Genomic DNA, 69508 nt, shown 5'->3' with positions numbered 1-69508 from the left:
TGTTACTGTTGGGGACTGCAGCGTAGGTCTGGATGTTAAGTGTTCCACGAAGGGTAGCCACTGCCATCTGAGGTGCCACAGCTCTGTCACGCTTTCCATTGTCTCAGTGCAGAGAAGTTACCAGAACAGCAAGATGGGCAAACCCCACACTGACCGTGCAGGCTGCAGGCTCTGTGGCTCTGTTCTGCTGGGATTTATCTCCGGCCCCAGAAACGCAGGCATTGTCCCAACTCCCACGCCCAAGATGCTGCCTTTGCTGCTGCTGCTGTTGGGTAGCTAGCTGGCACTGGTGGCTGCTACACATCATTCAGGGACTGCACTGTCACCCTGAGCTATGTTTCCAGGACACCTTTGATGCTATCTCTAAGAGCTACATACGGCCACCTACCTGACCTGGGATCCCTGGGAAGAGAACATGTTTACTAAGTCTCTCTATCAGAAATCCACCAACCGTCTTGTGAAATTCACAGAGAATCTCTATGCAGAGGTCCCAGGTTCTAGCTGTTTTTACCACATGGATTTTTATCAAAGAAATGGAAACTGAATTAAATCCTGCTTCTTTTTTTTTTAAAAGACATTTGCTGAGTGTGGTGGTTCACACTTTTTATTCCAGCACTTGGGAAGCAGAGACAGGTGGATTTGTATGATTTCAAGTCTAGCCTGATCTACATTGTGTGGTCCGGGCCATCCAGGACTACATAGTAAAACCCAGACTAAGAACAAAACAAAGCAAGCAAGCAAACAAACCAAATGCTTTGTCTGTGCCAGAAAGGTTTCTGTTTTTCTATTTTCTTTCTAACATTTATTTATTATTGACATGGTGTGTGTGTGTGTGTGTGTGTGTGTGTGTGTGTGTATACATGTTCCCTAGTACATGTGTGGCCAGAGGACAGCTTTGTGGAGTTGATTCTTTCCTTCTACCTTCATGTAGGTTCAGGGATGGAATCCTTGCCTCCACGGCCAGATGGGCCATCTCACACACCCTCATGTCTACTTTTTCTTAGCAACAAATTTGAATGCATTAAGTTTTTAGATTTGTTAAAATCTTAGAAACCACCTCGTTAAAAAACCACCCATCTCTCTCAGGTATCTTTGTTTTCATTCAGTATCTCTGTCTTCTACTTTTCGGGAGATTCCTGCCCAACTCTGCAGAGACACGTTAGGTCCTCAAGGACTGTCTGCAGATTTATCTCATCCCCTTAAACGGAAGACACAGAACTTCCAAACCTGCCAGTACCTGGGTTCCAGGAATTCAGAGCCTTGCTGAATCATTCCCAGATGAGGGCAATCATCCACAAGGGTGAGGCTTGTACCCTAGAACATGAGTCACCAGCTCATGAGAATCAGCCTGTCCCCTCAGGCAACAGGGGCATCTTTGGACCTTCTTGAAGAATTGGAATTGAGATTATGATCAACCAGATCACACCTTGACTAAGTCTGCTTGGGTTGAATTCTGGTCACTAGGGTTGGTGGCAAGTAACTTTACCTGCTGAGATATTTTAACCACCCACCCCCACCCGGCCTTTCATTCTTTCTAGACAGGGTCTGTGTCCTGGCTAGTTTTATGTCAACATCATACAAGCTAGAGTCATCTGGAATGAGGGAAGCTCAATTGAGAAAAACACCTCCATAAGATACATCTGTAGGCCATTTTCTTGATTATGGATGGATGCAGGAAGGCCCAGCCCATTGTGGGTGGTGCCATCCCTGGGCTGGTGGTACTGGGTCCTATAATAAAACTGGAGAAGTAAGCCATGAGGAGCAAGCCAGTAAGCAGCATCCTCCATGGCCTCTGTATCAGCCACCTGCTTCCAGACTCTCCCCCTGCTTCATTTACTGACCTGGCTTCCTTTGAAGATAAACAGTGATGTGGAAGTGTAAGCCAAATAAAGCCTTTCCTCCCCAACTTGCTTTGGTCATGGTGTTTCATCAAGCAATAGTGACCATAATTAAGACAGTCTCATGTATCCTGGGATAGCCTCAAGCTCTTGATATAGCCAAAGATACTTGTTGAACTTCTGATCTTGCTTCTACCTCTGGAGTGCTGGGGTTCTAGTGTGGTGGGGACCCCCCCACCAATGCTGGCGGTCAATCTCAGAGCTCTGTGCATGCTAAGTAAGAACTCCACCTGAGCTACATCCTCACTCCCTGTTGTTTTGTTCTGAAACAAGGTGACATTATGTAGCACAGGCTGGCCTGGAACTTGAGATCTTGTCTCCACCTTTCTAGTGCTGGGATTATGTATTGTGCACCCATGTCTGTAAGGAATGACTCTTTCCTGCCTGTGACTTTGCTTGTAGAGGAGTCATCGGCAATGTCCTGTGTATCAGAGGTTCCTGTTGCAGATACCGGGTTTGGGTGACCACTGATATGTTACAGAAGGCTAAGTCACTTAGGACGAGTGGACTTAAACATACAAGACAAGGCACGTGGTTTTCTGAGGTCCAGGTTTCTAACCTCCCTGACTTGGGTTGGTCTTATGATGCCCTCTGAGGATGGAGAGCAATGGAATCCCAGCAATTCTGTCTCTGTATCCTTCCAGGAAAAGTTGGAGGCTGGTCCTGGTCTCAAGTGCACAGTAACAATTGTTTAGGGAGTTTACCCTCACAGGTGTCAGTGCCCAGTTTGCAGACTTGTCTCGTGGAGGCTGAGTCACGGGTCGATGATGATGGGGGACACTTAGTGGGGCCAGCCAAGCCTATTGATCTAGGGCTGAGACATCCTCCCCATTAATCAACAGTTAATTAAGTCTTTGATGCGGGGGTGGTGATTAATGAAGAGAAAGCTTGTCCTGTAATTGGGGCATGGAATTGGAGGGAAAGGCAAGACGCACAGAGGGAGTTTGTGAGGATGGGGGAGGCTACTCCTGGTCCACACTGAGGGACCCCCTTGGGTTTAGCTTGCTTTCATAAACTGAATCTAGGCCTTCCCTTATATCTTCAAGTTTCTCCACCCTTTCTCCTCTTCTTCTTTTCTTGAACCTTGTATTTCCTAAGGCTGGAGGGGGAGGGGCGTCCATGCATGGCAGATCCTCTGTGTTCCTCTCACAAGCTCCTTTGTCTCTGTCTGGGGTCAGTGCACCTGTCACCACCTCAACACCATAGCTGGCCCTTCAGGGACCTATGAACAAATGTCCACTCCTATCTCCTTGTCTCTTATAGCCTGTGGTGTCCTTGTCTATCTGGACTCCGGCTTCTGTGATCTTAGCTGCCCTTGCCAGCACTCAGGTTGTCCTTTCCCAAGCACCTGCCTTGTTGTCCCTTGGCCTTTGGCTTTCCCTAAAAGACTACAATTCTGTACCCCTGTTATCTCCTCTCCGAACAGAACACTGGCCGGCCTCTCTGTATCTGTTTTGGGATCTTTTAAGACTGGGAGTCCTCAAGGATGTGGCTCTCCTGAGAGGAAGGTCCTTGGAGGACAAGGATGTGTGCCTTGATCCCCCAGATACAGGCTCCCTAGGAAGAAGTGTGTCCCTCATTTTTCCGAGGCTGGGGTACTTGTCCTCTTGTGCTGATCTCTTCCACTTACATGCTCAGCAGGATGTCCTGGGACATCTTCTGTTACATGGGGCCCCTGTGGGACCTGCCTGGCTGATAAGGATCCATTTCCGGAGAGTACAGGTGACTGAACCCATAAAAAAAGGTGACTGAAGAGGCCCTGGATACTCCATCTTAGGTGAGTTCTAAAAATAGCATCCACAGCCATCTGTCCGGGAAAGTGGAAGGGCTGGCCCAGAACTAGGGGCCTGGGCAAGATGGTTTTTCCTGTTCCCATGGGCTAGAAGTCCTAGAGGTCCTGGCAGGGCCGGGAGAGGGACCTAGAAAGGGTTTTACAGAGTACTTCCCTATGGCCTTCTCTTCTTGCTTAAGCGGGTGGGACTGATGGGGCTCTTCCCCCATGGGGCTCGTGGTCTGGGGTCCTTCCTCTTCTCAGCCAATCAGAATAGGCTATGGCTCCAGGCAACATCCATTCCTACTCTCATGTGTAACTCCTGAGTGTTGGGGTGCCACACTTGTCCACTGTCGGCACCGAGAATGCTATTCCCAAGGCTAGTCTGCCCTCATCCCATGTGAGCCATAGATGACCCCTCAGAACTTCAGTTTTCTCACTAGTAAGATGGGATACTCTGAATATTGTGCAGGAAATGATGTGTTACACAGCACAAAATAAATGCTTAATAATTGTAAGTGATTGCCGCTCTTCTGCAGGCCTTCCCTCATGGACCCCAGAGTCCAGAGATGGCTGTAGGGGACTTAAAACAGTGCTGAGAACCAGGTCACCTTGGCATCACTCAGCTGCAAAAGACACCTATATCTTGAAGGTCTCTTGGTTGGAGAAGGGGTTCTGACTTGGGAGAACGCTGTCAGGGCTGCATAGCTGTCTGGTCCTGGGTCTGTCTGTTCTAGGCTGAAAAATACCAACAGCTGTTGAAGCTGCTTCTGTGAAGGGAACTAGCTTCTTACCTTCCCCTGTCTCTCTTTCAATGGGGAAAGGACACAACGCAGTGTCTGTCCAGTGAGGCCTCATCCTCACAACATCATAACCAGCTTGGGAGGCGAGGACACATGCTCCTATCCCTGCCTTCAGCAGAAAAAAAAAAAAAAGACTTCCCCTACAGGTCCAGTCAGTCCTGGGACCTTCTCCAAACAGAAGCGCGCAGGGCTGTTTCCTGAAAGGAGCTATCACAGGTCACACAGGCTGAAGGAACTGTTTCCCCTTCTCCAGCCCCTTCTATGAACAGACTAGGGAAGATGGGATCTCACTCCTGGTTTTGCCCGTTAGTCTAGATCCAAACTCTAGATTCCGTTCCTTGTGGCAACTGCGGTGTGAACACCGGATTCAAGCAAAGCATCCTTCCAGAAGGACCCCAAAGTCCGAAGATGGGACTGCCCCCTCAGCTCCTGCTGAGCTGGAGAGACAGCAGGCAGGCTGGGTGTAAAGTCAGCGATTGGCAAGGGTGGAGGGAGGGAGGGAGGAGACAAGCCCTCCCCTGCTGGCTCCCCTCCTCTGGACTCCCCCCTCCCTTTCCAAGTGGGATATAAGCCCCGGCGGGGAAGCACTGAGCAGAGGCCACCGGGATCCGTAGCTGTCCAGCCCTCGAGCCTCTCCTGCCCTCGAGCCTCTCCTGCCTTCCATCTCCTCCTACTCGCTCGCTCACCTCATCTCGCTTCAGGAGCTGTAGCTGCTGTGAGTGACCGGGGTTCAGGAATGGTTTGGTATTGTGATGTTTTGTGGAGGAAAAACGAGGTCGGGTCGCTGGAAACTGGGACTGAGTGGTTGCGAACTGGGTAGGTAGTAGGGTCTATCTGAGGTGAGATGGAGAAGCCGGTAGGGAACTCGGGTGTCATCGGAGCTTTCTTCCCCTGATCTACCTCTTTGGGTATCAGAGGGAGTGGGGAGACAGGCAGAACTTATGGCTGTCTGACAGATTGGGGAACTGAGGCTAAAGATGGTGCAAGGCGGGAGAAGACTAGGTGAGTCCTGTGGTTGGGAAAATCAGATCACTGGGACGTGGGTCCGACGGCAGCCGCAGCCTGGAAGATCGAGGCTCAGGATGGCTCTCCCACCAATGCTTTCCTCTTAGATGGTGGTGGTGCGCAGGCCTTGGCCGGTCATGGTCACAATGCTGCTAGTTCTGCTCGCCTGCCTGGGAGCGCTGGTGGACGCCTACCCTGCCAAACCAGAGGCTCCGGGCGAAGACGCCTCCCCGGAGGAGCTGAGCCGCTACTATGCCTCCCTGCGCCACTACCTCAACCTAGTCACCCGGCAGCGGTGAGCGCTGGGGAGGGCGGCGGGTGGACCCCAGCCTGGGGGGGGTTTGCTCCCTCTCCCCAGCTCCACCTGAAGGTCTGACCACGCCCCTTTCTGGCCCCCGCTCCCAGGTATGGGAAAAGAGACGTCCCCGCAGCTCTGTTCTCCAAACTGCTCTTCACAGACGACACCGAGAACCTCCCCTTCAGGTCTCCGTAGAAAACACCCCTCCCCACGCATGCCCTGGAGTGTGGCCTGGCCCCATCACTTACAACCCCGCTCCCCCGCATTCAATTCATTTTCTTTCCCTCCTGCAGGACAGAAGGTGTGGACCAGTGGTGAAGACCCCCTCCCCCAAGGCCTTCTGCGAGATGTGCTAACGACCCCGGAGTTCACTTGCATGTTTGATTTAAGGAGAGGGGACTTCGTATCTCGGACACCTAGGCTGGAGGGCTGTGTGTGTTCATTTTCCTGTCCCCAAATAAAAGTTCACACAAAATACCCGTGTGTTTTTATATCTGTCCCTTTCACTTTTGTGGAGATGGTGTCAGTGGTGTGTAAGGTGGTTGCTGGAGCCCCAGGAAAGACAGGTGGCAAAAAAAAAAAAAAAAAAAAAAAAAAAGAAAGAAATGGAGAGAGGGCATGGTGGGGGGGTTCAGCATAGACACCTCATCTCAGCTGGGGGCTCCCACCAGGATCTGGGAAGACACTCTGGGGGAAGGGAGTGGGTGCTGTGGATTCTGAGATGGGGAGGGAGCAGAAAGGATCCAGATGGAGAGGAGTTTAAGGCCCAGGAGATCATTGGGGGTTGGGGGAGGCACCACTCCCTGGGGAGGTGCCTGAGCAGCAATGGAGAACAGGAGAATGGGATCTAGGGAGAGACCCTGGAGGAAGCGACCTTGGAGAGGCCATATGGGTGTGGAGGTCTCATTCTCTCAGCAGCAGCAGGCATTCCCTATATTGCTGAATGCAGGCCGGACAGCTGTGCCTACCTGTGCCTTTCTGGTGAGAAGGCCACAGGGATACCCTCCAGTTCCTCTCTCTCCCCATTAAACACTGAAGTCCAAAGTGTTGTGGGTCTTTAAATTGTAGACTAATCTGAGTCCCTGGATATCTACTATTGCAGGATACCCATTTATTGGCCCACTGATTGGAATTTTCTGCCCTCTCTGTCCACCCAGCGCTCTCTCTGGCTACTTCCCTGTTCACTATGAAATGTGTCCATTACTCTGTGTCTTGTTTTCCTAGGTCTTGGAGGGTGTGGTGCTGGAGGAGGGGCTTATATTCCCCATCCTTGGTAGAGCAGGACCTGCCCAGGGGGGAGGCTGGGGGATGAGGGAGGAGGTACCATGTTGAAGCCAAGGCTACAGACCCACAGATATGGTGTCATCTAGAAAGGCTGGGTGGTATCCCAGTGAGATGGGAAGGGCATGCAGGACTCCTTACAACCTGCTGGCCCTGGAAGGACAATGGCCTCTGGTATAACACTTTCTGTATGAGGCCCCCACATGTACCTTCTGGATCTGCCCTTCACCTTCACAGGGAAAGGATGAAGAAGTAACCCCAGAGCCCAGCATAGGTCACAAACTGCATGGGTTCTGGGCTCCACAGGGCTTGCTTGTATTGGCCACCTTCTAGAAGCCACTCCCGGCTCCCCTTTGGTGGAACCATTATCTTTCCCTCGAGCATCCCCATTACCTGAGAATCCCCCCCCCATTCTAGTCCTATGTTCTTCTACTGTGCCAAGCTTGCACTGACTGCTTATATGGCTGAGTAGTAAGAACTGTGTGTCTGGTTGCTGGTGTCTGTGGTCCCCTATCTGCTGCTCTGTCTGGGGAAGCTGAGGCCAGTCTGAAGCTAATGCAGGAGAGACCTGGAGAGACATATGCACAGCCACAGACAGTTTGTGTAAAGTGTCCTGTCTAGTGAACTCTTAGTGAGGTGACCTCACTTCTGGTTTACTCTGGGGCATTCTGAGTAGGTGTGTAATCTGGGGTTGATCAACTTAATCAATGCAGAAGCCAGGAAGGAATTTAAATATGATAATAGTTAGCAAAGATAATAACAATGGACTGGAGAAATGGCTCAGTGGTTAAAAGCACTGACTCTTCTTCCAGGAGTTCTGAGTTCAATTTCCAGCAATCACATGGTGGCTCATAACCATCTGTAATGAGAGATGATGCCCTCTTCTGGTGTGTCTGAAGACAGCAACAATGTACTCATAAAATAAATAAATCTTTTTTAAAACGATACTGATTTTTATTGTAAGATGTGAGTGCCACAGCTTGTGGGGTGAAGAGGACAACTCTGGGGCAGTCACCTCCTTCTTCATCTTTTAGGTGGGTCGTCCAGCCTGCATTGTCAGGAAGCAAGCCTCAGATATCAGTCTTGTTTTAAGACAGAGCTCTCTGTAGCTCTGACTGTGTTGGAACTCACTGTAGACCAGGCTGGCCTCGAACCAGCAGAGATCCACCTGCCTCTGCCCTCTAAGTGCTGGAATTAGAGATGTGCCCCACCCTGCCTGGCTCAAACAGCTCTTCTGTGTGTGTTAGATCATTAGTTATACACACACACATCATAGTACTACAATATTGATTTGGTTTTGTGTGTGTGTGTGTGTGTGTGTGTGTGTACATGGGTATGAACATGCCCATGTATAACATGGTACTCATGTGGAGGTCAAAGGACAGCTTTTAGAAGTTGGTTCTTTCTTTCGGCTGTGGGTTTTGGGATTAAACTCAGGTTCTGCTGAGCTTCTTGCCTGGCCAAAGGGATACCTATGAGGAATCTTTTGAGAAAGGATTTGAATTATAGTCCTAGCTGAAGGATGGCTGGCTATACCGTATCCGGCTTCTTCCTTATTTTAGTGACCTCACCTTAAAAAAACAGGAAATAAAAGGCTGCCTGAGCCTCCTCCTTTGCCCTTGAGCTCTTTGATAACCCCCTCTTCTCATCTCCTCCTGATGTCCCTAAGGCATATGTGCAAGTTGGGTACAATGACACATTTGGGAGGCCGAGGCAGAAGGATCACAATTTTCAAGGCTATTATGGGTCACATAGTGACATGCACCTAAAAAATGACAAAGCAGAGGGCTGGAGAGATAGCTCAGTTGTTAAATTACTTACCACTAGTGTAAAGACCGGAGGCAAGTCCACAGCACTAATGCAGGAATGGAGTCATAGTGGTACATGACACCTATATGTATACACACCGACACATACATGTACCCATATCCACACCTCCACACCCCTCACATACTCACCACCCCAACACCACACACACACAACTAAACAAAACCAAACCAACCCATATGATGCGAATGACTCCTTGGCCAGTGCTCTGAGGTAAGAGAGCCAGGGGAAAGGTGTGATGGAGGACAGGGTGCTGGTCAAACACCTGTCCTGTAGTTTTGTGGAGCTTCTACACCTCGTACCTTCACCCACTTTCTTCACCCTCATGTTTGTGGGCTGTTCTCCTAACCTCATTGTCACGTCGGTCGGAAGCCATCTTCCTTGTCTAGAGAGCACACGTGGCTAGTAGGGGGCCACTAGCGTCTTGGTCAGTCTGTCTGCAGGTGAGCATGTGTGCCTTTCTCAAAGCTCCATGCAAGCACTGCAGGAGCCCACAAAGGCCAGCAGGAGCTATCTCTGTGTTCCAGAGGTGACCATAATAAAAGAAGGTACCATTTTCTCCTGGATTGTCACTACTACTCCTGCAAGGACCCTGGAATCTGTCATAGCTATAATCTATTTGGTTGACATTTGAGGAACAGCTGTGATGTCTTGGGACCAAGCAAAGTGGGTTGACTTGCGTGATAAATTGTAAATAGTTCTCCCACCAGGCTCAGTCCCCGGAAACAGCCTGTTTGGTGAGGGTCTTTCACCTGTAGTAAGAGGCCAGGTTCAGAGCCTCTGAAAACCCTGATCCTTAAATCCGGCGCTGAGGCCAGGCGCCCCCTGGTGGCAGCCGTGGCCCTCCCGGCCAGAGTGGATGCTCGAATCGGAACTAGCCACTTGTTTTGCATAGTGGGAAACCCAAGCCCAGAGAAGGGGCCAGGTTCCAGGCTTGTTAAGAAATGAACTCTACTTACTTTGAGCGATTGGTGCTCTTCTCGTAAATGAGGACCGAGAGGAGCAGGCTACTTGATTCTCCCTGTCTGGGGATGGGTGCAATGAGCCCACTTCACAGAGTAAGACATTGAACCCCAGAAGCGCTAAGTAAATTATGCTCCCAGGACAGACAGATAATGGTGGGGACTGCAACTGGGGCTAGGCCGATCTGACCTCTAACATGACAGATGCCCGCTGTCACCTTCTCTCCGCTCACCACTTCCTCCACGGCGATGCTTCTTGTTCCGTCCTGAGAGCAGAGCCTTGGGAGAGAGAGGCCCTTGCTCCCGTCACAGGCATCAAATAAACAGAGCCAGTGACTGCTCTTGGTTTGAGCAGGGTCCGTCTGGGAAAAGGCAGTGGATTCTCCTGATGCACACTGACACCAGAAGACGCTCTACGGGAGGAGCATAAAGCTAGCTGTGAGTTTGGAGACGTTTCCCTCCTCTGTGAGACTTTCCCCATTTTTAATCTGTCAAATAGGGTCTCATGTTCAGCAGGATGACAGCGTGGAGGTTATTTTTTGGGGGGGTAACTTGATGCTTATAAGTGATGCTGGTTTTTAGTACTCCCCTGGGACAGAGCTCTGTGGTGGGAAAGGAAACAGCTTTCAGAAGTTGTTCTTTCCCCATGAACCCTGTGATCTCTGAACTCTGGCCCACAGGACCTCAGTTGGCATTCTATGCATGCATCAAATGAATTTCTCCACTCCCTTCCAAGTGGCTTGAGGACCCAAGACACCTCTGTCCCTTCCTTGATCTATCTGTACACTGGACTGAAGGCCTGATTTCCATCTTTCATGCCAGGGGCAAAGCCTAGTACTTTATCTTCAACCCAGACCCTGAGGGACTGAGGTGGTCCCTGGAGAGGGCATATGGAGGCCAGTGACTAGAACCTTTGAGTTTCCATTTCAGGACCCTGTCATTTATGAGTCAAGCCTGTTCTGGTGTCTGAAGCTGAATCTGGACCCCACAGGAGACCTTTGTGTGGTCCAGCTTTTTATTCTCTGCTCCTCTGACACCCAGAACACTGGCCTAGTGCCTTCCTGTTTGTGGCCTCAGTGCCTGTGTTTCAGATAGCAGGGAGAGAGCAAGGGGGGGCGGGGAGGGTGAAGGCTGGCAGTGAGAAAGGCTGACAGGAGGCGGGGACTCTGGGGGTGCTGAGGACTATAAAGGGGCACAGACATGAGCAGGGTGATCAGTCCAGCAGAAGGTAGGTGTCTGGGTCCAATACCCACTTGCTCAGGACACAAGGTAAGCAAGCTCATCCTGTTCTCTGCATCTGGGGACTCCTTGAGTTGAGGCTGGTGATGGAGGGTCAGAATTGGTGCTTTGAAGGGCTGGAGCCCTCAAGAGTTCTAAAGTCCTTCTTGGGTCTCTTCTGCATCTAGACAAACCCAAAAGCAGGACTCACAGTGTCATAGACTTCTGTCCCCTTGCTTTGCCAGTTAATTCTGTGTCCTCTGTCCTGTGGTTCCCACCAGTGCTGGTCATTCCTACATTCTCAATGTCCTAAGTCCTGTGTGTCCAGCCCCCATGCCCAGTTCCTCTGCTATGTTTTTCTGTTGACAAGGCACGGGCCCTCTGGCTGCTGGCTTGAACCCTGAGGGGTGTGTATATGGAGGTGTCCTTGTTTTCTAGGGAATGAAGGTGGCAGATGCTGGTGGTTTGTCCTTGTCCCCAGGGTTGGCTTGAAGAAATGTGGGGGTGGGGCAGTGGCTGGGCAGTAGGTCTTGGACACAGGAGGATCTGCTGATGGGCCGTGTTCTGCTTCCACGATTCCTTGCTCATTAGATGGCTGTCACATACTGCTGCCTCTCCCTGTTTCTCATATCCACTTGGATGGCTCTGCTGCTGCAGCCCCTGCAGGGTGCCTGGGGAGCCCCACTGGAGCCAATGTACCCAGGGGACTATGCTACACCCGAGCAGATGGCTCAGTATGAAACTCAGCTCCGCAGATACATCAACACACTGACCAGGCCTAGGTAGGGCGTTGTGTGTGTGTGTGTGTGTGTGTGTGTGTGTGTGTGTGTGTGTGTGTAGTTGTGTAGTGGAGGGAGAGGGGCAGGGGAGGTAGAGGGGCAGGGGGAGAGAGAGAGAGAGATATCCCTAACCTTAGCCCCTGTCCCAGTCCCTTCCATGCCTGCTCTGAGAAAACAAAGACAAATAAACAAAACTATTTCTACCAAGTGGCTTGGGTCCATGTGCTGTGGGCAGGAAATAAGCGGGGGATATAAAGCAGGTGAGCTCACACCGGAGAACTATAGTTATCCCAGCTGTCTTCCTTCCCAGGTATGGGAAGAGAGATGAGGAGAACACATCTAAACTTCCTGGAATCCAGCTCCCCCCATGCACCAGCCCTCCAGTTGGTTTGATTCCCTGCTCTGCTTCCTGGAACTGAAGGCAGGTCTGGAAAGGGGGGAATCCGAAGGAGGGGGAAGGGAAACAAGATCTCAGGGTACAAGGACTGTCCTTCATCATGGTTCTCTTCTTTCCTTACAGGGAGCTCAGCCCAATAGACTCCCTCCGGTTTCCTGCCCGTGGCTGTAGGACAGGTCCAGCTCTTTCCTCTGCATTCTTGCAACCACCTTGCAAACTAAATAAAGCAAATTAAAATGATAGCCTCTGTGTATGTGTGTGTGTACACCCATAGAGGAAGGGCAGGTAAAGTTCATAGACAGGAAGGTGGGGGTTGGGGGAAGAACAGTTATGATAATCCTGGGTGTATGTAGGGTTCAATTCATCCCTTTCATAAAGAAGCAAGTTGTGGTCTAGAGAGAAGTGAGATTCCCCTCCACAGGTCTGTGATGTCAATCTTAAGCTTAATCTTCTCATCCTAGCACCCCTAAGCCATTCAGCTCCTCAACCCGAGGCTAGCCCTGTTCCCAAATATACCCTCAAGACTGCTTCCTGTGGGAGAGGAGTCATTTACTAAAGTGGTCTTAGAATGGGGCAGGGGCAAGAACTCAGAGGATTAGTGCTGGCCTGAGCTCGGCCAATCGTCTGCTATGTAGGATGATCTCAGAACTCTAGAACTCCGGACAGAATGGGTTGTTCTGAGCCCATTCTCTGGACTAAGAATGAAATTTAGCGGTAGATGTGGGGTGAGTAGGTTGCAGAGAGAGACGCAGGGAAAATCTAGGCTGAGTTCAATTTGTCCTACAAGAGGAATGACAGAGCCCTTCCTGCCAGTGCCCACAGAAGTCACAGAAGCAATAGAAATTCTTGTTAAAAATTTATCCATTCCTTTATTGTTAGTGTGTGTTTTCATGTACATGTGTCCTTTCTTCCATCTTATGAGATTGGGGATCAAACTCAGGCTTAATGGCAAGTGCCCTTACCCACTGAGCCATCTTGTCAGTCTTGTTATTGCTCCTGCTGTGTGGGTAGGAAGAAACAGAGGCACAGTTCATCGTCTAAAGGGTCTGAGGGTAGCCAGATCCAGGCTAGGCCTTTGGGAGTCAAGGTCCAGCCTGGAGAGGAACACCCACTAGCCCTAGTGTACCCCTTTCAAGTCCCCGGGTTTTTCCCCTCTCTCTTCTTCTCACTTGCCCAAGGTGGAGGCCTCTGCTGGCTGCACCTTGCCTACCTGGAGCCAGGGGAGGAGGTTAATGGCAGGTGTCCACTGGGTTCCTGTGTTGGGTGGTCGCTGATGTTCTTCCATAGGGGGTTCGTGACATTCAAGTGAGGACGTATTGTGGTGTTCAGTGGGGTAGATTTGGTGGTGTTGGAGGGTTTCTTGTGGTTTTTTAATTTCTTCAAACTAGGGAACATTGTAGAGATCTTGGGGCCAAGAAAAAGTGGGGGTGCCAGATACTATGCCCCCCTCATTCCTCCATCAGCCCCACCTGTTGGGGAAGAACTTCTCCATGTACTTGTTGATCTGGTCAATGCTTGGAAACCAACTAGCCATTCTGGGCTCGGGAATCGGCTGCATGTGGACCTCATCCTCCAGGGCGCCATTGGGTGGCACCAGGAGTGCCGCTAGGCAACCCAGAACCAGTGCGCATGCGCAGGGAAGAGCCACGGTCTGGTGGGGGAGGGACAGAGGGCGCGGTCAGGTGACTCTGAGAAGGGAGGTGGGGGGTGAAACCTAGCTGTGCTCTCACTGAGACACTTAACTACTGGGAAAGCCTCGAGTGTCGCAGAGCTAAGACCAGGAGATGTTGCTGCCTCAGTACACATCGGTGCTCACCTCAGGGAACATTTTGGTTCCCGGGGAGATTAGGGCATGCCTAAACGAGCGAGCGCTGCTATATCCCCAAAGCACGGAGGTTAAAATGGACAGGAGCCACGCGCTGAGCAACTGGTGCATTATTTAGAGTCGCCTGTCAGGTTCTTCAGACTTTTTTTTTCCTGCAAATTTCTTGTGCACCCCACTCCAGCCTTTTCCACCTCCTTATTTGGTCCTCAAAAGCTCTAGACACGCTGCTGTCTACCTGGAAGCCTGGTTCTCCAGATGTCAGCAGGGCCAGCTCAGCTTCTAGCCTCTGCTCAGCCAACACTCTAAATGTGTTTAAAGCTACCACCCTACCTTCTCTTTCTCTGCCCCCTACCATGCCCACTTCTTCCTGGATTCCGTCCTAAATGTTTGCAGTTCCCAATGGAAGATACCGTTTGGTGTGGTACTGCCTACCACTCGGATCCATACCTGGCTCTTAGTAACACTTTAAATGAAAAACATAGTTGCCTACCAGAGAGCCAGCCCAGCGATTTCTCCATCTCCATCCAAGCACAGACCCCTCCCCCATCCTAGACTATGATACCCCAGATAGGACACTGCCTTTGAACCCGTGAACCCCTGAAATCTCTCTCAGCCTCTTCTCCTCATCTGCACCACCTCAAGCGGGGCATGTGGAGAGGCCCTTGGTGTCAGCCTCCATCCCCAAGTTCCTGAAGAGCACAGGTGACAAGGTTTCATCCCACACTTAGCCACTAGACATTACCATTGTACTCAGCAGGTGAGAGCGGCAAAGCAAATGGTCCCTGCCTGGGACTTCAGAGGCCACTTATATTTCTAGGGATCAATGACCTTGTCCCCCTAAGGCCCCACCCCAGCGTGGCTTTCTCCTGTTCCTGTGTCATGGCCCAGGAACTGGGAACAGAGAGAGTGTGGGGGAGGAAGCACATGGCCAACGGCCTGTCATGACTTGGGCACAGTGTCTGCCAGTGGCCCAGAGAGGTGGGAGGCCAAGGGGGGAAGCTCCTGGAGTCAGGTAATGTTTTTGTTCCAAGATCACACACAGATCCTGGAGAAGAGTTGTCTCTGGGATTGTGAGGGGGCTATTTCTGGGGTCAGCAGAGGCCAGGGCTGGAGAGACACTGTATTCATCCCGCTGAGCTAAGGGACTCTTCCTGCAGGGTAGCTGTGGAGGTCTAGTATGTCTGCTCTGGTATCTTGGACTAAGGGAGTTATGGGATTGCCATCTCTTGCCCTGCCTGTCCCAGCTATGTGGAGGCCCTGGGAGTGACCCAATAAGCCCTTCGAAAGAGGAATCTTTGCTTATTAAGTAATACACTCGCACACCAGGGATCAGGCAGTGAACCTTGGTGCTCTCCTGTGACCACCTGACTCCCAGGAAGGGACCGTATGAATTCTGTCATGGCTGGATGAACTTGGTCTCGGGACTTTACTGCCCAGTGAACCCCAGTTATCTCAGATGTAAAAAATGGAGCTCATTACCCTTCCAATCTGGCAGTGATGCCAAGATTGGTCTGATCATGTAGTTCTGCATGGTAGCCCTGGGCATAGACTGAGCAATGGGTACCATGAGCCCTTCTGCGTGTGTGCACCTCTCTTCTTGTCAACACTGGTCCTCACCCTCTCTTCAGTAAATCCTGTTCTCAGGGGAGGAGTGAAAACTCAGGGTCAGCGTCATAAAGGTCTGTGCCATAGCTCAGACGCTCAGTGAGACCAGAACCACATTCCTGGATAGCAAAAATCTAGAAAAACAAATGAGATTTCCAGGATAAAATCTCACAGTATAGGCTAGAAGTACTGTTTAGGGGGGGCAGCATACCCTACATGCGACCAAGTTATGTTTTGTTTTTCAAGTCACTGTTTCTCTGTGTAGCCCTGGCTGTCCCAGAACTTACACTGTAGACCAGGCTAGACTTGAACTCACAGAGATCTGCTTGCCTCTGTCTCCTGAGTGCTGGGATTAAAGGTGTGTGTGCCAACCATCATCCTACAGGAGTGTGTGTGTGTGTGTGTGTGTGTGTGTGTGTGTGTGTGTTGAAACAGGTCACAAGGCTGGCCTCAAATCCACTGTGTAGCCAAGGATAAATTTGAACAGATCTTCCTGTCTCTGCTTTCTAAATGCTAGGATTCAGAGACATGTCACCACACGCCATTTGAAATGAGCTACTATATATCCCAACCAGATGCAAGTCTAGTACTAAACCCTGAACTCCACCCTCTTGACCACAGAGCTTCTATGATGTGTTCCCTGTGGAAATCTAGACCTGTTCAAATCTAGGACTCTTTGCTGTCCTTTCCTCTTCGACTCATTTGGGGAACTATCCCCATTGACGGTGCGGGGATGACAGTGCAGGAACTCGGTTGCTCTCATTTCTGGCTAGAGGAACGCTTCAGGCATGGAGCAGAGCAAGCCAGAGAAGCAAGGTGTGCTTCAGGTGGCAGAGCTGGAGTGACAGGGTTCTTTAAGTCCAGGTGGTGCCTTGTGAGCCCCAGATGCCTAACTTGTAGGGGCAGAAACTGGAATTAACTCTGCTGGGTTTTGGTCTTGCTTTGGTCCAGTCTTTCTGTGTTATACTCCATTTCTTCCTTTTGGATTAAGAGTTCTTACTTCATGTCGCTGTATAATAAGAGTATATAACTTAGCTGGGTGTTGCACACCTTTAGTCTCAGCACTTGGGAGGCAAAGGCAGGGCAGATCTATGTGAGTCTGAGGCTAGCCAGGTCTACAGAGTGAGTTCTAGGACAGCCAGGATAGCTACAGAAAAGCCCTGTCTCGAAAACAAACAAACAGACAGACAGACAAAAGTATAAAACTTCTTTTATTTTCTTCTACAGATGCTCTCAATTAGGAATTCAGCTTGGTCCTCAGAAGAAACTTGGGACTTTTGAACAGTATTAGAAGGGTTAAGCGCCATAGGACTCTTTGAAGTTGCTCTGAGTGAGTTTTGCATTAGGATGTAGACATAAATAAGCCTTTGAGACCAGGAAAGGAAGGTTGTGATTTAAAAGTGATGCCCTTGGGTGTCAAGTGGGTGGACTTGTCACGTTTAATCTTCATGGCCAACTGGGCTGGTTCTAGAACCAAGGGACTTATGCCCAGTATTGTTGTCAATTACAATAGCTGTGTGAATATGTAGTTATGTACCAATAACTGATCATTATTGCTGTGCTTGGTGCCTGCCCTGGCACCCAAGTCTGTTGTGAAATCTCTAGTGCTAACTAGGTGGCACTTCAACACCTTATTAACTCTTTATGGGGAAGGATGCTAGTCTGGAGAAATTATGAGATCTACCCAAGGGTATAGGGGCACAAAGCTGAAGTCAGGGCAGCCTCTTATCAGAAGCAATCCAGTCTTTTCGAAATGCCCTGTCCCCACTAGTTACATGCCTGTCTGTCCTTCCATCACCTTCCGATCCATCATTCAGCAGTTGCCCTTGTTCAGCAGGCCTGTGGCTTCCATGGCTTTTAACCCCTGATCTTTCTTCTGCTTCTCCCCTCCTGCCTGTTTCTCAGGAACCTTTTCTATTTAGCTCTGGGAGGTGAGACAGGGGCTTTGGTGCCAGGACAGACCTGGGTTCCCAGCTTGGCATGGCCTCTTGCAGTCCACAGACAAGTTACTTCGCTTTTCTGAGTATGATGTCCTCAGTTATGGGAGAGTGCTGTAGCTGTGTGAAGGCTTATCAGGAAGAGAAGCAGAGAGAATGCCCCTGAGGGGTTTTGGCCCTAAACTTAGTTGTCTCCCTTATAAATTGTTCCAGAGACAATCAAGAAACTTTTCTTTTTTGCCTAAGGTGGTTTGCACTGGCTAAACTGTCTGGACAGTGAGCCCCAGGAATCCTTCTCTCTCCACCCCTGGGCCTCAGAGCTGAGATTACAGGCATGTGCCACCATACCTGTTTTTTTACATGTGTGATTGGGATGGAATTTAGTTCCTCTTGTGTGCACAAAAAGGACCTTTAATCCATATTCTTTGGGAGGCACTCATCTAAACCCCTGTTGCTGGGGGCTTTGTAAAATAGTGATGTGGACCTGTCCTCAGAGATTCTGCACCTATGTTTACTGAGTACTGGCTTTGATGGAGCCAGTATCCTCAAAGAACTCCACAGTCTACTGGGAATAGGCATTTAAGGCACAGGGTAATTAATGTTTCAGAAATATTTGCTAGGAGGCTACCTCTTGTCTGTGGAAAAGGGTTTCTTAAAATTTGACTTAAAAAATGAGTAGAAGTCCTGGCTTCCCAGCCTCTCCTGTTACAGGTGAGGACCAGTTTTCCTGTGATGGAGGATGTCGGTGGTCTTGCAAACCTGGAGGTCCTGGCTTTTGGACATCCCTTCCAGCTACTGCTAAACGTTGCTGACCAGCCAGGTGTAGTGTTGCATGTCTGCAATACAGCACTGGAGGGGCTTGAGGCAGGAGGATTGTGAGTACAGGGCCAGCCTGGGAAAGTGAGTGAGACAGCATCTCTGAGAAGAAGGAAGGAAAGAACTGGGAAACTGTTTCCCATCCCATGTCTGATGCCAATTAATAAAGGATTAGGATGAGTTAGTAAAAGGACCTCCACAGATCCCAGGAAAGTATAGGACTAGATTAAGCTGTGATGAGACCGCTAAAGAGTACAGATTGTTTCCAGTTTATTTCTTTAAGCTGGGGCGCTGAAGGGAGGAGAGGAGGGAAGTGGGTGGCACAGATAGAGTCAAGCAAGGTTCCTCTCAAAGGTGTGTGGGTGGTGTGACAAGGACACGCTCTTCAGACCACATACTTCAGAAGCCCTTGGGTGGACCCCGAGGAACTGGGCTCAGGCAGGGCACATCTGCTGGCCCGAGAAAGAGACAAACCACCACCCACCTGTGCCCCTGGCACCTAGCAAGAGCCTTCCAAACTTCCAGAAGGGACCTGTGTTTAAGGATCATTTTCTCTGTGTCTATTCACAGATGGGGAAACTGAGGCTCAGCAAGGTCACACAATGGGCTTAGCATGGACACGGTTTTTTTTTATTTCAACAGAACAATCATTTATAACTTCCCACTCTGATAAGGAAGAATGGAACTAAAAATCAGAGAGAACAGTGGTGTGGCCCAGGGACGGGGTGGGAAAGGGAGTAAGGACGGTGCTTCACAGGGAAGTCTGAGTCTTCTGGGTGAGCAGTCTGAGTACAGGGCAGAGCTGTATGTGGTGTCCTTGGGTGGTGGATCAGCCTTTACACTCCGTCTTGTGGTTGAAAAGAAAGTAATAAGCCAAACATCTCGTTATGGTTCTGAACATGAGACAAAGCAGCCTGTGGGGATGTTTGTTGTACTGAGGTTGACTGGGGATGGGGACATACTATTTCTCATGTAGGGGTGCATGCAGGATTATGCAAAGTAGATGTTTGCACTGTGGAGAAATACATTGGAATTTTTGTAGCTTCAAAGTAAATGCTTTAAGTTCTGGGTATATGAGAATTACCTCTAAACACACGGAAGTCAGTTGAGTAGTTCAGGGGCAATAATTCATCAAAAAACCAGCCCTTTCCTTTTCTATTGATATTTAAAAAGGTTTTTAATTTTATGTATATGGATGTTCTGTCTGCATGTAAATCTGTATACCATACATACCAGAAGAGGACAGAAGATCCCATAGAACTACAGTTATAGACAGATACTGAGAATTGAACACAGAACCTCTGGAAGAACAGTCAGTGATCTTAACTGCTGAGCCATGTCTCCAGCCCTCTCCTTTCCTTTTTTTAAAAATTGCCTCTTCTCTGCCTTTACATTTCAGGTGTTATCCCCTTTCCCCAATCCCATCCACCCTCCCCCTCCCATTGCCTTCATGAAGGTGCTCCCTCTCTCAATACCCTCTCCCACCTCAGCACCTTGGCATTCCCCTACACTGAGAAAATGAGCCTTCTCTGGACGAAAGGCCTCTCCTCCCATTAATGCCAGAGAATGCTATCCTCTGCTGCATATGCACCTGGGGCCATGGGTCTCTCCATGCAAACTCATTGGTTGGTGTTTTAGTCCCTGGGAGCTGTGGTGGGTTTGGTTGGTTGATAACATTGTTCTTCCCATGGGGTTACAGACCCTTTCAGCTCCTTCAGTCCTCTCCTTTCCTCTTTCACACTAATGCCTCCACACTTCTTCCACAGTGGCATAGCAAATAGAAAAGGTTTCCAAGTGTGGCACTACTCCAAGGATGGTCTAGAAATTTACAGCTGCTTAGGGTTTTGTTTGTTTTTTTCTCTTTCTGTCTTGATTCTCAAAGCTGTGGTCTGAACCCCCCCCCCCAGGAAACAACGTATTTGAAGGAAAGTTCTGTCTGCACCCTTGTGGCCCCTGAGAAAGACAGGTGTAATACAGCATCAGGAGAACGCTTTCTTTCCAGGGCAGTGCAGCCCCTAGAACTACAGGGAAAAGTTTGGTAGATTCCAGGGCCCTAAGCTGGGTGGGGATTGTGCTCAGCTTTGAACAATGAGCCTCAGGGGTATATTTTGTTAAGGCATTTAACCACACCACTAGAATAGCGTTTTTTCATCCCTGTGACACATCTTTCCCCAACCTTCACCCTGGGATGTTAGGTGACTTGTCCACTTTGGTATCACAGAAACTGGTACCTCATTTTGAACAAACAGGAACATAGTAGCCTTTGATGATGTTTTTATCCACTAATCTCACAGGGCTATTGTAGGAAACTATCGATCAAATGTAAGGTATGTGTGCCTATGTGTGTATGTAATAGTGAGTCAGACTACACTAGGTGGGTTAGAACTTGAATCCCACCATGTCCTTGGGATCCTGGATAAGATACATTTGCTGTGAATTGTTATAGAAGGTAATATTTGCTTGTTTGAGAAGTAATTAATAGTTTTGGGAGGAATCAAGATTTCTCTTCCCCTCCCAACTACATGCAAACAGTTAAAGATTCCCTAAGCAGAAGTGCCTGGGTAAGATCGGAGGGAGTCTTCAGAAGTAGACCTCTTGTCCTGAGTTTAATTAGGAAGATCTAGTTTGGAAGCCTTTTTTCCTCAGACAGAAGCCTGCAGTTCCAATCACCACCATCTGGAGTCGCTACAAAACTTTCTCCTCTCAGGAATAAGCGAAGTTGGCTATTTTTTTTTTTAATTTTTTAAAATTTTTCTTTAATTTTTGACCCATCTCTGGCTTTTCCATACACCTATTCCCAACTACTACCTTTTGCCAACAGGGTCGGCTAAGACCATATCTAGAGATGAATCCTCAAGTTAATTTATTTTCGAGATTTCCAAGCACGTTTCCAGGATGCAATACATTTCTGATCTTAGGAGTCAGTTGTCAAGAAAGATAAAAATGCCCCGCTCGCTACCGAGCATATTCCATAGGGCAGCGGAGAGGTTAGGGGAGCATTCAAGTCAGGGAAGGCCCGGGTTGGGCTTTCACTGACTGAATGAAGGCTGTTTTCCACACCGCAGTCACCAATAGTCTGAGGCTGTGCAGTATCTTTTACTAGCAGATCTGGGAGGAGCCAGAGGCTGGGCAAGGCGGGCTAGCGGGCTTAACCCTTTGCTTTCTTCGTTTTGCAGTCTGAGAAAGAATACAGGGCCTCCTGCGCTTTCTACCCACCAACGGAGCCAACACCATCGCCCGCCAACACTTGTTGAAATGGGATTTAGGAGGGAGAGAGTGTTTCTTCTGCCCTTAAGCCATTGACAGAGGCAAGGATCAACTTCCTGCGTCCGGGCTAAAATTAGGATCTTGGTCCCCTTCATGAAAAAAGCACAGCCCCGCTCTCTTAAAGTTTCTGTTTTTCTTCACATTTTCTTGGAAGCAGGTATGTGCCATCTGAATGTATAACGCCACCTCCAGGCTAAGCCCCTACAGGAGTTGGTGTCCTAATGTCCCATTGCTTTTCCGAACTGTGTTAGGAAAGGACAGACGAAGCGTGTACGGGGCTAGAACGCAGGACGAAGCGGTCCCGTTAAGGGGGTGATCCCTTCAGGCTCAGTGTTTCTCCCCTTTCTTTTATTAAACATCATCGCCCTTTTAAAGAATTCCTAGGCGCCAAGCAACACGTTGGCCCTTCTCAGAGTTGGGGGCGGGGGTCGTGGGCTTTGCGGTGCCTGCTAACCACCACCTCCCCGCCCACCTGCCTGCTGCCGGGAGATTACTTTACAGTGGACCGTGTTGCCGCGTCCCTTCCGTGTCCCAGCCCTCTCCTTTCTGTCCCCGCCCCTTCGCTCCTAGGAGGCCTTGCCGCTTTAAGAGCACCGCTAGCGATTGACAAGCAATAACCGCGGAGCGCCGGGCTGCGCGGAATCGCCCCAAGCTTGGGGCTCCCCAAAACGCAGGTAGGTGTTCCCAGGCTCCTGGGCCAGCACCCACTTCAGAACCTTTGCCTCCTTTTCGACCAAGCACCGTACTTGAGGATCCTATTCTCCAGATCCAAACTCCCGGGCCCCTTCCCCAAGTCGCCCCCTCCCTCTCCAGCTGCAGCACTCGGCTCTCTGTGTGTGCTGCCGATGGGGAAAACGCCAGTGGGGAGAACCGAACCCCTCATCCTAGGGATGCTGGTTCCCATGCCAGTGATGAGGGCTCCTCATCGGACACAGGGATGCTGAGCTGAGCAGAGCACAGGTATTCGCGCGGCCTCTCCAGGGTCTGTGTTGGTTTGGGGGGGGTGGACTTCGGATCCCGGCATTACGTAAGAGCCGTACTGCTGGCGTTTCCGGCCCTGGGGGAGCTAGACTGAGATTGTGCTGGGTCCCTTGGCACCCTGCACCCCAGGAGGCTAACGTCTCAGTCTTTCCTGAGAGAGGGTCCTGGAGAGAGGCGTTCTGCTAATCTAGAGTGCCAGGGACAGGAGGTTGCAGGGTCTCGGAGCCAGGGTTTAAGGCATGGGGGTTCCAGAGGGCATCGGCACCAGAAGCAAGGAGCCAGGGTCAGAAAGTTAGGTCAACTAAGGGGATAGTGGGGACTGAAGACCTGGGGGGGGGGCTCGGGGGACAGTCATTCAGTGACCTCATCCCCTAGTCTCGGCGGGCGCGCAAGCAAAGAGCCTTCTTTGATGGCTCGCAACACGCCCCCTCCTTCCTAGGTCCTAGCGCCCAGCGGGTTAGGTCTGGATTGGAGGGGCGGGGGCAGTCTGATTGTGAGTGCGAGCACGTCCGCCGGCTCCCTAGACCCCATCCTCTGGTCCTCAGTTATGTACAGTCCTCCCCATAACCCAGTCCGGCTCCAACGTGCCTTTGTCAGGCGTTCCTCTTTCGCACCTCTCTGAGTCTGCACCATTGGAGGGAGGTGGGTGGAAGGTTGGAGGAAATCTCTCCCTTTGAAGCTGGCGGGCTTCACCTACACCGAGGGGCTTGGGGGTTGGATAGCTTGGTGGCGGACTTGCGTGTGGAGGTGGGAGTGGGAAGGCCTTAGGTTTAGGCTTTTGGACGCCGTGGTGCTGGTTCCGTGATGACTGGGCCCGGGGACCTTGGCACAGAACCAGGCTAGCTTGCCTGGCACTGCCGTTCTCCTGTGGGCACAGGCCGCCCCGCCCTCGCAGAGGCTTGGGTGGGGGTGGGGCAGAGCCAGCCGACGCCGTGGGAACCAACTCCTCAGGGAGCAAACCCCGGCTTACTGGACTGGACTCCTGGGCCTAGGGTTTTATACAGGATCCTTTAAAGGCTCTTCCCCGTTTTTCCTGCTCCAGGAAAAGAGGAACCCACAGCAAGCGCCTCTAGTAGGGAGCATGGCCCAATGCTCGAGAAGCTGCCTGCCCCCTGCTCTCTAGGAATAAGGACAGGGGAGTTGGCAGAAGGGACACTGGCTGGCATAGAGGAACCTGGACATTCTCCTAACCTGCAGTGCTAGTGAGAAAGGGGTCTCCCCTCATCTCTCTGTCTGCATGTTCAATTTTTTTCTGGAAAAGATACAGGAGGGAAGGGAACTATTCCCTTCACTTTTGTTATTTGGTTTCTAGAGTCGTCATTATCTTAGGCTAGAGAGAGAGAGAGAGAGAGAGAGAGAGAGAGAGAGAGAGAGAGAGAGAGAGAGAGAGAGAGAGAGAGAGAGACTGGGGGGATGGAGTGGCCCTGTGGCTCCCCTCCCCCAGGAGGATGCAAAAGGCATTTAGTCTTAAAGTGGGCAGTGCCAGCTGCTTCCCCCTACTTCCCCACCCATGCTGAGAGCCACTGCTTCCTGTTGTCATGACAACTGGGGAATTAGGGTTTTATCCAGTAGCACATGCCCTGGAAGGTAAGGGGAGAAAGAGTGGTGGATCACCCTGTTCTCCTTTCCGTTGAGGATGATGAGCTTGGGAGGCCCTGGGATGGGCAATAAGGCTGCAAACTTCATGCCTGTTTCTGGCTACTGCTTCCCACTTCTCTCTGTCCCAACTCTGGGCAAGACACTAATGTTTGTGGGACACCCAAAGGTTCTAGGCCAGGGGCCTGGAGGCCTGTAATGAACCTCATTCCTGTTGTCATGAAGCTTACAGTCCTGGGAAACTTTCCGATGTTTGCTCATATTCAGGACTCATACTTAATTCTCCTTCCACTTTGAGAAAGAACCAGAAAGAATGTTTTGGTTTTGTTTGTTTTTGAGATGAGTTCTCTATATGTAGGGGCTGGTAGGGGCTCAGGGGAGCCTTTCTGCAGTGGCCTGACAGGCTGGTTCTACAGCACAGGTGGGCATTAGCGTGCCCAATGACAAATACTTATTTTGGGGGCAATAGTGGCACACGCCTTTAATCCCAGCACTCAGGAAGAAGAGGCAAGCGGATCTCTGAGTTCGATGCTAGCCTGGTCTATAGGGTGAGCTCCAGGACAGCCAGGGCTACACAGAGAAACCCTGTCTCGAAAAACAAAGCAAACAACAAACAGACAAATAAAAACAAAAACAAAAAATGAAAGAAAACAATTTTTGAGTCACAAAACCTGGGTTTTCACCGTAGCTCTTCTATCAGCTTTGGGGCCTTGGAGAAATTGATTAACCTCTTCGATCCTCCCTGACTCCCCCACCTCTGAGAACGGGCCTGCTGTTTGCACTTCTTGCTTTCCAGAGCACTTGGGTCAGTCTTATAATCCAAGTTTCCATTTCTGGCCAACGCTACCTTCCTACCTTGTGGCTGTACTGAAGAGGATAGATACTCTTCCGAGTCTCTCTTCTCAGCCTTCTCTCTCCTCCTCTAGGAGACTGACTTCAGAACCCTCCCTGGCTCCATTCACCATGCCGGTTGCTGCCACGAACTCCGAGTCTGGTAAGAAGGGGTTAAAGCTGTCAGCCTGCCTCAGTGGTTCCATGGGGGATAGGCCAAGATCAGGGGGTGGATACAGTAGTAACAGTTCATCCCTCCCTTGTCACCCCACATATAGCTGCCTCCTCAGTGGGGTAGGATAGAGCCGGGGAAGGCAGAGCTTGCTTCAGTAGTGATGCATATTGTAGCACGACTCGCCAGCCCGAGGCCCAGGCTACGTGCTCCAGAGATGGCGCACACTGCAGCTGGACAGGAATGGCCACAGCAGCAGCCGCCACCACTGCTGTGTTTTATGGCATTGACCCGTAAGCCAGTCATCTCTGACTTGTTTCCTCTGAGAGGAGGTGGCAGGATGGGATGGATGGTTTCGACTTTGCTCCTAGGTCTCCCAGACTCTGGTGACAGCAGTGGGCCCTCTTCATAGGCACCCTTTCATCCATGCCTCAAAGTCTGCACCCCACCCCAGGTTCCTGGATCCTTGAGTGTCTCTTGAGACCCACCAGGTCAGGGTCCACGTCCGGAGGCTCTGAAAGGGTTCTGGCTACAGCTATGAGGTGCTCGAGAGATCTGAACTCTTCACAATGGATCCTGCTGCTCCCTCTGCAAGACAGTCCAGGTTTCTGGTTTGGATGCATTCTTGTCCCTACGTACTGAGAAAATGAATATTGCTGTGACCCCTTTGTCCCCCAGGAAAGGCTCCTTTTTCATGGTTTGAAATGTCCCCCTGTTTCTTGGAGAGATCATGATTTTCTCTTACCCCGTGGTGGCCTTTCCCTCTGCTCCACTGATCAGGTACCCCACTCTAAGCTGCTTAGGAGTTAATGAGACCCATCCCCAATCCTGTGATTAAAAGGCTTCTCCTCTGGGGCCGCTCAGTAAACCTATTAATAGTGACCAGCAGGGCTGCACAGGGAGACGCTTCCAAGCTGCAGGACTTTTGGTGGGGGCTCATAGGACAGGGAACCCATGCCTGTCCGTGTGGCCTGCTTTTAAAAAAACCCTGGGGCCTTGTTCCCCTAGATGCAGTGCCCGTTGGCTGCTCTTTGCTTCCATGTCCAAAGAAAGAATTAACATGTGCTCCCTTTCCTGAGCCAGCCTTCTGCTGACTTCTCAGCTTCAGAATCTAAGAGTGCATCTTGCTTGTGGTGGTTTGAATGAAAATGGCCCCATAGGCTCATAAGGAGTGGCACTATCAGGAGGCGTGGCCTTGTCGGAGTAGGCGTGGCCTTGCTGGAGGAAGTGTGTCACTGGGCCCTCTCTTCCTGCTGTTTGCTTGCTGTTATCATCTGGTGGTTGCTATACTTTCCGTGGGTTTGACATAGAGACAGCTGTGCCCCTCATCTGAGGTTGGGCTCCCCCTTCACTGCCCCCCCTTTTCCCTGGGACACTTCTGCTTTGGGCTCTGCAAAGGTGGAACTAGCCAGTTCCTTCCGCATCCCTTGCTTTAGTTAAGGAGAGTTTGCGTGCTATGTGTGTGATGTCACACACAGGCAAGGAGTTTGGCCATCTTGTGCTCACTTCCAGCCCTTAGGACTGCTTGCTTACTCATTTCTCTCCATGAGTCAAGTTGGGAATGTAGACTTGCTTTCTGATGGAGCTGTCCCTTTAAATATCTCTGCCATCCCTGGGTTACTGTCCTAATGTGTAATCCCGCCTGCTGCCATGACAACCAGGGGTGCAAGGCGACAAGGTGCCACTCCTCTGGGAATGGCTGACTGGAGGTGGCAGCAATAGCAGCAGCAGTACCCGAGTATTGGCATCATGGGTACACATGGGGTACACATCGGGGTACAGGGCCTGGGTAGCTTCCTCTGGACCACTTTTATTCTTACTGCATAAATGGACTCTTACCTGCCCCCCATCCTCACTTGCCAAGGTGCCTGGCTTGCTCCAGGGCATCACTCCTTACATGATGGGTAATGTTGGCAAAGGGGAGAAGCTGTTGTTGAGATAGGTTCGAGAGCTGTGGCCTTTACCTCAGTCTTTCCTCCCATCCCCGACTCCACTGTGCTCCAGTGGATGGCATCTGAAGTTAAGATATTTGCCTCTTACCAATGATATTACTACACCAACCAGGGAGAGGGCCTGGAGCTGTTCTTGAGGAGTTTCTTTGGTAGAGGGGGTTATTGTAAATAAGCCAGCCTGGAGTTGGGGAAAAGGACTCAGCATCAGGTGGAGTAGAGAAGGGACGTCTATAAAAGAGAGATACGGGAGCAAGATGGGAGCCAAGCTCAGCCCGCTACCTGCGATTTCTGCACGGGCTAAGGGGGAGGTCCCAATCTACAGGGATTTACTCAAGTCCCTTACTTCCCTCAAACCCGACCTCATCACTACCTCCTACCTGCACCGGCACTAAGTGACAAGGATCAAGCCAGTTTAGTCTCTCCTGCCACCGCCCTCCTCCCACCTACTACCGCCCCCTCCTCACCGGCAGGCGGGCTTTGGCCAATCAACAAGGCGGTCCGGGAGGCGGAGCCTTGCTATTGGCTGATCCTGCAGCGCTCCAGGAGTCCCGCCTTCTTTAGCTCAGCCCGCGTCTGGCTGGGAAGGCGCCGACCTCGCGGGAGACTGTTTTAGGATTGCCAAAGAGGGTCGCCATGGCCTGCAGCCCAGGCAGTGAGGCTTCCTTGGAGGGGATATCCCTGGGCTCCTCTGAAGAAGCAGAGCTCCGCAGGGAAGGTAGGAAGAGGTGGAGTGGAGTGGCAGGGGAGGGGTAAAACCTGTAACTGACCCTCCCATAGTGAGCTCTGGAGCACCAGGGCAGTGGTGTCAGCAGGGGAGATCTGGATGCCCAGTCTGGCAGGGGAGCTGGTCTGGCAGAGGTCACCGCTCCCCACTGGCTCAGTTCCTAAAACCCAAGAGCTGGTTGTCTAGAGGAGTCAGTGAGCGGGACCCGGGACTGTGGACATTTGGCAGAACCGGAAGGGCTCCTCATTTGGGACATTAAAAGCCCAAGAAGGACCTTGTAAAGTCTCAAGTCCTTGCAACGCCCAGGCCAGGAGGAGGGGTCTGGAGACACAGACTGTTAAAAGGTGGGGAGGAGTAGGAAAAATATGGGGGGTTCAGGAGCCCTAAGCCATCTTCTCCAAGCTCCAGTTTTAGGGCCTCTTTCTGCCCACCCTCACTCTTTGGAGGAGGGGAGCTCTGAGCCCGTTTCCCCACTCCCCCCTCCTCCAGGATTAGGACGCTGTTATGCAGATGTAGGCGTGGGTGGCAGAGTAATGATACCCCCTGCCCATCTTTGCTCCCAGCTGGGCACATTCCTTTTCTCCTTCCTTCCACCCCCTGGTGCTCTGCCTCCTCTCTTAACCCAGGAGTGAAGGCAGCCACCCCTTATCTCTGGGGACAGTCTCAGGCTGAGAGCGCTCATCCCTGTGGGTGATTTGGCTTTTGACCTCTGCCCTTGGTACCCAAAGCCATCCCTGAACCTAGGGTGCTTGTTGCTCCACCCCTGCTAGTATTCTGGGGGCTTCCATTTTGACTTATTATGTTTTGTTTTGAAGACAGGGTTTCTCTGGGCAACCCTGGCTGTCCTGGAAGTCGATCTGCCAACCAGGCTGGCCTCAAACTGGGACATCCACCTGCCTCTGTCTCTGTGGCCAGTTTCAACTTTTTATTATGCATTAATTTCTAAAGAAGGATGTCTGTCAGAGTGGAAGGGAGACTGAGGGTGGAGGTCAGCGAGTTCTGCGTTGTCACTCTAAGCTGATGGCTTGGGCTGGTCTAGCATTGGCCCTGGGTCTCTGCATTAGTGTCTGCTTGGACTCAGGGACATGCTCTGCCTTGCCCCTGAGCTTGCCAGCTACAGGTGGCCAATTCCTCTGGCTTCCACCCATCGAGAGGTTGAGTGAGGAGTCTGCTTCTTTAGTGCTGGGCAGACTCTGGAATGGGACACTTAACCCCTGCTCCTTGGTCTGATTCCTGCTGCCGGTAGCCCCCTACCTTTCCAAGCTGGTATTGATAAGGTGGAAAAAACAGATCAACAGATCAAGAAAACTGCCACCTGTCCCTAGGATCAATGCCTGAGGCATGCAAAGTCTGGGTGTTTATGTGGGGGAAGTAGAGAGTGCTGTTGGGTGACTTCTATGGGGATGGGAGTGTCAGGGTCTGTGCTGGATTTTAGACTTCTGTGCTCAGCATCTCACTGCCCCTCCCCCAGCCATGCAGCAAGTCTTGGACAACCTGGGATCCTTGCCCAATGCCACTGGGGCTGCGGAACTGGACCTGATCTTCCTTCGAGGCATAATGGAAAGTCCGATAGTCAGATCCCTGGCCAAGGTATGGTGCGTCAGGGAGGTGGGTGGTGTACCTGGGGACCTCAGGGGACCCTTAGGAATGGGACACGTGGCAGAAGCCACCTGAAAGGGTGTGGCAGGGTATCTGCCTGGGTGACGAACCTGAGGGAGCAGGTAGAGGAGCAGCTGCTGCACCTCGAAGCACCTGGCTGGTGAGAGGTGGCAGGCGGAACACACCTGACCCAGAGAAGAGCGTGCCCGTGTGCTGGAATCTCCAGATTGGTCCTACCCACTTCTCTCTGCCTTTGGGTGATTGTGCATGTGTGTTATGTGGGAGGCAGGCTCAGTAAAATGAGAAAATTATAAGGATTTTGTAGTGGCATTTTTTTTTTTTTTTTTTTTTTTTTTTTTTTTTTTTTTTTTTTTTAGGAGCAGACGCATGCATGCTTGGAGTGTGTAAGGACAGGTGTGTGCTCAAGCCTCTGGAGAGGGGTATAGGGGTGCAGAGGAGGCCTCCCGGAGGAAGGGCTAGTTAGTGTGAGTGTGGTGGATGCAGAGAGGGGCCTGCATCTTGGGCCACAGGAAGAGCTTGGGCAGAAACATCAAAGTGAGAGGTAGTTAGACCTGTGAAGCTGGGTCAGGTGCTAGACAGGGCCACTGAGCTGTGAAGATGGTGGCAAAGCTGCAGAGGGCACTGGGGATGGAGCCTGCCGGCTCAGACATTAACCTCAAATATCAAGCAAGCTCTGCACATTTTAGGCAGGAAGGGACAGTGACAATGGTGTTTATAGGAGCCCCTCTCTGACAGCCACCTGGAGGATCTCATGAAAGGTTTCAGAGACCGATTAGAGACTACATGGTAGTTAAGAGACATGGGACATTGAGATGGGACTGATTCCTGCTCTCTGTAGAGAGGTAGGACTTGTGTTTGGAATGGAGTGGGACACCTTGGGGCACCCAAGGTTCCACCCTAAGCAGAAGAGGATGGTGTTGGCTTTAGCAGAGAGTAAGCACAACAGTAGTGAGATCATCTTCTGTGGGGAAGGAGGCACTCATAGGCTGGGCTGGAGGCTTCTGGGAAGTCAGGCTGATCACTAGGAAATCTGAGTAAAGGCAGGCATTTCTCTCCTGGGATTCAAGAGTCAGGGCTTGAGCAGAGGAAAGGGGGTCAGAAGCAAAGTTGGAAGAGTCACTGAAGAGGAAAGAATCTAGTGAGATGGGGCCCGGACAGTCCATGGCAGGCACTGATTTCTCAGGGTGGGGCAACTCAGTCCCTAGGCAAAGAGGGGGAAGAAGGTGGCTTTGATCCAGGCCACAGATGTGGGTGGATCCGTGAAGGAAGCCTAAGAGTGACTTGGATTGTATGACTTCCAGAGACCAGGTTGGGAGGAGGAGGTAAAGGGGTGGGGGGGGGAATCAGGTTGGAGGGTCCCTTTGAGGTTGCAAGGAATGGTGGGGGCATAGAGATGGGAGAGATGGTCAAGGTCAGGGAGAGGGGGGTAGGAAGTAAAACCAGACAAGGTGTGGCTGCTATGGATGGGTCTGTTGTTCAGGGGTGTCCTGGAGGAGAAGGTTGTGGTGTGAGTGGGTGTGGCTACGTGCAACTGGGGATCCAAGACAATGAATGACAGGGAACAAGACTAAGGCAAGATTTAGTTTTGTGGGACCAAGAGTAAGGCAGTTAGTCAACAGGGTCTTCAGGAGTGAATGGTGGGGTGGGTTATAGGGCAGAGAGACAGTATAGAGGGTGGTGGGATTTTCTTGTTTTTTTTTTTCCCCTGTGTGTGTGTGTTCATGTGTATATACAATGTGTGTACACTCTCGTGTGTGTGCACATGCGTGCATATGTGTGTGTGTGTCACCCAGAGATTGAAATTGGGTGTCTTCTTCAACGGCAAAGCCAGAGACCCTTCCTTCTCCACGTCCCCAGCAGTGAGATTACAGTTGTAAATCTCACTGGCTGGCTTTTTACCTGTGTGCAGAGGAAGGTTCAAGCTCGGGGCTCAGGCTTGTACAGCAAGTGCTTTATCAATGGAGCTGTCTGTCCAGCCCCAAGTGGTAAGTTGTCTTTAGGGCCTGGCGGGGACTCTGTCATGGTGTGATGGGAGCCGAGATGTAGAGAATAAAGGTGAGGTCCCGCTGTGGGGAGAGAGCTTGTGTTCCAGGCACATACCCAGCCTACACTGCTGTCAGCAAGAGGGAAGCTGAGACAGGAGGATTAGGAGTTTGATAGCCTGAGCTACATACATAATACCCTGTCTCAAAGAACGAAATAAGAGCCAAATATGATGACATATCTCTTTAATCTCAGCACTTGGGTGGTAGAGGGAGGAGCACCAGGAATTCAAGGTCACTCAGAGAGTTGGAGGTCAATATAGGCTTCTTGAAATACTGTCTCCAGAAACCACTCAAAGCAAAGAAGAACAAGCACTCCCCCCCCCCAAAAAAGAACAGATGATCAAAAAGTCCGAGAAATTCTGGGGAAAAGAAAACGTGATTGGAGGGAGCAAGAGAAAGGCAGGCTGCCTTTTGCCTTCCTTGGTTATTGAAGAGAACACCATTCATTCATTCATTCATTCATTCATTCATTCATTCATTCATTCATTCATTATGTATTTGTTACTTAAAACTTGACTCCAAGCATGTCCATAGTGCTAGTTACTTTGGGGCCTGAGGCAGAAGGGTCACATGAGCCCAGTGCAGGGCTAGCCTGGGCGGCACAGTGAGTCTCTGTCTCTCGAAACAGAAGATAAGGGAGGAATTACTTGTGCTTCAAATGTTGAGCGCATAAACTCCATCGGGTGGGCAGGTTTGTCTACCTGGATGATCATCCTGTCTCCTAGGCCTAAAACAGTGTTTGGCTCATAAGTGGTATTTACTGAGCGGATACATAGAAAAGATTGAAGAAAATAATGTAACCACTCCTCGAACACACCTTTTCTATGATGTTAATACACACACTGCTTATTTGCGCTTTTATGCTTTCTTTTGAAGTGTGTGTGTGTGTGTGTGTGTGTGTGTGTGTCTGTTGTGTGTATGTGTGTTTGTCCATGTGACTATATGCTATGTGTGCTCGGGTATCCACAGAGGCCAGGAGAGGGCACTGGATCTCCTGGAGCTGGAGTTACGGGGGGGGGGGTTATGAACCATCTGACGTAGGTATTGGGAACTGAACTCGGGTCCCTCTGCAGAAGCAAGAAGTGCTCTTAACTGCTGAGCCCCCCCCCCAGCTTGTTTTCTTTCCTTTGAAGAAATAAAGATGGTACATGTTACAGCTCATCCCTTCCTCACCCTTATCGCTACTTCGAGTAAACACGTATGACACCATTTCCCAGGATGCTTTCTTTCCTTGTCCATATATGGGTTTAGCTGCCAATAATATTTCCTTTTTACAAATGTGTTTAAATTTCCCATAGATGGAATGGTATTATAATCCATCCACTTCTGTCCTTGAGATTTCTAGTCATTGATCCAAGTACAGGTAAAGATATCGGTTTCCCGTGAGCCATTGGGCACTAATTCTGACAGGTGTCAGTAGCTCGGTAGCTCCCCTTCTGGGAGATGAGGGTGGGTTTTCCCCTGAGAAGGACAGCACTGTTGTGAGTGCACAGGGTGCAGCGTTCTCTGGTGGACTTGGCAGTGGAAGTGCTGAACGCATGCATTTTTGAACCCCCACATCTGTAACCTTCCGAAGATGAGTTCGAACACGTCTATGGGTCAGAGTCAGGGGTAGTGGGTACTCGGCTCACTTCAAAGTGTGACTTCCTTGAGTAGCACTCCTTCCACAGTGGCCTTGCCCAAGGACCTGACAGATCTCCAGAGAAGAATTGTTGTCTCTGTCATACATTCACTCATTCATTCACTCACTCACTGTGTCACTTATTCATTTACTCACCCACTCATTCATTCACTAACTCATTCATTCACTCATTTACTCACTCAGTCACTCATTCATTCACTCACTCAGTCACTCATTCATTCATTCACTCAGTCACTCATTCATTCACTCACTCAGTCACTCATTCATTCATTCACTCAGTCACTCATTCACTCACTCAGTCACTCATTCATTCACTCACTCAGTTGCTCATTCATTCACTCATTCATTCATTCACTCACGCATTCATTGACTTACTCATTCACTCACTCACTCATTCACTCACTCAGTTGCTCATTCATTCACTCACTAACTCATTCATTCACTCACTCACTCACTCATTAACTCACTCATTCACTCACTCACTCACTCATTCATTCACTCACTAACTCACTCAGTCATTCACTCACTCACTCACTCAGTCACTCATTCACTCACTCACTCTTCCACTCATCTGTTTAGCAGCTATCTACTGGACACCCAGCATAATCAGTGTCTTAGGGTTTCTATTGCTGTGAAGAGACACCACGCCCACTGAAAATGTTTAATTGGGACTGGCATACAGTTCAGAGGTTTAGTTCATTATCTTCATGGTGGGGAAACATGGTCCTATGAATGCAGACATGGTGCTGGAGGAGGAGCTGAGAGTTCTACATCTTACTCCACAGGTAGCAGGGAGAACTTCAGAGACCTGGAAGACCTCTCTCTAGTTACACACTTCTTCCAACAAGGCCACACCTCCTAACAGTGCCACTCCCCATGGGCCTATGGGGGCCATTTTCATTCAAACCACCCCAGCCAGGCACAGCACCAAGGTAACAGCAGATGAACTGGAGATAATTTGTTCTGACAGCGTCCAAGTCTGTCTTCCTCTTCTCAGGTTCCACAGTGCCTCAGTCCCGGAAGCTCACATAGCGCCTAGTGACCAGTTACCAATGTGCTAGATCAGACTGTAAGTAAAGTCCTTTCTCTAGAAACATTTGGAGCATAAGCTGGTCAGATTGTCCTTCCAGAAAATTCTGGGCATGACACTCAGTGCATCGTAGAACTCTACAGAAGATACTGAGGACATTTGCTCAACTCTGAGATCCACTTCACATGAGACGTTAGGTTAGTTTGCTGAGGGCGTCCAGTGACTTCTCTCTGTTCTGAAACAGAGGCAGAATCTTCAAGAAGGACTTCAGAGTGCTAAGCCCCTCCCACCTCTGTGTGGGTGACCCTTCACAGCGAAACTTGATTGTTCATCCAATTACAGCCTCTCTACTTTCCAACCTGAGACACTGGGACTTACTTCTTATGCTATGACTATAGCCACAGGTGAATTTGTGAACCAACAGACAAAACACAATAATTAAATACTTAGCTGTACAATCTTGGTTCTCCTGAAGAGGTAGCCAACGTCCCGGGTGGATCTGGGTTAAACTGTAACAGTTAGTAACCTGCCTCCTTCCTTTGCCTTTGAGGAGATGAACTTGATTCTTATCTCTGAGGATGTGAGAGGCATATGGGAGGGTTTGGAATGGGTAGAGCTGGCACCAAGGATAGGGGTACCTGAGGGAGCGAACCCAGAGAATTAAAGGTCTGAGGGCAAGCTTGGCAAGCAGCTCATAAATCCGAAGATTGTCTGTAGAGAGCAGGCAGCAGTCCTGGCAGGTGGCTGACATCTGGGAGGGCTGACACAGATCCAGTAACAGGTGCTTCAATAGCAGCCAAGGCCAAGGTGAGAAATCTAAGGGGAATGGCATTTAGAAATCAGGGAAGTTAGGCTGGAGAGATGGCTCAGATGGTTAAGAGCACTGGCTGCTCTTCCAGAGGTCCTGAGTTCAAATCCCAGCAACTACATGGTGGTTTACAACCATCTGTAATGGTATCTGATGCCCTCTTCTGGTGTGTCTGGAGACAGTGATGACAGTGTACTCACATATATAAAAAATAAATAAATCTTTAAAGAAGCAATCAGGAAAGTTGCTATCAGCAGGTGCAGGTCCTGCAGGGAGGCATGGGAAGACAGTATTTGAACCAGTGTATATGTTGGAGAACAAAGAACAGTGGTGGAAGTCAGAAGACCCCTCCCCTATCCCCCCACACCTTACTTCCCCCCCAGCCCGTTTCCACAACATGGAGAAAGGACTTACTCTGAGTCATGGTTTTAGAGTAGTCTGCCCATGCAGGGAGGGCATGACAGTTCCTGGTGTTGGGAGCAGGGGATGGAGATTCATTATGTCACTGTGTACCAGGGACCAGAGAGCAGCTGCAACTATGGGCTGGGCCATAACTGACTTTGTTTCTTTCCTTTTGGCTTTTCAAGATGTAGCCCTGGCTGTCTTTGAACTCGCTCTGTAGACCAGGTTGGCCTCGATCTCAGAGATCTGCCTGCCTCTGGGATCCCGAGTGTGCCACCACTGCCTAGCCTGGCCTAGTGTCTTTACTTCTGTCAGACATGTTGTCCTCCTAAAGGTCCGTAACCGTCTTAAGTAGTGCTGCCAGCTAGGGGGACAAACTTTCAAGAACATGAGTCCACGCAGGACATTTCCGGTTCAGGCCCTAACGGTGTTGTATGTCTGTTGGCCTCTGTGGACATCAGTGGTTTCTCATGAGAAGTAAGGAGAGCGGCACCTGCTTGGTAAGAGAATCAAGCGGGTGTGCGCAGTGGTTATGGCCGCGGAAGTGTTGCTATGGGGTGGTCTTAGCTGTCAGCCTGAAGTTCCTCAGAAGGCTTTGTCCTGTGATTAGGCTGCAGTGTATGAGTTGGCAGAGCAAGCCCGGGCGGGCTCTCAGACAATGAGGGCCCAGGGAAGCCAGTAAGATTGGAGCCTTGACAAGGGTGTGTGGTGGGGGAAGGTATGGCAGTAGGGTATCCCGAAAATCAGTTAGCTTTTGCCACATCCCAAGCCGCCCACTGTGCTGTGGTTTAGTTCTCATGGTTTTGTGGGCAGGTTGGGTGGCATTTCTGACCTGGGCTTGTTCACCTGGGTGAGCTGGGTGGTCTGAGATGGCCTCACCCACATGTCTGCTGTCTCAGCTTGGAAGGCTGCAATGCCCGAGATGATGGAATCTCTCTCCCTAGAGTTTCTTAGCCTCTGGGACAGTGGCCCCATCTTTATTCCCATGGCGGTTCAAGTCCCAGATTATGACTACTGCCAAGCCTCTGCTTGCTTGCCTGACATTGGCTAACATCCCAATAGCCAAGGCACGGTTGCTGAAGCCCAGTTGAAGTTCTGGAACATTGCTTTCTGGCATTTGCTTCAGTTCTTGAATTTAATTATGATCCCCAGAGTTCAAAGGAGAATTCTGTCCCTTGCCAAGATCAGAACACTCGGAACAAGAGGGTGGGGGAAGAGCTTTACAGGGAGAGGATGGCTGTGGCCAGTCTGTGTTGCAGCCTGCTGTTGGAGCTGGCACAGTAGTTGGCAGAGCCCGGCTGTTAGTGTTTTATCTACTGTTAATTGCCCATGTCCCTGGTACCAGCTTCTGGTCCCTGCTTTGCTGAGGATGCATCGTGTGTGTGTGTGTGTGTGTGTGTGTTGTGTATGTTTGTGTTTGGGAGAGGGCATGTCTTACACAGCCTGGGCTGACCTTGAACTCGCTACATAGCAGAGAATGTTTGAATTCCTACTTTGACCTTCCGAGTGGTAGGATTCTAGGTCTGCACCCCAGGCCTTGTTATGTGAGATGCTGGGATTCCCACAGCTTTCTGACCTGAGCTGCAGGCCAGTCCATGCTGAGCATGATTTAAGATCAAAATGATAACGTGGTTACCACGGACACTCAAATCACTCTCCTGGGTCGCCGCTCCGGTGAGTCTAATGCTGCCGTGTGCACATCAATCACTTCTACAGAAAATAAGAAGAAATCCTTTGGGGAAAGAGATGGCTCAGCAGTTAAGAGCACTTGCTGCTCTGGCAGAGGGCCCTGGTCTGGGCCCACAGGACAGTTTACAATCACTGTAACTCCAGATTCAGGATACTCAACATTTTACCTGGCTGCCTTAGGCACTAGGCACACACGTGGTACACATACTTACATGAAGGCAAGATACTAATACATATAAATTAAAAAAAAATAAGTCATAGTAAAACATACTGAGTAGAAAGTAGTAGATAAAAATAAATTTTCACTCAGTAAGTAAATTTTCATACTAAGTGAAAGACAAGCAAACAAACAACCCCCAAATTAGGTCCCTAGGATTTTACATATATAGCATGATTCTATTTTTCTAAAGGTAAAAATAGCTACAAATTGTATTTACTTTAGGACTGTGTAGAATCTGTGCAGATGGAATATAACTTAAACAGGAAGCCAAGGAATCATGGCTGTGGGCAAAGGAGATGTTGGGGGTGGGGACTGTGGTTAGATAGAAGATATTGTCGACTAACTTCCAAACCACTTTGCGTAAACCAATTTTACAACCACTTCATGAACTCAGCACTGTGAGGCCGACCCTGAGTTCCTAAGGCCTCCAGAAGTTTGTTGGCGATTGGGACAGACTCCGAGGGCTCAGTGCTGGTGAGCCCGCTGCTCTTTGGTTCTCTGAGATGCTTGCTTCGTATTTATTGGCTCTGTAGTCAGAGTTTTCTCTGGGTTGCAAAAGTTGATCTAGGGACTGCTTACGGGTAAGATTCGAGGCAGAGGGGTCATTGTGTTAGTCAGAGTTGTCTAAAGGAACAAAACTGGTAGATATTATATATGTATGTATACATACATACATACATACATACATACATACATACATACATATTCATTTATTTTACCATGACTACATTCCTGGCATCTAAATACATTTGTTCTTTCTTGCAGCTCAGGATTTGGGTTTCTATATTCCCAGCATTGGTCTTGGGCACAGAGATGTCCCAGAGCCAGGGGAGCTGTCTCTCTCAGGCTCCGTGAACCGTGTGTGCGAAGCCCAATGGCTGGGCTCTGGGGGTGTTCACTCTTTACTGGCATGTTCCAGTTTCTGCATGCAGCTCCTTTGTCCCTTCAACAGGAACATTGCCAGGCCAAGAGGAAGATGGGTCTCTCGTGGGTCATGTCTGGTGCCGTTCCCTGCCCTTGTTTGGGGAAGAGAAGGGGAAAGGAGCTTTGTAGCCGGGTTGTCGGTCACCGGTCACCAGGCATTGTTTCTGTCTCCTTCACTCCTCTTTGAATCTCTTCCATGAGATGTTATTAAAATCTCATTTCAGAGATGCTCCAGCAAATTGTCTGCTGGCCTCTGTGTGCACTCTGTGGCACGCTCCCCCCAATAAGGAAAATGTAATAAAACCAGTAAATGTAATAAAAATAAAATAAAATATTCCCATATGAAGCTGGGTTTGGTGCCTGTGATCCCAGCGCTTAGGAAACTGGGGTGGGGGTGGGGCTCATGAGGCAAAGAGTCTGAGACCAGCACAGCAATATATTGTGAGCCTCATCCCTAAAACAGACAGACCAACAAAACTTCCTCATCTTGTGGGCTTAAAAAAAGCATTGTGAATTAAAAAAATAAAGTTCAGGGCCACTGTCCATCGGTCACTCAACAGCCGGTCCACTTCAGCATGGGGTAGCTCACAGGTCCTGCAACTTGCTGTGTAGACCAGGCTGGCCTTGAATTCACAGAGATCCACCTGCCTCCGTCTCCTGAGTGCTGGGATATATATATATATATACATATATATATATATATAAACATATATATATATTTAAAAAGTACTAACATTACTGTTACCACACCTTAGAACGACACAATAATTTACTTAAGTGTTATGTGTGTATTGTGCTGTTTGTGTGTGTGGTGTGTGTACTTTGTGTGTGACTTTGGACACGGGTGTGAGGCCTGGAGATTGATGTCTAATATCTCTCTCCACTTTTCCAGTTTTAAAGATACATTTATTTTTACTTCATGCACACATGTGAGTACCTGCATATGTGCACGTGTAACATGTTCCTGGTGCTCAAGGAGCTCGAAGAAGAAAGTGCTGGAACCTCATGAACCTGGATCTAGAAGCGGTCATGAGCCGCCACGTGGGCACCCCATGGGTGCTGGGAACCAAACCAGGGACCTCTGCAAGAACAGCCAGTGCTCTTAACTGCTGAGCCATCTCTCCAGCCCTTGGTTTTTTTAGACAGTCTCTCACAGATGCCAGAACTCATCAGTTTAGCCAGGCTGGCCAGCCAGTGAGCTTCAGGGATCTTCAGGTTCTCTCGTTGCCTCCTCATCCCCACCCCAACCCCACCCTTCCGCCTGCCCATGCGTGGTAGTATCACAGGCAGACACTCCATTTCCCCATTTTAACATTAGTCACGGGGCACCTGAGTTCAGGTCCTCCTGCTTGGACAGTAGGAACTTTACTGACAGCCATCTCCCCAGCCTCCTATTGTGTAGTTTTAATAAACAGCATTAAGGAATCCTGACGGTCGGTCATTTTTGAAAAATATCAAAGTACATCCACAGTGCACACCACACATCAGAATAAACTTCAAGCAGATCAGAGATCTAAATGTGAAACTATGTATCCTGGAAGGAAAGAAAAAAAAATCTGGGTATGGGAAGCACCCCTCCCATCCTGAAAATTCAGATGCATGAAACATTAATAAATTCAGCCACATTAAACATAATTTTTTTTTGGCAAGGCAGTGCTACCGTAGGCAGAATCTGAAGAAAAATGACAAGCTGGAGGAAAATGATTTGCAAAAGATGTCACAAATAAAGGGCTAATCTTCTCGATATAGAGGGAACATTTAAAAATGGGAAAAGGCAAAAAAAAAATCAAATAGAAAAATTTGGCAAAAGACACGAACAGACAGTTCACACCAGAAGATACACAGATGGTCTTTAAACATACGAAGAGATGCTTGGCTGCACCCGTAATAAGCAAAATGCAAATTAGGTCCCCGCTGACAGATCGTTTCCTATGGGAGTGACTGGCAAGTGCTCAGAAGCCGATCAGTACAGGGAGGAGCTCGGGGATGCTGGTGGGAGAGGAGGTTGGGTGCAGCTCCAGGTATCCAAGACATCTGCTTGACCCAGCCAGACTTCCGGCAGTGTATGCAGGACTCTCCACGGATAGAGAGTGGTGTGCTAAGGTTATTTACAGTGGTCTTACCGCAGTAACAAAATATTAGGAAGAAAGTTAAATATTCAGAGACAGGGTAAGGAAGTTATAACACTGCAGGTGCGCAGCTGAGTCTGTGTGCTCATTACAAAGGTAATTAATTATCAGCTATGAAGGGAATCTCCGTTTGTGGCGTGGGGTGGTTTCTAGAGAGAATTGTTAGGTTGGAACTCAGATAGCAGCCGGTGCAGTGATGTCCGTCTTTAATCCCACCACTTGGGAGGCAGAGGCAGGAGGATCTCCATGAGTTCACATAGTAGGTTCAGGACAGCCTTGGCTACACAGTGAGACCCTGTCTCAAACAAATAAAGGAGCGAAAAAGCCCAAACACAAGGGTCTGGGGAGATGGCTCAGCAGTTAAGAGCATTGGCTGGCCTTCCAGAGGACCCAGGTTTAATCCCAGTACCTACATTGTGACTCACAACTATCTTTAAAACTGCAGTTCCAGGGGATCTGACGCCCTCTTCTGGTCTCTATGGGCACAGTGTGTAGATGGTGCACAGACATGTAGGCAAAAATACCCATACATGTACAGTAAAAATGACTAAGATCTAAAAATAAAACCCCAAACAAACAAACAAACAAAAGAAAATAGAGAATAAAAGAAGGATAAATAAACAAATTGGCATTTTAGTTCTGTGAAACCAGCGTAATCTGATGAAATGATTTCTTTTGGGTGGTGTGTGTGTGTGTGTGTGTGTGTGTGTATGTGTGTACAGGGTACAGTGGAATGGAAACTTTGAGTTTATTCTTTAGTGTAGGTTTGAAAACTGAGCTCCATCAGTGTACTAATAAAAAATAAAGTTAAGGGGGGGAATACAACCTAAAGTTAACGGACAGTTGGATGCAGCTCCCCAGATACTAAGTGTTGCTGGTTGTACAGAAGTGGTATTAATTCAAGGAACTTTCTATAGTGTTCCCACTATGCACTATGGCCCAGGATCCAGGATTTGAATGCTAGTGTCTTCTCTAAACTCCAGGTAGCCTCGGATGCAATAGTATTAGCAGTGCATCTTTTAGGGGATGGTTGGCTCATGAGGGTGGAGCCGTTCTCCACGAGATTAGCAAATTTACAGGCTGCTGGAGAGAATTTAGTGTGATTCACTTTTTTAAAGCCTCTAACTTCCCCATGAGGTCGGGGTGGGGGGAGCCCTTCAGACGCTGAGAATAGTGACCTCTAACCTCCCGGCCTTCAAGGCTGTAAGGAAATACTTTCAAAAACTGATGTTTTTATTTTTATTTTATGTACACCGATGTTCCGCCTGCATGTGTGTCTGTGTGAGGGTGTCAGATGCCCTGGAACTGGAGTTACAGACAGTTGTGAGCTGCCACGTGGATGTTAGGAATCGAACCAGGATCACTTTGGAAGAGCAGCTAGGGCCACCTCTTGACCTGTGGGTCACCTCTGCAGCCCTAGAAATAACCTTCTACTGTTCCTAAGTTACTCAGTATCAGGTGGTTTGTTTTGATGTGGTTTGCGATGGTGCTGAGGACTGAACCCAGGGCCTAGCACATTCCAAGCATGTGAGGTTGGTTCTGTTCTAAGTTCCAGTCCCAGCTCTCAACCTCGGGTTATTTTTGGTCATAGCAATAAAAATGCACCAAGATAATACTTAAAATTTTAAATTTAAATTTAAAGAATTTATTAAAAATCCCGGAATTCTGGAGGCAAAGGCAAGTAGATCTCTGAGTTTGAGGCTAGCCTGGTCTATATTTTTGCAGGACAGCCAGGGCTACACAGAAAAACCCTGTGTCTAAAAAAAAACGGGGCTGGAGAAATGGCTCTCTGACTGCTCTTCCAGAGGTCCTGAGTTCAAATCCCAGCAACCACATGGTGGCTCTCAACCATCTGTAATGGGATCTGATGCTCTCTGCTGGTGTGTCGGAAGACAGCTATAGTGTACTTATATATAATAAATAAATAAAACTTTAAAAAACAAAACAAAACAGAAAACTTTGAGCTCCTCAGATCCAGCAGCCACACGTTCAGTGTTCACCCCCAAATATGGCTTGTGGCTTCCATGTTAGACAAGGCTCATGAACACTTCTTGGACATGCCAATCTTGTAAGGACAGAGAGCTGTCAGGATGCCTGCATAGGTCTCAAGGACAGCCTAGTCTGCATAGCAAGACCTTGTTTCCAAAACCCCAAAACGAACAAATAAAACACTCCCAGAAAAGGCCAAAGGGAGCTCTAGATGATCCAGACTCTTAGTTGATCAGAAGGAAAGAGCAAAAAGTTCAATAGTTGTTATGGTTGGGAAACGAGTTCTCACGGAGGAAGAGGGGAGGGAGGAATACGGAGCAAGATAAGGCCGTCCTCGGAGAGTTATCTTAACGGAAACACCCATATTGACCACTGCAGAAACAGCACACAGACCAGTGATAGCTTGGGGGGTAAACTGCTGACCGAGCGAGCCTACTGCCCGGAGCCTGAGACCCATGGAAATGTGGAAGGAGAGATCCAACTCCATGAAGTTGTCCTCTGACCTCCACATTTGTGCTGTGGCCAACCTGCACCAACACACACACACACACACACACACACACACACACACACACACATGGTAATAAAATACAGTTTAAGAAAAGAACAGCACACACAAGAAGCAACAGGCACTGCGAGCCAGTCTTGGACTCTGTTTCCCCGGAGAAGCGGCTGGTCCCTGACCTGGGGTAGGGAAAGTATTAAGTGAGCATATATCACAGTGGGAGAGGGAGCTCTCTGATGGATATTTGTCAAGAAGACACAGGTGTGGAAATGTTACCCTTGGAGGAAATGAGCCAGGGAAGATGAAGCTGGACTTAGCTTCACAGTACATACCTGTGACCTGGCACTTGTGTGGCCGATCTCTAGGCAGATGGTGGCCGAGGGGGATTTTCTTCAGTGGTCGGCACTGGGAAAGTGCCCCAGGCTTCTGTAAATGAGGCTTCTCACTCATGAGCCTCTAAGCCATCCTGTGGGTGGAAACCCCTTGGAAGGTTGCACAGCAGATGACCTTCATACCAGATATTTATATTATGATTCATAACACAATAGCAAATTACTGTCAGGAAGTAGCAGCAAAGATGATTTTTATGGCCGGGGTGGGGTGTGCAAGAGGGTTGTGTAAGAAGAGGGTTGTGTAAGAAGAGGGTTGCAGCATTAGGAAGGCTGAGAACCACTGCTCCAAGCAGTCCTGACTGGCTCACTAAAGGAACAAATTGAATAATACGTGGGAGTAGCAGGGAACCAGTTGGGAAGAGGAAGGAATCCCTGGGAGCGGGAAGGAGGCAAGATAGGGTGGGTCTGATCAAAATTTGTGATACAGGGCTGGGGGGGCTGGTCAGCGGCTACTGTTCTAGAGGATCTGTGTTTGATTCCCAGCACACACGTGGCAGCTCACACTCATACACATAAAATAGAAAAAGTGGCTAAAATATAATGGAGTCCATTATCATTTTTTAAAGATTTATTCGTTTATTTCCATATGTGAGTGCACTGTAGCTGTCTTCAGACACACCAGAAGAGGGCAGCAGATCCCATTACAGATGGTTGTGAGCCACCATGTGGTTGGTGGGAATTGAACTCAGGACCTCTGGAAGAGCAGTCAGTGCCCTTAACCACTGAGCCATCCCTCCAGCCCATGTTTATTCTTCTTTAATCACACTATCTTGGGAGATGGGGACAGTGATGATCTTTGGTGACCCTGTGAGTCAAGAAGATGGAAATAGAAGTCTATCTTTGGATTGTCCTGTCCATAAACTGAGTCTTACTAATTACTTGCTGGGGAAAGGAAAGCAAAGTGCACAGGAATGTGTGTGTGTGTGTGTGTGTTTATGTCTTCTGTAGGTGAAGCAGGACCCAGAGTGATGTTATGAGTGGGGATTAGGGGTTTGGAGCCAGAGGAGTTCTGTGTGGCATCCTGGGACTTCCTGGTGTCCTTATCCGCACTGTTTCCACACCCCAGGCCCACGAGCGGCTGGAGGAGACAAAGTTGGAGGCCGTTCGGGATAACAACCTGGAACTGGTGCAGGAAATCCTTCGGGACCTGGCTGAGCTGGCCGAGCAGAGCAGCACTGCCGCGGAGCTGGCACGCATCCTCCAGGAGCCTCACTTCCAGGTTCCAGGCTGCTGGCTGCCGGGGTGGGGTGGGGTGAGCAGCTCCTAGTTGGAACCTGGTCCGGAGCACTGGGCATTTCCACATTATCGCTTCTCTTCCTGTTCCTTTTTAGTCCCTCCTGGAGACCCATGATTCAGTGGCCTCAAAGACCTATGAGACACCACCCCCCAGTCCAGGTCTGGATCCCACGTTCAGCAACCAGCCAGTACCTCCTGATGCAGTGCGCATGGTGGGCATCCGGAAGACTGCAGGAGAACATCTGGTGAGGGCCAGAGGCGTGTGAGCGGGGGAGGGCACCGAGAATCACCCATGGGAAAGGAGAAAGGGCAGGTAGGAAGGAGTCAAAGATAAAGACTAGGCCAAGGTTGGCTATAGGGAATATCTGCAGGTCTTAGGAGCATGCACTACACACACGCACACACACTATGCATACTTATACACATACTATACATATACTATACACATATACCATATACACACACTATAAATACACACACACCCCATACATACATGCATACATACATATGCACACACTATACATATGGCTATGCACACACACATACACACTATAAATACACACATCATAATACATATGCACACACTATATATATGGACACACACTATACACATATAATGCACACATACCATATACATACACATACACACCATAATACAGACACACACCACACATACACACACACACACACACACACACACTCTCCCTCAGGCTCCTCTCCAGGTTGTGTCTATAAGTATTGAGACAGGAGTAGAAGGCTTTTTGAGTGAAGGCGAGGGTGGGGACAGGAATGGGAGGGCCACCAGGAGCCCCATTTGAAGACTGGGAACAGAGGTCATTTGCACTCCTTTGACCCTTCAGGGTGTGACATTCCGAGTGGAAGGTGGTGAGTTGGTGATCGCCCGCATTCTGCACGGGGGCATGGTGGCTCAGCAAGGCCTGCTGCACGTTGGTGACATCATCAAGGAAGTGAACGGGCAGCCGGTGGGCAGTGACCCCCGGGCACTGCAGGAGCTCCTGCGCAGTGCCAGTGGCGGTGTCATCCTCAAGATTTTGCCGAGTTACCAGGAACCCCACCTTCCCCGACAGGTGGGCCTCTGCCTGAACCCCAGCCAGTTCAAGGGACGGCCGAGCCCCTTAACTGAAGCTCCCAGGTCTCTTGCTATTCAGCAAAGGGAAAAAGAGACAGCAGGACCTCCAGGCAGGCCCACTCCAAGTGTGGCACATAAGCACACGTTAACTTGTCTTAACATGGAGGCATTCACACACATGTGCAAGGGACATGTGAGCTTCTGTGACTAGGAGGTTCTGCCTGAGTGTGCAAGAGATTGTCTTGAGTGTCCCAAGCGTTCGAAGAGATGCAGATCACTGTGGTCTTTGCACCTTGTGTGTGTGTAAGAACTCACCCCGCAGGCCTGTGTAAGGTGGGGATCTCACCTGCCCTGGTAGCTCCTTCCTCATTGGTGGATTGGGGCCCTGTTCACCTCCTCCTTGGCTTTTGAACTCTAAGAGCTCTGTCCTCCTGAAGAGTGGAAGGAAGAATACAGGATTAGGTGCCAGTGACCTCTGCATGGGGCCAGCTTTCTTTTTCCCGAGGCCTGACCCAGCCTTGGGTAGTTTCCCAATGGCTCAATCTGAATCTCTTCTTTCCAAGGCCAGGGAGAGTACCAGCGGGGCAGGGTAGGGAGGGCTGGAGGTATCACTCCTCCAGGGAGGGGGCGTGGCCCGGAGCGGGTGGATGTGCTCTCTCCTCATTATGGTGACTCTAAATCCCTGCGCTCAGGTATTTGTTAAATGCCACTTCGATTATGACCCTGCCCGGGATAGTCTCATCCCCTGCAAGGAGGCAGGCCTGCGCTTCAACGCCGGGGACTTGCTCCAGATTGTAAACCAAGATGATGCCAATTGGTGGCAGGTGAGCCTGGGGCACTCCTGAAATGTCTCCAAGTATGGTGCAAGGAAGGGTTCTCTTACCCAGGTAGGGCTTTGGCCTGTGCCTTTTCAGGCATGCCATGTCGAAGGGGGCAGTGCTGGGCTCATCCCTAGCCAGTTGTTGGAGGAGAAGCGGAAAGCATTTGTCAAGCGGGACCTGGAACTGACCCCGACCTCAGGTAGGGGCCCCCCTCTTTCACCTCAGGCCCCGGTTTAAGACCTGACACGGCCCAGCTTGCTTACTTATTTTCCTTGTGGCCAGGGACCCTATGTGGCAGCCTTTCAGGGAAGAAAAAGAAGCGAATGATGTATTTGACTACCAAGAATGCAGGTGGGTATTAATTCTTGTCTTAGTTGTATAATATGTCATCTCTCTCTTGCTCACAAGTGACCTGTGAGTTTACTCTGCCTCAGATACCGCCAGCCTCGTTCCTAGGCCTGCCTAGTTCCTTCCTGTTTCCATGGCCGCCTTTACCCTTGATGCATTCTGAGAGTCCCTTCCCTCCCACGTGGGGCAACCTGGTGATCTGTGCTGTCTCTCTGTCGTCTCTCTGTCCCTAGAGTTTGACCGCCATGAGCTGCTCATTTATGAGGAGGTGGCCCGCATGCCCCCATTTCGCAGGAAAACCCTGGTGCTGATTGGTGCGCAGGGTGTGGGCCGGCGCAGCCTGAAAAACAAGCTCATTCTGTGGGATCCAGACCGCTACGGCACCACAGTGCCCTGTGAGTGGGAGCCGTAGAGCGGGAGATGCCCGGGTGGATTTGTCCGCGGTGGGGCGGAGGGAAGGAGAAAATGGTCCAGGAGGGGTGCTGAGCAGCGCTGTGAGAGCATCTCGAAGAACATCAGGTCAGGTGGTTCCTTTGGGTGTGGAGTGTGCGCCCTCTGTGGGTGGATGAAGGGAACTGCAGATTCAGTATCTGGTGAAGGGCCTGGCTTCTTACCAGGATTTCTTCTCTCAGGTTTTTACTTCCAAAAAGTTTTTGTTGCTGTTGTTGTTGTTTGTTTTTGTTGGTGGTTTTTAAGTGAGTGTCTATCTGGGGTCTGGTGAAACAGGGTCGAACTGTATGTGGTCATACGGCAGATAGGGCTTCCAAGTGATGGGACAGCAGGGGATGGGGGTGGGTGGTGATTCCTAGAGGCTATGCCTTTAGGGCCGAGGTCACGAGGTCACGCAACCCACGTGGAACTCACATGTGTATGTTTAAGGTGGGGTGGCTTGACTCACCAGTTAGCCCCGCCTTCCCTCTCCAGACACATCCCGGAGGCCCAAGGACTCAGAACGTGAGGGGCAGGGCTACAGCTTTGTGTCTCGTGGGGAGATGGAGGCTGACATCCGTGCCGGGCGCTACCTGGAGCATGGCGAATATGAGGGCAACTTGTACGGCACACGGATCGACTCCATCCGGGGCGTGGTTGCCTCTGGCAAGGTGTGCGTGCTGGATGTCAACCCGCAGGTACTTCTAGCCCTTCTGTTTGTGTCTGACAGAGCCCTCTTCCCACACTTCCCAGGGCACCTAGATCACACTGCAACCCTCTGCCAGCCACTTGCTGGTCTCAGGACACAGGTCCCAGAACTTCAGGCAGCCCAAGCATCCCCTCTCAGGCGCCCACCCCGCCACCCACACATTCTTACTGACCAGGCCCCTCACTGTGGCTATGAGGAAGCACCAGGACCTCCCAGGTTCCGAGACAATCCCACGAGTGAACAAGTTAACTCCTACCCTCTTTCCCTGCAGGCGGTGAAGGTCCTGAGGACAGCTGAGTTTGTCCCTTACGTGGTGTTCATTGAGGCTCCTGACTTTGAGACTCTGCGGGCGATGAACCGAGCTGCACTGGAGAGCGGCGTGTCCACCAAGCAGCTGACGGTGAGGGGCTTGGAGCTCTGGGAAGGGGTTTTCTGGTGGCCTGGGGTGGTGGAGCTCAAGAGAGGTGGGACTTCGGGCAGTGGTTTGTAGGTGTGAAAAGGAAAAACCGAGAGAAGACAGTACAAAGTCTCAGATGGAGCAAGGGACACGGAACTGACTTCAGGCCTACTGTGTGGTACTCTTCAGAGAGTGCTGGCCAGGAGAAGTTGCTGGAGAAAATTTGGACTTTGATACAGCACTCCCCCAGGAATAGGGCTTGCTGGAACTCTGGTCCCAGGCTTCCCTCCTCCATGCCCGTTACGAGCCGTTATGACAGCTCCTAGGTTGGGCTTGCATCTTCTGACGACTTGATCCTGGCCTTGGGCACCATGGCCCTGGCGAAAATTGCAGCCTCTGGGACACAGCTCCCCAACGGCTTCACTAGGCCAGTTGATCAGTTCCTTCCCAGAGTACCTGGTGGGTCCTGATGCCACAGGAAGGGGCCTGGTCAGATCCTTGTCGACTCACTGTGACCTCTTAGTATCTGAGCTTTGTGTTACTAGCGGTGGGGGGGGATAGGGGTGTGTGGATAATTGGTCCTCCCTTATGGAGCTGTGAAGAGCCAGTGGGTGGCCAAATGGCTAGCATTATTTGTCATTTACAGCATCTATTCCTTCTATCCTCCCCCCTCCTTCCCTCTCTCCCTTCCTTCCCTCCCTCCCTCCCTTCCCTCCACCCGGGGCTTGGTGCCGGAGCACAGCTAGGGGGCTACAGGGGATCTGTGTCCCTGTGGCTGAACTTTGGGGTGAGATAGACAGGTTACAGATCCCTCTAATGATGGAACTGGGTTAGAGATGCTGACCAAAGCCCCTTGTGCCGGACAGGAGGCAGATTTGAGGCGGACGGTGGAAGAGAGCAGCCGCATCCAGAGGGGCTATGGGCATTACTTCGACCTCAGCCTGGTCAACAGCAACCTGGAGAGGACCTTTCGTGAGCTCCAGACTGCCGTGGAGAAGCTTCGTACGGAGCCCCAGTGGGTGCCTGTGAGCTGGGTGTATTGAGTCTTGCTCTGAACCTTGTTACTGCCTGGTCGGGAATCCAACTTTAGTTCCACCTGTGAGACTCCCCCATCCTGCTAATGGTCTTTGCCCCTCCCCCCATCTCTGGTTTTCCCTGGACCACAGTTCCCAGCAGGGGCTGGCTTCAGTATAGAGGTATGCACTGCCAGGGAGGTAGGTGTTCATGGGGTACCTCTGTACCCAGGTGCTACCCACTCCCCATGTCTCCTGGCCACCAGACATCCCTTTCTAAGGATCGTGCTGTGTCCAGGAGCATCTCAGATCACTCCTGAAATTCTCAGTCCAGGGAAGAGCAGAGCCGCTTGGGGCCTTGTGGTCAGCAGGTCTGTGACCTTGCCAGCTGTTTTTCCCCTGGACTGACCACAGCCACCCTGTTCCCTGCCCCCCTCCCACCCCTTACTATAGTCTGAGGAACAGCTTTGGGCTGTTCTCGTATGGCCAGGTACTCAGACCACTGGTAGATAGGTAGACCCAGGTAACGGTGCCAGTCCGGGCCATTTTAGAGGCTGGGGGCACCCCGTCACAAGCCAGTTGCTGCAGCTGGTAACGCAGGCCTCAGCTCCCTGAGGAGCAAACGTAGTCTAGTCCCTCCCTTATTCCAAGCTTCTCACTGCCAAAGTCTCTCCACAGACTTTCTCAATGTGTCCCTCTTTTGTAAGCCCTGCTCCTCAGACTTGCAGCTGGAGGGTGGCAGTAGGCTTAGCCCTGGTTGGGAATAGAGTTAGAAAGCTGAACCCTGTATTGTTGGGACCGGAAGTCCTGCAGGCCTCATAACCCACAGCCCACAGCAGGTTGCGTTCATGTCACTTTTTCTCTGGATGGATCTGGGTGACCCGCGGGCATTAGGGTTTAGGAGGGGTTAGGGAGACTGGGAATGGGGACTTGGAAACAGATTAGCTTTAGTGGCACTTGCCATACAGTTCCAGCGGTGCCACCAGCACTCCAGGCTGGGCAGTCTGTGGTTCTGGTCTGTGTTTCTGGCCTTGGTGTGTGTGTGTGTGTGTGTGTGTGTGCGCGTGTGTGCGTTACACATGCATATGCACACATTTGATTTAGTTTGAGGGGAGGCAGAGGATTGCCTCCTCTTGGAGGTTGCTATTTGAGGTCCCCATAAGGGTTCCCCTCAACTCCACCATTTCTTACAATCTCCCATTCCAGACTCCAGAGCCTGGATCTTCTTCCCCTCTCCCATTTCACCCTTTCCTAAGAACCAACCTTTAGTCCTTGGGGAGGGTGATTTTGTAAAATAGGATAATCCTTGACATCTGGAGACATTTCATCCCTCATTCTTGAGGGGCCTCATATCCTCACAGGAGACCCCTCCCCCACCCCCTATTTCCCCCCCACCTCTACCATGTGCCTCCCAGTTCTCCTGAGCGTCAGTCTTTGCTGCACTGTCAGCCCAAGCTTGTCCCTGAACCACTGTGTGCCCATTTCCTAGAGAAGGGGAGGGAGGGAGAATAGACAGAATATTTATTACAAATGCTAGAAATATATTTATTATATTAGAAATCTCATTTGCATTGGCGTCGGCTGTGAGACTAGAGGTGGGCCCGCCCACTGCTCATTTGCATATCCGCTATCACCAATGTCCTTTCCTATAGTTCAGTATCTTGCTGTGACCCCTGACCCTTACTTAGCCAAAGGGGACTGCCCCCCTTGCCAGTTCCTTCCTCCCCTGGAGGATGAGCACAGGGTTGGAGAAGCACCTATGACAGCCCCTGATTCCCCCTTAATTAACCCACAAAGCCCCCCAACCAAAAGACCATGGCCTCTGATAGAGATCGGGCGGGCACTGTGCTGGAGAGTTGGTACCAGTTCCTCCCTCTGGATATCGAATGTGGTATCCAACCCCCACCTCCTCCGCTCTAGTAATGTACAAGGGCCCCTCCTCTCTGAACAGCCTCCTACCTCTCTCTCCCACTGAGCCTGGCTCTACCACCCATCCAGGCACTGGCCAGGTGGGAACAGAGACTGCGAGCCTCCTCAGCTCACCCGGCACAGGGCTGGGTCAGAACATGTTCGTGCCCACCAAGCTAGCTCTGTGACTCTGTCCTCCCTCCCTCCCTCCCACCGTGGCCTCTTGTATTTGGGGACCTCAAGAGAAGGAGGACCCTCCCCTCCCCCCAAGGTCCACACTCAATCCCAGCTCATTGCTGTCCCTGTTTCTCCCCATCACCACCCACCCATCCAATCTCTTCAGTTTTCTTTCTTTCCTTTGATTAAACGTGACAGCAAGTGTCTCTGGCTCTGTTTGTCTTTGGTTGGGGTTGGGGTTGGAGAGGTGGTTTTGGGAGAAGGCTAAGGTTAGAGAACACAGCATAAATCATTCCGGAATGGAGGATGGACTGACATGCGTCTGTGTCTCCTGTGGCGACTTTCTCCTCCTCCTCCCGTCTACAGATGAGGCGCCTTTTAAGTGCTTATGCCTGGGAACTGGTGAGCATCAGGGGAACAGTGGACTCAGGGACTTCATGGTCAATCTCTGTGACCTCGTCTGGGACTTGTGTGGCCTTCAGCAGACACCCCCACCTCCCATGACCTTGGCTTTATCCTCTGGACAAGCACCACAGTCTCACAGTGATAGTGCTCATGGGAGCTAGGTGCTCACCCCAGAGCAGGAGACACCAAAACAGTCTTTTGATCCCTAGAATAACAACCACCGCCCTAGAGTGTCCATGGGATCCACATTCCTCCCCACCTGGAGTTCTTCAGGAAGCAATGGTGACACCCCATCCCACCATTAGCACTGCAGACTCTCTAAGGCTACTTGTATGGCAGAACCTAGTCCCTAACCCCAGGATGGAATGGAAGGCTGGGAAATGTAGTCTTCCTCTGTGCTCTGTGCAGCAGATCTCTGTGTCACTGAACATAGACTCGGGGTGGGGGTGGGGTTGTTTAGACGCTCCCCACATAATGCAAATGTGTGACCAGGTTTTCTGGCCAATGTTAATCTTTTTTACACCCTCTCCCCCACTTCTGGGATGGACGGAACTTCTTTTTCGCTTCCAATTGGCATCAAGATATTTTCCTAAATAAAATCAGATAATTCCCAAACATTTTACCTACCAGGTCATCCCTCCAGCAGAGGGTTGGAGAGGAGGGAGGGGAGGCCAGAGGAGAAGCAAAGGGACTGGGGAAAGGTAAGGAAAAGAAGAAACATTTTCTTCCTCGGGGGCCATGTTTCCATGCATGCGAATCCTTCTAGAGATTTCCAGTAGCAGCTAAAGCCCCTGCATAAAGATTCACCCTGCAAATTTAAAACAGCCGGTGGCAGAAACCTGGTTTGGTAAACTGAGGCATAGCCATACACCGAAATACTATGCAGCTGAGAAAGTTTATTGTACGAAGTTGGGAGGACATGGAGGGATGTTTATGGTTAGAGAGCACAGAGAGCCATGTGCCATGCACAGAGATGTGACCCTCTAAACGGAGCATCTGCAAATACAAGAAGGGTAGGGAGCCGAGGCTCAGTCAGAGCTGCCAATGGCTTGGTGAGGTTATATATGATCCTAAAAACATCGCCCCTCTCTTCTTTTGTATTCTCCCTAGATTTCTCCATTTTATTCCGAACACCCTCTTTCCCAACATCTAATTTTTCAAAACAAAATAGAAGAAGGAAAAAAAAAAGTTGAGTCAGTCTGTCTGTCTTTCCCTCACTTAAATTCTTCTCTATTACTGGAGTCCACTGTCTTCCTGTCCCTCCTTCCTTCCCTCCCACTCTCCCACAGCCTCCAGACCCCAAGGAGGGGCAACCCCTCTGGACAGAGATGATAAGGAGCCTTCCTCCAGTGTCCTCCCAAAGCCAGGGATGTAGGGCCTTGGGGGAGGAGAATGGAAAGACAGCCGATCCTTGGCTTCCTTGGGCTGTCACCACAGTGTGCCTGACCAGACATTAGGAAGCTCCTACTGGGACTGTGGTGTCAGGATGTAGTGAGCATATAGGAGACCCCACAGTGAGAGAAGGAAGACTCTAGCTTGAAGGGGCTGAGGACCCATCAGGAGGCCCAAGTGTAGGAATCGCTGGGTCGCCTGTCAGAGCTAGGGAGTCCCCGGCCCTGCCCTAGAGGTGGTTTGGGTGAGTCTTGATGGGTCTGCAGGATTCTATTTTAATTATTTTCTAAAGGGCCAGGATGCAGGTGTTTCATAGACACAGACATGTTGTCTCCTCCACAGCACCTGATGCAGGAGAACTGGAGGGAGGTGAAGGTGGAATCTGTCAGAGGAGGGGAAGCGGGACTGTTGCTGGGCACCCATTCCCAGGGAATTTCCTGGACCGCACACAAAGTCAGCCCCATCTGTGGAGCCTTGCCAGGCCCTGCTGAAGGCCCACACCCATTAACTCTTCTCAGGGATTAGAACATGCCTCTGGTTGGAATAGTTAAGTACCATCCTGGGCTCTAGGGTCCACAGTCACTTCTCAATCTGGGGCATGCAAGGGAGCCGGAAGGAAGGTGGGCAGAGCCGTGGATTGTGAGTAGAGCTGGAGAATTCCTGCGAATTCGGATTGCCTGACCATGGGGCATTCTGCAGTTACACAGAGATGAACTCGGAGAAGGCCAGTTCCTCCGCAGACACCTGCAGGGGAGGGGCTGCCATCGCGTCCTCCTCGGCGTCCAGGGAAGGGGCTGCCTCTTCCTCTGTAGACTGGAAAGATGACAGTGAGGTTGAGAAGTGCGGAACCTGATAGTGAGGCGGTCTCGCTCTAGCTTTTCTAGTGTCATCCGCAGGGGGCGCTGAAGAGCCATCCCAGCCCAATCTCATCTCACCAGGTAGCCTGGCTTCCCGTCCCCCAGCGCCTCACTTGGACCACAGACTCCCAAACACTGAACATGGAAAAGGGAAATGTGGAACTTGGAGGTTGGTGAAATGACCCAGGCATATGGCTTCTGTGGATGTGCAGAGGAAAGAGCCCTCCCTGCCTTGTCCTCACTATCACAGAGGTGTCAGATGGCATGGGTGGCTTCCGGAGCCTTTCTGCTCTCACCTGGCTGAGGTTCAGGGTCTCAGGAGAGGGCACAGCAGAAGGGCTGGGGTTTCTGAGATATTCGGGAGGCGCTGTAGGGTCTACTGTTGAGTCTTCAGGGGTCCATCCGTTTTCTGGAAGCTGTAAGAGAGAGTCGATCAGAACTCAGAACAGGCCATCCTTGGCAGGATCGATGGTCTAGAGGCAAGCCTGGAATAGCCAGAGAGAAAGGACACACTTCTGTGGCCACACAACATCCTACATGTGGGTGTTCTCTTGGCAAGCTGCGAGCTCTCAGGAGCTTGGTTTCCTCAGCCATAAAATGAGAACACATGTTTTTTCTCAGGGTCATAATATCCAGATAACATTATTTTTAAAGGCAAGGCCTCAGTATATAACACTGACTGATTTGGAACTGACTGTGTCGACCAGCCTGGCCTTGAACTCATAGAGATCTGTGTACCTCTTGGATCCTGGGATTAAAGGCACACGTCACCATACCTGGCTTTGTTTTCTGAGACTGGGTCTCAGGAATCTTAGTGTGGCTTTGAACTCAAGTAGCTGAAAAGACTTTGAACTTACTTCCAACCCTCATGTCTCTACTTTGTTGAGTGTTGGTGTTATAGATTGTGCACCGCCACACCCACTTTATGCTGAGTTGCTTCGTGCAAGTACCCGTGGCAGGCGCACTACCAAGTGAGCCGCATTCAATCCCCAGTCTCCAGGCAGCATCTCACGATCCAGTGAAGAGCTTCTGAAATGGTTTGTTTAAATGGTGTTGTTTCTTTACTTGTAACCGGAGAGAACAGCAGGATGTCTGCTCTTTGTGGGCCTCAAAGACTCACCCAACACAAACAGCACAGGAGACATTTGATCTGTGGCTATCTCGTACTTAGGGATGAAGGCTGGCTCTTTTCCTGGAGTCTGGGGGATCATCTTTGAGCAGCACATATGGCCGGATTGCTCCAACCCTTACACTTCAATGTGGGCTATGCAGCCAGCCTCTCAGACCTTGGAGAGTTTGGTTTAGTTCTGGTTTTCTCAGGCTGGGGTTACTTGTGGGCATAGAATTCCATCTCTGAGACTGTCGCTGTGTCTATAAAACAGAGGAAATAATACTGCCTGCCTCAATAGAAGGGACAGGAATCAAGCACACACTGCCCTCCATGACCTCTGTCTCTGTCGTGAGTACTCCAGGCTTGCCTTGGACAGCAATTCTCCCTCCTCAGTCTCCCGAGTGCTGGATGTCAGACCACTCTGCATGTCTAGTTCCTTTGGCTTTCTTCCAGGACAAGTGTCCCCTTCCTTCTTTGATGCGAATGTGTGCAAAGAAAACCCCCAACCCCCTCCCAAATCCAAGTGGGAAATAATTGAACAAAACACACATTCTCAGCTGGTTATGTTCCGGTGGCTATGGCCTCTGACCTTTGAGGAACTTAAAGAGACTGCTACTCAGTGACCCTAGCTCACTGCCCTGAGCTCTTTTTTGTCCCTACCTACCTCTGCAGGGGGAGCTCAGATGCCCCAAGTTGGAAGCAGACCTGCCCAGAATGGTAGCAGTGGGGAGACTTCTTTTTTTTTCATAATTCATTTATTATATATAAGTACACTGTAGCTGTCTTCAGACACACTAGAAGAGGGCATCAGATCTCATTGCAGATGGTTTCAATCACCATATGGTTGCTGGGATTTGAACTCGGGACCTCTGGAAGAGGAGTCAGTGCTCTTAACCACTGAGCCATCTCTCCAGCCCATGGGGAGACTACTTGAGTCCCAACCCTTTTCCCAACATACAGCCAGAGGACCGGATGCCAAAGCCTATGGTGGCGGTCCAACCCCAACTCCCACTCATAACTTTTCCCTCACTCCCCTTAGCCACTGTTGGCCTTGTTCCACTTCCTGAGACAAAAACAGTTGCTTCCTAAATCAAGGAAGAGCCTGTTCCCACCAGGCCCTCGCTCCCCTGGGGGTTTGGCTGGAGCCTTTTGTCCTTACTGGCGCCAGGAAAGAAGATGTTTGCCCTAGTAGAAGTGGGAATGCCTGTAAGTAGCTGAGTGGATCTGAGGTAGAGCGTCAGGAAAGGCAAAGTTTTTTTTTTTTTTTTTTTTTTTTTAATAAATACATTTTGCAGCTTCCCCACCTGGGAGGGGCACTGGCCTGGAAATTTTTTTTCTTCCTTTGGAGGTAGCTTGGGCAGCTTGGTTCCCCAGGAATCTGGGCACAGAGATCTCTGTACTGCCCCCCCACACACACCCAGGCTCCTGGGGGATGTCACTGGTGGCTGGGTCCTTGATCAGCTAAGCCAACATATTCTCAGACCACTGGAGGGCCAGAGTCAATGTTCTGAGTGATAAGGATGGAGAAATCTGGGGCTGGAGAGATGGCTTAATGGTTAAGAGCACTGACTGCTCTTGCAGGAGCCCTGGGTTTGGTTCCCAGCACTTGCACAATGGCTTACAACTGTCTGTGAGTCCAGTTCCAGAGTACCCACAGCCTTTTCTGACCTTCATGGGCACCAGGCACAAATGTGGTGTAGAGACACACATGCAGGCAAAGCGCTCATACACATAAAATAAACTTTTAGAAGGAACTGTGAAATTCTGCTACGTGAGTCTGGGTCAGACCTGTGTGCTCTCTGGGCCTTAGTTTCTCTTGTAAGTGTACACTGGACTCATGTTTGAAGGACTCTTGCACTCTGGTGGATTGTGGGGTTCCTAGTCACCGACCTAAAAGGTTGGATTGGAAGTAGAGCCTGGGAGATCGAATCTCCAACATTGCTGCCAGGTGAGATGGGCTCAGAGTTGACATCAATGCCAGACCCAGGATTCACAGGTCATTTCTTGCTCCAGTACTGATGTCCCCTGATTCTAAATGGGCTGAGAAGAGGTTACCTCCCGGTGGAAAGATGCCCACCTAGTTCTTTGTGACCCTGCCTGATACCAGGTGAGACTAGGGGCAGATGACGGATACTGCATGTAGCTCACACCCTAAAAGTAGGCTCCTGAGGATTCCTTCAAGACTAGGAGCAAGCTCTGCCCCTGGATGGGCACAGAGATGGGCCCCAAAGTCTGACCTCAGTCCCAGATGGATTGATCTCAGACTTTGGCTATTGGGTCCTTACCGAGGTTTCAAAGTAGACCTTCTTGTTTTTCTGTGTCTCCGTGGCCAGCCAAGCTGAAAGAGACCCAGAAAGAGAACCTTGAGGCCAGGAAGAATGTAAGCCGTTGCCAGAATGCACAGGTCTGTGTCATTGGTGTATGAGGGCTTCCCAGAGACAGCTGGCAGGCCCTGAAGCAGGAGGCCCTGTCTAGTTCAGCCCTGCAGGAAGGAGCTGGCTTTTGGGATCTGTGTGAGCTAGAATGTGATTGAGGGAACTGTGTTCACATCTTGAATGGAACAGGCACAAGGGGCATCAACAGCTTGGATCTTAACTGTCTCGTTGGATGCTTGGTGCCCAACGTGGCACTGCTGAGAAGTGGCAAACTTTTAAGAGGTTTACCATCTAGGAGGCGTCTTTGAGCTATTGGGGCATGCCTTTGAGGGGGTTGTGGGACGCTGTCTTCTTTTTACTTCCTAGCCATGAGGGGGCAGTTTTGGTCTCACCATGATGTGTTTTTCCAGGAGGCCAAAGAAACAGCCAACCCACGTGGATCTGCTTGGCCTGCGTCACCCAGCACAGAAGCCACACTGTCACCCAGCACTGGAATAGGGTCACATGAAATTATACCTAAGCGTCCAAAGGCTCAACATGAGAAAAAGGATGTAGGGTGTGATCATCAAGTTCTGTTAAGGTTTTGAGATGGGGTCTGGCTGTATCGCTCAGGCTGCTTGCTCTCTGACTCAACTCATTCTCCTGCCTCAGTCTGGGTAGCTGAGACCACAGGCTTACAACTTCAATGTCCAGCTTTCGTTAATGTTTTTATCATCATCACCACCACCACCGCCACCACCGCCACCACTGCCACCACCATTGTCCTTCCCAGTGTTGGCTGTCTCATGGCTAGGTCGGTTTTTTGTTTGCTTCTTTGGTTTTTAAAGACGGGGTTTCTCTGCACAGTCCTGGCTGTTCTGGAACTCACTCTGTAGACTAGGCTGGCCTCAAACTCAGAGATCTACCTACATCTACCTCCCCAGTGCTGAGATTAAAGGCATGCGCCACTATGCCTAGTGAACAGCAAGGTTGTCAGACAGACCCACTGAGGTCTGCTTGTCTTACTAAGGTTGATGACGTAGTGCAGGTGTGCATGAGCCTTCCCCCTCCCCCACCATCTCAATCACTCACCTTTCTTTCTCCACTGGAGCATGTGGCTGCCAAAGGCAATTAGTCCTGCAGCCAGCAGCAGGGACAAGAGTACCAGGACTGGGGCCATCATGCGGACCATCGGGATGGACACACTGGAGGAGAGACAGAAAGACAGAAGGAGCCTGTTGGCTACCTATGTGCTTGAATTCCATGCATTAGCTGAGAAAGCCAGCCAGGCTAAGACTGCTTGGGCACTCAGACCCCAAATCCGTGCTTCCTGGGTTCAAACCTTGGTCTCGACACTTAAAGGTCAGGTGACTTAACCTTCCAAACCACCACCAGTTCCATCTCCTGTGAAGCAGGGCTGTGAGGATCAAACGTGTTGGGAATTTAAGGTACTTAGTACAAAGCCGGGTGAGGTTACTCATGATTGTAATCCTTGAATTTGGGAAGTGAAGTCAGGCAGATGGGGAGTAAAAGGTCATCCTTGGCTACATAGGAAGCTGGAGGATAGCCTGAGCTACAAAAGAGACCTATCTCAAACTAAATACTCCTCCCACTAAAAATAAACCTTAAGGACAGTACCTAGCTACATTCGCTGCTAAATTATACAATTTACTAAGCAGAAATGGTCCCATGTTATGCCGGGAAAACTGGGGTGTTGAAATTGAGCCCAGGACCTCATACATGTTGGGCAGGTGCTCTGCTATTGAACCTTAATTTTGGGGAGAGTCCATTCTCTCCCTCTATCCTTGTGTGGGTTCTGGGGATTTGAACTCAGATCACCAGGCTTGCGTGACAAGCACTTGACCAGCCCTACTTTATGTGGCCCGTTTGTTGGTAGCATAGTGCTCTGATCCGGGGTCCAGTCCAAGGAGATCAGACGGCACCAGGGGCCAGTCTCAGAGCTCAACACTGTGTGCTGTGCCTGGGGAAAAAAGGACCCCAGCCCTACAGGACACTTCCAGCGTGGTCTGAACCTGTTAGCAGTGACCTGCAAGTCAGGAACTGGGAGTTAAACAGAGCCCCAGAACCCTTTGCGGCAGGCTGGGATCCAGCCGTGTGAAGAAAATCATGTAGCAAAAGACTCAGGGCAAAGTGTACAGGGAGACCCTGGAGCTGGGATGTCTTAAGCAGGAAGAAAGATGAGTTCTGGGACCAAAGTGGACCCTTCACCTCAGATGGCCTATGACTTGGCTCCTAATGTGGGATGGTGCTGTGTAAGAGTCCCCGGGATGGAAATGAAGCCTGAAAGCTGCTCTCCGAGCCACAGGCCATGGTCAGGACAAGAGGAAGTGTCTGTCTGGAGAGAAGAGAGTCTTAGGATTGAGTCTTAGCCTTGGGTCCCCTGCACTCACCTGGGCTTGGAGACGCTGCTGGCTACACCCCTGGAGTCCTCTGGTATGGTAAAGGGCAGCCAGATGACTGGGCGGGAGCTCCCTGCATGAGGAGAGGTCGCTGTGTGAGGAGACCTCCCTGCATATGGAGAGGTTCCTGGGGGAACCTGGGAGGTTCCTGTAGACCATGCTGGGGCCGCCTCGGTGAATACAGGGGCTTTGACCCCTGTCTTCCCCTGGTTTGCCGTGATGACTGTCGAGTGGAGACCAGGAGAAGCTACAAGTCCAAAAGCAATGCTTCAGCACTTTCCCTGACCCTTAAGTCCCTCCCAGACTGACCTTTGAACACAAACCTTCCCAATTTCTCAGGACATCCTCAACTAAAACACTTTCCAGGAGGCAAGCAGAGGCCTAGGTGAGGGACTTTTCAGTAAGAAGACCTGGGCCAGGCACGTCTATGCATGATCTATTTTTCTTTGAGAGAATGCTACCCCCAAGACCCTGTTCTACGCCACTCCACAGACACCTTCCTGGTCTTCCCTGTAGTCCAGGCCAGGGCCACCTACTCTCTGATTAAAGAGCAAGTTCTCCATGCTGCCCAACACTCTCATTCTTCAGCAAGACCTGACTTCCTACATCTATTATAGACTGGGCAGGAAAAGGTGGCAAAGATGAGGCCTGAGGTCAGGACCAAGGTCGGGCTCATCCCAGATCCTAGAGAAAGAGTTCTGGGCTCAGGGGTACCTGCTTCCCATTTGACCCCGAGCCATTGTGGCTTCTGAGGTTGTTGGGAACGTCTGGGTGGCCCTCACTGTATGTTGTCTGGAACGGGGGAGGGGCAGGAAAGGCATTGACTCACTCAGTTCTGGGAGCTGAGTCTGCCAGGCTTTTGCCTTGGGCTGCAGGCTCCTTGTAGGTGTAAGAGGCTGGAAGGAGGGGGTGGGGGAAGAAGGACAGCAGGTGCCATCAGGGACAGGACTTTCCCTTTTTCCTAGAGGAAAGGGAGAGGCAGACATTGCCACAGCAGGCAACCCCCCTCCCCACTGCCCCTAGCAGAGGTGCCAGCCTTGACTCTTCCCAGCGAATCAGAAGCCATAACTTGCAGGTCCCAGCAGTTCTAACCCCACCGGCTGCCCACACTGGTCTCTCATTGGAACACTGTGTGTCTCCCTAGCCTGCTCCCTCATGCTACCCTTTGCATGGACACCAGTACACCTTGGATCCTATTGCCTCTTGCTTGGGAGCAGTCAGTATCCCCCAGCAGTTGTGAGCTGAAATGCCATCTACTTAGCGTGTCTCTCAAGGCCTTTGAGACTCAGACTTCAAGTCATTTTGTCAAAGTTACCAGATTCCCTGAGTGCGACTCACTGAGCCACTCAGAGATGCCCTGTGTTCAGGGTCCCCTTTTCTACCGCTGTGCCTTTGCCATGTTGTCTCCCTGGGAAACCGTTCTCTTACATCTCTGGCCTCTCCCCTACCCCACCCCATTTTTTATCATCACCTTTATGCCCCAGTAATATGGAAAAATTCACCTTTTCCTTTGTGTACCCTGATATCCTGTGCTCGTCTCCAGAAGAGTGAGTGTCCACTTTGACTAGACTATGACTTTGCAGGGTGTCCTATGGGGCTGGGATTTCTCAAGGGCCAGCGACCCTGAGTCTTTCTGATCACACCCAGCCTGAACATTCTGGACTTGCTCTCTGCTCTAAGGCTGTGGCTCGCACGTGTGGGATTTTTTTTTTTCTCTAAGTAGCTGACAAAATCTTCTCTAAATAAAGAGCAGCATTCACTTTGTGTGTTTCTAAGACACTATCCATTGTCTTGGGCCTCAGGAGAAAAGGGATAAAGGAAGTGATTAAATGACTGGCAGGTAGAAATCGTGCCAGTGCGTTGCTACCAAAATAGAAACCCATAAACATTACAGAAGAGTCCTTCGTCATGTCCGTTCACGATGCATGCTTTAGCAGGACATCCTTCCACCTGTGTCTGCTTTAGAACAATGCTCCTTCACGTGTTTGCCCCAGCAGACCAGTGTCCCCAGTGGCTCTCGTCATTGTTAGTGTCCGTCATTAGAAGCCAACCAGCTCGGACTCGGAAGGATAAGAATGCACAGATCTCACACGGGGAAGTGAATAAGCTGAGGGCAAGGATGGTCGTAAGGCTCTCAGAGCTAGAGAACACTAGGCTGGGTATGGCGGCGTAGCAGAGTTTCAGCACTCAGGAGGCAGAGACAGGTAGATCTCTGTAGAGCTAGGCCAGCCAGGGCTGCATGGTGTGACACTGTCTAAAAACTAAAATGAATCAAATGAAACAAAACAAAGACAATGTTACTAGAATAAACAAAAAGTCCAATTAAAACAGTGCTAATCAAACCAAATATCTAAAAGGTAAAACGCACACGCATGCGCACACGCAGAGAGATGCACCAAAACAAAAACAAATAGACAGTGCTAATCAAAATTAGACAATTGATTTGGAGGCCAAAATTGATCGGAGAACCTTTCATATGGCACAATCCACTCACTGGTGTTGCTGTGTTGCTATTTATAGCATTAGGGACGGAACCCTGGATCTCACACATCCTGAGCTAGTGTTCGACACTTGAGCTACACCCTGTCTCCGTGAGACGTTGATATTGTCCCTTCCTTTACTTCTATTTCCACGCATTGTCATAGAGACCCACTGGTGACAGAGAACAGACTCTGAGCACAGACTTGAGCTTAGAATGGGTCCTGGCTCCTGGACCCATCGTTTGAACAGTGATAAAGGTGGCAGTGATCTGGGTTCGAATCATGCCTGCTCTGTTTCCTGCCTCAACCTTAGGCCAGAAGCTGAGCATCTTGGAGTCTCTGGGCCCCATCTGTGAAGTGATCTTATGGAGACATACCTAGCTCTTATGGTTCTGAGACTGGGCTGCCTGTACTCTGGCCCCCTCTTGTCCTTTTCCTGAGGTCCCCAGGATATAGAAAGTGAAAGCAGTGTGCAAAGATCATCCCCATGGTGAGGCCAGTGCATGGTTAGGGGACACTGTGGGCCAGGCCTGGGATGCAGCCATAGTTAGAGGCTATGGGAATATTTGTGACACAGGGGACGTGCAGGTCCTTCCTTGTCCCCTGCGATGGTCATCTTGTCCCCATCCCATGGTAGTCTCCCCCACATGTCTAAGCCAAGAATGACAAGTATAGCTCCATTTGGCTCTATGAGATCCTAATGGGCAGACTTGCCAGAGCAGAGACACCCTGAGGCTTCATCTCTAAGTTGTCCCTAGTGCTCAGCAGCTGTTTGTACAGACTCCCTGTTAGACTGTCCCCTTCTGTAATGGGGACACTGAAGCCATGGGTCAGAGGCTTTTACCCATCCTCCATCTCCTCTATACCCCCTGACACCCAGGCAGGGGGACGAGAGTCATTCATTACCTGGAAAGACAGTGAGTGTGACCTCAAAAGCCTCATCACGGCCCAGCCTGTCAATCCCGCACCAGTATTTCCCTGAGTCCTTCAGGGTAAGGTCCCTCATGGTCACGGTCATCGAAAGCTCTTGGGGGTTGTCCCGGATGGACATTATGCCTCGAGTCACCTCCTGGTTCTGATTTGTGTAGACAATGTCACCGCAGCGGGACAGCAGGATACCACCCTGCCGGCACCAATACTTCCTGTGCTTCTTCATCGTCTTGTCATAGGTACACTTCAGGGACATGGTGTCACCTTCAAATCCACTGATCTCCTTTGGGCCCTTCAGGGCTTCATAACCTGACAACACAGCACAGATGGAGATAAGGTTCCCTCGGGTCTAAGAACCAGGCCAAGAACAGAAGCTCCCACTTCACGGGGAGGAAGGGAGGCTTTCCTGTTAGAACTTCTTGGGAAGCCCTGTAAAAAACCCCAGGCTTCTCCCTTCCTCTGGGAAACCTTAGAAACAGACGTGTTGTTTGAGAGACACAAGCCAGGCTGGCTGGGTGGCTCAAGGGGCAGAGGTGCTTTGCTGCTAAGCCTGACAGCCTGAGTTCAGTCCTCAGGAAGGAGAGAACAGACTCCCAAGAGCTAGCTGTACACTGCCTCCCCCTCACGCGTACCACAGCATTCATACTCTAATGCGTGTTCATATGTGTACTCACACATGATAAACACATGCAACAACAAAAAAAAAAACCCATTAAAAACAGTATGAGTTAATCTTACACGTTTTTAAGGGAAAACCAAGCAAACATGGCCAACTAAGCAACTGATGTCAGGTATAAGATACGTTCTGATGAGCCCAGCCTGGTGGGCACTCTTGAGATCCCAGCTACGGAAACAGAGCAAGTTCAAGGCCAGGCTGTCTGGAGTAGAAAGTGGAAAGGGCTGGGGATATAGCTTGGTGACAAAGCATTCATTTAACATGCTCCAGGGCCTAGGTTCCACTCCTCCTCCAAGCACTGACAAAAAGGAAGGAATGATCGAAATTACAAAAGTGAAGGAAGCTTTGCTGTGGGTGACAGTCCTGGTTACTGTCCAGCCCTTTGCACATTTTATAAATATATGTGTATGCGTGTATATGTGTGTATGTATATGTATGTGTATGTATATTTATATATGTGTATGTGTATATGTATGTATGTTTATATAAGTGTGTGTATGTGTGTATACATATATATTACGTACATACATATACCAAACACACTCTCTGTCTCTGTCTCTCTGTTTCTCACACACACTAAGCAGGAAGAGCTCTCTTTCAGTGAAAACTCAATAAACAGAGTTTGACCCCCCCCCCATCCCATAGTGGAAGGAGAGAACACGAAAGTTTGTACTCTGACCTTGTACATGCACTCCCCTTCTCTTTCCCTCCATCTTCTTTCTCTCTTACACACACACACACACACACACACACACACACACACACGAACAATAATAAAATTTAAAAGTAAGCAAGAAAAACAAAGAAAGAAAAAACAGACTTAGTAGGAATCCAACAAAGTTATCTGGGTTAACAGGATAAGTGGATGTGTGTCATTGTACTGTGATCAGAGAGGCACTGCTCCATTTACACCTGCAGAGCCAGGGAACCCAGGAGAGAAAGACCCTGGGTCGGAGCTCAAAAAACAAGTGCTGGACTCAGGGCTGCTGGGCTGAAGCTGAGGTGTCTGGAACGAAATAGAAACATATTCCACCCCCCCATCTCTCTACGGTGTAGAGAAAAAGAGTAACTACAGACCACAAGATTGAACCCAAGCTTGCATCTGTATGCCCCCATCCCTGCCACCTCTGTTCCCCCTCACCTGGGAGCACCAGGCAGCCCCACAGCAGGACTAGAGGCCTCATGGTGGGTGTTGGACACTGCAGAAGCAGATGCCTGCAATTGGGAGCCCTTCCAAGCTTTGGCTTCTGCCAGGCTGAAACCAGGAAGGGAGGGGTGGGGGCGGGTCACCGTGTCCAGCTCCGCCTCAGAGGTCCTTCTGCTTTTTTCTTTACTCTGTTCCCCCGCTATTCAGTGCCAGTTACCACAGCCTGCGGACCCACACAAACTCCAGCCCCTACTTGGTTGTAATCTGTCACCTGCTGGTGCAATCCAGGAGTCTCAGACTCTGATGGGAAAATTTGCATCATGGCCTTTGGGAACCCCAGATATGTTGTTTTTTTCTTCTATTAGGAATTCCCAGAGGTTTGCTTAACCTGACACGGTTGTTATAAGAACCACAGACCCTGGAGCAGTCAGTTATTGCTAATATCTCCAAAGATTTCATTATTTGGGGAGTTACTCGTTTTTTGACCTGTCCCTGGACCCGAGAGTTAAAGTACTAAATATGGGATCATATTTGTTGACTAGTAAATCACTGATAATATGTTCAAAACCATTTCCCTATTCTTAGCATTTTAATTTAAGCTTATCACTTTTATTTTTTTTAATGTTCATGGATGTTTTGCCTTCATATGTCTGTGCACCATGTGTGTGCACTTCTCACAATGACCAGAAGAGGGCGCTGGATCTCCTGAGCCTGAAGTTACAGGAAGCTATGAGCGCCACCATGCGAGTGCTGGGAATTGAACCAGGGTCCTAGAAGAACAACCTGTGCTATTTACCGCTAAGCCACCTCTCCAGCAGTCTATTTTTAGTTTATTAAAAATTTAAATTATATTTTTAGAGGACTAATTTGTAGAGTCCACTTCCGACCTTTTTACGGATTCCAGGAATTCAACTGAGATCATCAGGCTTGTATGGCAAGAACTTTGCACCCTCTGAGCCATCTCGTTGACCCTTGTTTATTTTAAACAACGTGAACTTGTTTCATATGTGTATGAGCCATTATTTTGAGAGAGAGAGAGAGAGAGAGAGAGAGAGAGAGAGAGAGAGAGATCTGTAAGCTCTCCACACTGCTGAAGTGGACAGGGGTAAAAAAAAAAAGAAAGATCCACGATTGTCTGGGATGCAGTACCACTGGCCACCGGGCAGCGGCGCAGGCAGGGCTGAGCTGAGCTCAGCAGAAGCCTTGGGCCAGCTGCTTTGAAAGGCGGGTCCTCTGAAGTGGGCTTTGTCTTACTGCGCACTTAAAAGTTAATCAGTGGCTTGTTTCCCCCTTGGTAGACTTGCTTATTCCTTCAAGGGAACAGAACAAACACGCACGCTAGAGGGAGCTCTGAGCCATTTTCCAAAATAGTTGTCTTTCAGGCTTGCAAAAGTCAGTATCGGGTCTAAGCAAATGTTTATATTATACAGACTGGAGTGTTACTAGCAATTCACCTTCTGCCTTAGAAAACCACTCTTAATATTTTGATCTGTTTCCTTCCAACCCCTGGGGGTGGAGTAGGAATTGTTAAAGCGTCGTTGTTGTGGGAGGGGAGTTTGTTCTTGTGGCTCTGGTAATAGAAGGTATAAGTATCACATTTATTTACTTTCATGTATAAATGTGTATGAGCACATGCATGTTGTGGCATGCTATGGAAGGCAGAGGACAACTTGTGGGATTCAGTTCTTTCTCTCTACCACGTGGGCTCCTGGCGTATACTGCAGGCCCATGTTGTGTGGCTGCAAATGCCTTTATGCACATACCTTGATTACACAGTGACTGGCAGGCATTGCTTCCGTTTACAGATTACCCAAGGAAAGTAGGTTTTTTTTTTTTTTTTTTTCAGTTTGAAACACACACGCATGCACGCTCGAGCAACACACACACACACACACACACACACACACAGTCTTATCTACTCTAGCTTTGCATAGCATATTTCCACAAGTCTCTGTTTCTAAGTGTTTCTTGTTCTTTGTGTCTAGCTTATTCATCATAAGCAGGGCAAACGCTCGACACTTCATTATACTTTTAGGGCTGTAGGGCCTGGCCCCTGACATTTTGAAATATGAGCCTTTTAGTAATAAATTGTTTTCTTTTTATTTCTTCCCCCAGCATAGCTGGGACACTATCATATTTAAAAAATTAAGCATAAGAGCAGGTGTATTATTTATGATGGTCATTTCAGGGGAGTTCAGGCGGCGTTACCAAGTGCTTCCACATACTCTCGTTGCGCATATTTGAACATCATTACGTCTACTCTCCGAGCCCCACACCTAGCCCAGGAGCTGACCTGCAAAACCCTGTTAGAAACAGATCTTCTGGAGGTTAGAGATTGGCTCGTGGATTAAGAGCATGGAGCAATTGATTCCCAGCATCCAAATGGCGCCTCACAACCATCTGTTAATTCCAGTGTTGGGGGATCTAATGTTCTCTTCTGCTTCCACGAGTGCCGGGTACACACATAGTGTACGCACATGTATGATGGAACAACACTCTTATACATAAAGATTTATTTAAGTTTCAGCATTATGTGTCTGTCTGTGTGAGCTGCAGAGGGCATCAAATCCCCTGGTTACTGGAGTTACAGGCTGTTGTGGTACCGGCCTGAGGTGGGTACTGGGAACTGAACTTGGTTCTTTTGCAAGAACAGAAAGTGCTCTTAATTACTGAGCTATCTCTAGCACAGATAGTCAGTCACCCCTTGCTTATTTAGTGTGTGTGTGTGTGTGTGTGTGTGTGTGTGTGTGTGTGTGCGTATGCACCAAGTGGACATGTCTGTGCCATAGTTAGCAAGTGTGAACTAAAGTGGAAACTTCTGGGTTTTTTTTTTTTGGAAAGTCAGTTATTGTAACTTTAATTTTTTTTAAACACCTATTTTTAAGGATGGTTCTTAAACACTTTAACTTCTCTTGTAACCCACAACCCACCAGAGAAAGGATGCAGGGGAGTGGACCTGTTTAGAAAGGTTCTTTGGAGCAACTCCCATCTGTGTCATCTGGAAATCGGCAGTTCGGTTCACAGGTCAGCAATGGCAGCTCGATCCACTCACAAACACCTCACGGATGCCCAGCAGTGCAGTTCAGTAGAGTCGGGACAGCAAACACCAATCAGCAGCGGAGGCTCTACCTAGCAGAGACAGCTGGGCCTCAGCCTCAGCACAAGTCAGCACAAGTCAGTGGGAGGGACCAGGAGGGACACCAGGGGGAGATCTCAGCTGTGCCTCTCTCAGGGAAGCAAAGATCAGCAAGGATGTGAGACTCAGAAACGATGCACAGCTCGCCCTGTAAGCAAGCCTAGCCCAGCCTCCATCACATGTGCTCCGAGGGTCTCAGCGTGTGCGTCTGTCTCAGCTGACGTCACTCTGCCAATCAGCCTGTGTCTGAGGAAATGACAAGAAACTGCAGCACCCCACCAGAAGCTTTTGGGTGTGTTTCTTTCTATGGAGTCCCAACAAATGCAGGTCAACTACGCAGTGTAAGGTGGACCAGTACATGCGTGTTGTTAGCAAAGTATCCTTCATCGTGTGTCCTTACACATGGCTGCTTTAGCAGAACATTCTCTCTCCTGTGTCTGCTTCAGAGAAATGTTCCTTCATGACTCTGCCCCATAGTCATCCAACTGACTTTCCAAAGGACCGTTAAGTTTCTACTTCAAGTTATGTCAAAGGATGTGCACTCTTATTCCTAGCACTTTGGAGGAAGAAGCAGATGGATTTCTGTGAGTTCGAGGCCAACCTGGTCCACAGGGTGAGTTCTAGGACAGCCAGGGTTATACAGAGAAGACCGATCTTAAATAGCCAAAACACAGCAAACTGAAGGACTTATTTATGTGTGAGTGCTCTGTCTGCATGTACACCTGCACCCCAGAAGAGGGCATCAGATCTCGCTACAGATGGTTGTGAGCCACCATGTGGTTGCTGGGACTTGAACTCAGGACCTCTGGAAGAACAGCCAATGCTCTTAACCACTGAGCCATCTCTTTAGTCCTCACTTTTTATTCTTCCATCGACTGTGTTTGGGTGTTTTGCTTGAGTGTGTGCACCGTGTTGGTGTAGGGCCTGAGCAGTCCTGAAGACGACATTGGTGTGGTTCCCCTGGCACTGAAGTTACAGATGGTAGTGAGTGCTGTAATCACACCCAGATCCTCAGGAGGAGAAGCCTATGCTTCCAATTGAGGTTCCATTCCTCTCTCTAAGCCCTGGCGAATCTCTCGGAGCAAAGCCGAGCACACGTACTGCAGTGGGCAGGCCCCCAGGAAAACAAACA

At 50.0% G+C, this 69508-nt stretch overlaps 4 protein-coding genes across 8 annotated transcripts; 3 read left to right on the top strand and 1 right to left on the bottom strand.

Annotated features, from left to right (window-relative positions):
- Positions 1–5584: 5584 nt before the first annotated feature.
- Positions 5585–5970, top strand: PYY (peptide YY; the record flags this gene model as incomplete). Its single annotated transcript, XM_080922454.1, has 2 exons — positions 5585–5772; positions 5883–5970. 2 exons carry the CDS (start codon positions 5585–5587, stop codon positions 5968–5970), a joined length of 276 nt encoding a protein of 91 aa, XP_080778580.1.
- Positions 5971–11654: 5684 nt separating this feature from the next.
- On the top strand, positions 11655–12261 carry PPY (pancreatic polypeptide; the record flags this gene model as incomplete). The annotated part of the gene is made up of 2 exons (XM_080922453.1): positions 11655–11845; positions 12153–12261. The coding sequence occupies 2 exons, from the start codon at positions 11655–11657 to the stop codon at positions 12259–12261; spliced, it is 300 nt and encodes a 99-aa protein (XP_080778579.1).
- Positions 12262–25207: 12946 nt separating this feature from the next.
- Positions 25208–49503, top strand: MPP2 (MAGUK p55 scaffold protein 2). 3 transcript variants are annotated; one of them, XM_080924464.1, is made up of 12 exons: positions 25208–25260; positions 29417–29535; positions 44407–44559; positions 44672–44821; positions 45437–45664; positions 46359–46490; positions 46581–46686; positions 46770–46838; positions 47069–47230; positions 47760–47962; positions 48245–48373; positions 49237–49503. In XM_080924464.1, the coding sequence occupies exons 1-12, from the start codon at positions 25230–25232 to the stop codon at positions 49411–49413; spliced, it is 1659 nt and encodes a 552-aa protein (XP_080780590.1). In that variant the 5' UTR covers positions 25208–25229; the 3' UTR covers positions 49414–49503. The 3 variants fall into 3 exon arrangements, with proteins under 3 accessions (XP_080780590.1, XP_080780589.1, XP_080780588.1); XM_080924463.1 differs by having other exon boundaries at positions 29417–29601; XM_080924462.1 differs by lacking the exon at positions 25208–25260 and adding an exon at positions 27815–27936.
- Positions 49504–52749: 3246 nt separating this feature from the next.
- CD300LG (CD300 molecule like family member g) lies at positions 52750–65319 on the bottom strand. Of its 3 annotated transcripts, none has more exons than XM_080924476.1 (8): positions 65235–65319; positions 63394–63726; positions 60837–60968; positions 59999–60254; positions 58680–58792; positions 57519–57571; positions 54419–54538; positions 52750–54078 (listed from the first exon to the last, which is right to left on the bottom strand). In XM_080924476.1, the coding sequence occupies exons 1-8, from the start codon at positions 65275–65277 to the stop codon at positions 53965–53967; spliced, it is 1164 nt and encodes a 387-aa protein (XP_080780602.1). In that variant the 5' UTR covers positions 65278–65319; the 3' UTR covers positions 52750–53964. The 3 variants fall into 3 exon arrangements, with proteins under 3 accessions (XP_080780602.1, XP_080780603.1, XP_080780604.1); XM_080924477.1 differs by having other exon boundaries at positions 59999–60080; XM_080924478.1 differs by lacking the exon at positions 60837–60968 and having other exon boundaries at positions 59999–60080.
- Positions 65320–69508: the final 4189 nt, after the last annotated feature.

The sequence above is a fragment of the Micromys minutus genome (assembly GCF_963924665.1).
Source record: "Micromys minutus genome assembly, chromosome: 10".
Classification (NCBI taxonomy): domain Eukaryota; kingdom Metazoa; phylum Chordata; class Mammalia; order Rodentia; family Muridae; genus Micromys; species Micromys minutus.
This window is presented reverse-complemented; position numbering and strand designations above follow the sequence as displayed.

Coding starts and splice junctions, on each gene's coding strand:
- MPP2 (XM_080924463.1), top strand. CDS start 25,230: ATGCCGGTTGCTGCCACGAACTCCGAGTCTG. Junction 25,261..29,416: donor TGCCACGAACTCCGAGTCTG/GTAAGAAGGGGT, acceptor CCCCTCCCCCAG/CCATGCAGCAAGTCTTGGAC. Junction 45,665..46,358: donor AACCCCACCTTCCCCGACAG/GTGGGCCTCTGC, acceptor CCCTGCGCTCAG/GTATTTGTTAAATGCCACTT.
- CD300LG (XM_080924476.1), bottom strand. CDS start 65,277: ATGAGGCCTCTAGTCCTGCTGTGGGGCTGCCTGGTGCTCCCAG. Junction 60,969..63,393: donor CACACTCACTGTCTTTCCAG/GTAATGAATGAC, acceptor CCTTTCCTCTAG/GAAAAAGGGAAAGTCCTGTC. Junction 54,079..54,418: donor AGACCCTGAACCTCAGCCAG/GTGAGAGCAGAA, acceptor TCATCTTTCCAG/TCTACAGAGGAAGAGGCAGC.